Consider the following 60,233-nt stretch of genomic DNA (forward strand, 5'->3'; position numbering starts at 1 on the left):
GGTCATCTGGCTCACACGACAATTTTATTACAATCATTTAATAAATTTGACTCAATACAAACAAAGAAAAGACCAATACGTCCTAAGTCGTGTAGAAAATCCAGTGAGTCTCCTATACCTAGGACCTACCCAACCTGCAAAATGGCTCAAAACACACTTCTATATTTACAATCCATATATCCACAGCTCAATCATATCACACAGCCCCTCCTGGGCCCATCAAATCAATCATCCATCAGAGTATGTAATATTTCAATTTAGTCCTTATAATTGACCATTTTTGCAAAAACTGCCCAAATAAGCTCTAAAAATTCTAAAACTTTGCCCCACGGTCCTTAGCAATATTACTAAGCTATTGCAAAAAGAATCATAATTTTCTAAGCTACCACGAATATTTTATGGATTTTCAATCCTATTTAAGCACTAGAAAATTACGAAAAAGCAAGGTTCGGGTTTACCTTTGCCGATTCCGACTTTGGGAACGCGCTCGGGATGTCTGACAATGGGGGGCTAGCCAAAACCTCGGTCCAATTTGGAGACTTTTCCGGTAACGGGTCTGTCTGGCCGGAATTTCGCAGACCCGGTCAACTGTCGAATTTCCGCGAATCGAGGATACCTACACGAAGCCCATAACACGGGGGTTAGTACATAAATTTTTTCATAATTTTCTAAGCTTATTAAATGCTCGGAAAAACACTGCAAAATTCCGTGGGACCCACCGAAAAACGGTGTCGGAAAAATTCGAAATTTATGTTGCCGCGAAGCTCTCGACGAGTGGAGCGTGCTGGTACCCGCAGTTTTCTCGTGGGATTCACGGTTTTCGAGAAATCTAGCCCAAAAGTCGAAATGGGCTAAAAACTTCCCGAGCAAAAATTGGACAAACCGCTGGATGGATTTCGGCGTTCTTGGTGTCTATGGAAAGCTCTCGCCGAGTAGATGATTTTAGACACAAGACCCGGTCCAATTGGTGGCCGGATCGGCCGGATTTTGGCCGGAGAAGCCAGAACGCCGTGCTTTCGAGGGAGGGAATTCGCGCGCGGTTTCCGGCCGTTCTGCAGCGGCCAGGTGCCGGGAGGTCGGGTGGCGGCCGTCGGTGGGGTGGCGAGGAGGTGGTGGCCAGGGGAGGGAGGAGAGAGAAAAGAGAGAGAAAAGGAAGAGGGAACGACGCGTGGGGGAGGAAGAAAAAGGGAAGGGAGCCGGTCCGATTCGATCGGTCCGATCCGGTCCGGTTCGATTCGGCCGGTCCGATTCAAGATACAAAATTTTGAATTTTTACTCTGCCTCGGGACCGAAAACGAGGTCCAAAAATTTCGAAAAAATTTCAGAAAACTCAGAAAAATACGTAGACTCCAAATATATTTTTAGTTTTGCCACGTGGTCTTTAAATTAATTTTTAAAAATCATCAAAGTTTATATTTTCGGAAAATCGAACCCGATTTTTAAAATCCGAAAAATCTCAAAAAAATTCCTAAAATTTAAATAAAATTAAAATACCAAAAATGCTCATAAAATTTAAAATTTTGGGGTGTTACATCTCTCCTCTCAAATGATAGATTTCTAGTTCTCCTAAAATTTAAAATTAAGTAAATATTTTTTTTCTGAGATTTTGCAAACATTTTAGCTAGAAAATTTTTATATATACTTAATTTATCATGAATTTAATAAATAATAAATATCATGAGATTTATATAAAAAATAAATAAATTTTATATAATTATATTTCAAATTCATGATTGATCAAATTAAAATAAATTTTCCTCAAAAGTTATTATTATATTTCAATTCTGATAATGACTCTACGAGTGTGGGTCTTTCAAATAATGACTAACCGTAAAATCTTTTTCTTCAAAAAAAAAAAAAAGAAAAATATATTTTAAATTTTGTGGCATCCTGATAAAAAAGTCTTAGTTATTTTAATTTTAGAGAAACTTTAATATATTATTATTTTTTAAAAAATATATCAATTTTGCTAATTTATTTTCATTATAATAATTAATTTATATTTATAAAATGTATTTTAATTTTTATCTTTCTAATTCAAAGAGACTTTAAAAAACAATTTCTCCATGCTTCGCAGCTCAACAGTTTTTCTTGAAATATTCCCCATTAGATTCTCATATTTTATTAAATTTAATTATTTAATCACTACTTTTTTAAAATTGAATTAAAATGTCAATGTATTTTGTAAAATAAATCTCTTTAATTTTTTTTATTATATTTTTAATAAAGAAAATATTAATCAATTTATTTTAATCTAAATCATAAAGACAGTTAAAATTAAGTGATTAAATAATATAAGTAATTAAAACTATGGAAATTAAACAGTATAAATATCTAAGGCTAAATAGATAAAATTATTTTAATTGAATTTTAAAAAAATAACTAAATAATTGATCTTAGCCAATTATAAACCTAATAGTAATTTATTTATTTATTTATTTATTTTAGGTCTTTTAACTGTTCCCACTTTCATTTTCTTGCTTTTTCCTATCCCCCATGTCTTTATAGACTATTTAGATTTTATCATATCAGTATATAAAAAATTTAAAGTCACTTTTGAACGATTAAATTAAATTGAGTTTATGTGATGCCAATTTTCATATAGCAAAGAACCTTTTGAACAATTTATTCAAAAGTTATGTTTGTTTCATGAAAAATAATTTTTATATGAAAAATATTTTTTATCATGAAAATATTTTTTATTATTTTATTATAATATTAAATTAATGATATGTATTTATTATATATATATATATATATATATATATATATATATATATATATATATATATAAATAAAAGTATGTCTACATTTTAATAAATTTATCAAAATTTAAAAAATAAAAAATAACTTTCTCTCTTTAAAAATAAAAGTCATTTTTTTTAAATATAACTTAATTTTCTCTTTGATTAGAAAAATATTTTCTGTTAATTAATTTTTTTGAGTATTCCAAATACTAAAAATATATAAAAAATATTTTAAAAAAATATTTTCTGTGAAACAAATGGAGCCAAAAATCAATTTTTCATACTTAATAAAATAAATTTTATTATTAAAAATAATAATTTTAACATTAAATAATTTTTATCTATATATTTTTAATTATTTTTATTTTAAAAAATAATATTTTATTATTAAACTTTCAATATAAAATAGCATTTGCTCAAAAATGTTTTTATTATTAATTACAATAAATATTATGTGTGAATTTTATAATGATTAAAAATAAAAATATTTATTATGAATATTGAGGATGAATAAAAATAGCTGTCTAAATAATGAAGAACATCTCACAAAATTCACCTCTTATAGATCGATACTAGTGATGAATATTGAGGAGCTGTTCTTCTAAAAAAAAAAAGAAGGTAAAAGACATATATGCGATCATACTAGCGGATAGTTCTCTAAAAAATGATGAGTTATCCATGATGATAAAAAAATAATACTCTATGAAATGAAATTTAAATTTTTTTGATTCTATTTTTTATTGTCAGAGTGAACAGAGAATTGATTTAAAGCAGAAAAAATTATTATCTCTCAAAAAATAATTTATTATAAATTTAAATATATTATGCACTTGATCAAAGAAATTAGAGTGAATTGACTGCAATTAATCTTTTTATTTATCAAATTTTAAATAAAAGTGAGTCGAAATATAAAATAATTTTTTTTTATAAATTTTCCTACAAACAAATATTGAAAAAAAAATGTCTCATTAAGCTTAAAATCAATTTTTCATCACATAAGCCCTTATACTTTCCTAATTAAGTCTAACCAAATTTATACTTAATAAAATAATAATTTTTTATTAAAAATAATAATTTTAACATTAAATAATTTTTATCTATATATTTTAAATTTTTTTAATTTAAAAAATAATATTTTATTATTAAAAAAATTATATTTTATTAAATATAAATTTATTCGATCTTATCAAAAATTATAATTACTTATTTAACTCTAAACTTAATTTTTAAAAACATTATTAGCCTTCCTCGTTAATCATTCACTCTCCCTATAAGATGCACAGATACCCAAAGGGCAGAGATCCAAGAACTCATTTCAATCTAAATTCCTGTTGAGTTTTAAGTCTTTTCTTTTCGCTTTTGGATTCAATTCTGGTCCAAAATTGCCTCTAGGAACTGTTGAAGTCCTACTTGTTGGTGCTAAGGGTCTTGAAAACACTGATTTTCTCAGTAAGTTCAAATATATCTCGAAAAAATTTTTCGTTGTTTATTTGTTTGTTGATTATAAAATTGAGATGTGGGTTTTCAATAATGAGATCATTATGTCCATAATGAGTGATGTTAATAGATATTCATAAGCCTCTCTCTTTTATTTGTTCTACCTTTTGTGTGTTGTTCTTGATCTGTAATTTTCTTTACATCGACCATTTTCCTTGTAGCTGAATCAATCGCTTTGGCCTACCAGTGGAATGTTGTTTAGGTGTTTTTCCCTAATAATAATAATTCTGGATTGATTTTTGACGAGGTTAAAATTTTATGTGAGCAGATGGCGTGGACCCTTATGTCGTCCTCGCTTGCCGTACCCAGGAGCAGAAAAGCAGTGTTGCTTCAGGTATTTATGTCTCTAATCGCTCTGAATTCTTAGCTGCATTTCTAATTTTTACTTATCAGATTAGATTAGAAAAGATCAAGTAATATGTTAATACTTGCTTTGGTGTGGTAAGCACAAGAGATTATTGGCAAAACTATGCCTTCAATATGTATGCAATTGGCCTTGCAGTCAAGTGGAGCGTTTGTACCCAAGATGGAGATCATACCCTTCTCCTTAAAATTTCTGTTGTGCAAAAGAAAAGTTATACAATTTTGTGCAATATTGACAAATATAAAATCCTACAGGGAAAGGGAGTGAACAAGAATGGAATGAGAAATTCTCATTTGAGGTATCAGATGGTGACACAGAACTCACATTGAAAATCATGGACAGTGATGTTGGTGCTGCAGATGATTTTGTTGGAGAAGCAACGTGAGTGCAAGTTCCCCATCTATATGTAACAAATTAGAATCTTCATAAATTCGGTTGAATTTTCTATGCAACACTGAAAATATAAAATATTGATTACGGGTTCTGTGATCCATTCAGCATTCCACTTGAGCCATTGTTTTTGGAAGGAAACCTCCCATCTACGGCGTACAAAGTTGTCAAAGAACAAGAATACAAGGGAGAGATTACAGTGGGCCTCACCTTCACCCCAGAGGTAATTACTGTGTTTCTACCTAAGCATAAGGAAAAGGGGAAGAGTGTAGGATTATTGAAGATGATTCAGTTGTCGATTACTTTACTCCAAGTTAGCAAATCATGTTAAGTCACTTCTTCTTAGTTTATGTCTTCGTGGACAAACATTGAATCGATAGATAAATATAGTTTTTCTAGTTTTTCCAGGCCGTAATGATAATAGTGTTGTTTCTTATTCCTCATTCTAGTATTGTGAAAACCGTGGTTTCCAGGTAGAGATGGACAACGTCGGAGTGGATGGATACGATTTTCGGTTATAATATTAACTAGCATCTTGGTGTGGAAATGGCAAGGACTGCTTTTGGTTTGGAGATGGCAAAGAGACTCTGTTTTTAACGTCGATGTGTTGTGAGAACTTGTTTTGATGTTGCAAATAATACCGATGTGTTTTAAGAACCTTTTGGTGTTGATTGATTTGGATTTGTGTTTGGCATTAATAATAGTAATTGTTTTTTTTTTTATATGTCTCAACAATTTTAATCAGAAAGTGTTAAAAAATTTAAATCATATTTTAATTATAAAACTCTAAAATAATAAAATAATTTTATTTTTCGTTCCCATGCCATGTTTTCCTTCAAAATAATATGGTCTACGAAATCGTTTTCAGTGCAAGCCTTGCTGCTGGCTATATTGAACAATATGGAAAACTTAAGCGAGACAAAGGCATAGGAGTCCTCCATTTTCATGAAGACTGTACAAATGTGTGTAAAAATACTAAACAATACAAAACTATATAAACTACAAGACTAATAGATTAAGAAAATTATGGTCAAATGCTTCCTGCAAAATCATGAATCCTCTGTTCATTACACACATGGGGAAAATAAATCGTTTGGATCCTTGATGCTTCACTTTAAGAAAAGCCAAAAAAAAAAAAAGAAAAAGAACTTCGTTTTCTATTCATTGCCGTGAAAATGGAAGAAAGTACAACATGAACATATTGCATTTGGGAAAACTTTCGCACAGTTGTCGCCCCTACATCTTCTGAACAAACTACCAAAGTTGAAAGACTATTTTACAACGGTTCAAATTATAGTCAATATCATATTACAAAAGCTAAAATACAACCACAAAGGTTATTGTTGAAAAGGCTGCGTATTATCACAGATAATTATAATACCTAAACTGGTAACAATTACCTTGACTCTAGGAGTTCACCCTCCCACGCAGTCCCTTATTCTCCTTCAAGTGTGGCGGTTGTTGAGAACCAACGCTACTGCAACTTGGTAAGCTCACACTTCCTGACGGCACGAAGGAAGGACTATTCAAGGGTACTTGTGTCTGGGAAGCAAGTTGCTTCTCCGGAGCATCAAAGTGAACTGATATATCAGTTTGAAAAAGCTGGGTAAGCCAAAATCAGGAAGTGCCAAACTACCATCCTTCAGGGTCTGAGAAGCGTCAACTGGTTGCTGAAAGTAACTTTCCTCAGGGTTTGAGAAGTGTCAACTTGTTGCTGTAAGTAATCCACCCTCTGGTTTTCAGATTTTGCAAACATTTTAGCTAGAAAATTTTTATACATACTTAATTTATCATGAATTTAATAAATAATAAATATCATGAGATTTATATAAAAAATAAATAAATTTTATATAATTATATTTCAAATTCATGATTGATTAAATTAAAATAAATTTTCCTCAAAAGTTATTATTATATTTCAATTCTGATAATAACTATACGTGTGTGGGTCTTGCAAATAATGACAAACCGTAAAATCTTTTTCTTCAAAAAAAAAAAGAAAAATATATTTTAAATTTTGTGGCATCCTGATAAAAAAGTCTTAGTTATTTTAATTTTAGAGAAATTTTAATATATTATTATTTTTTTAAATATATCAATTTTGCTAATTTATTATCATTATAATAATTAATTTATATTTATAAAATGTATTTTAATTTTTATCTTTCTAATTCAAAGAGACTTTAAAAAACAAATTCTCCATGCTTCGTAGCTCAACAGTTTTTCTTGAAATATTCCCCATTAGATTCTCATATTTTATTAAATTTAATTATTTAATCACTACTTTTTTAAAATTGAATTAAAATGTCAATGTATTTTGTAAAATAAAACTCTTTAATTTTTTTTATTATATTTTTAATAAAAAAAATTAATCAATTTATTTTAATCTAAATCATAAAGACAGTTAAAATTAAGTGATTAAATAATATAAATAATTAAAACTATGGAAATTAAACAGTATAAATATATAAGGCTAAATAGATAAAATTATTTTAATTGAATTTTAAAGAAATAACTAAATAATTGATCTTAGCCAATTATAAACCTAATAGTAATTTATTTATTTATTTTATGTCTTCCAACTGTTCCCACTTTCATTTTCTTGCTTTTTCCTATCCCCTATGTCTTTCTAGACTATTTAGATTTTATCATATCAGTATATAAAAAATTTAAAGTCACTTTTGAACGATTAAATTAAATTGAGTTTATGTGATACCAATTTTCATATAGCAAAGAACCTTTTGAACGATTTATTCAAAAGTTATGTTTGTTTCAAGAAAAATAATTTTTATATGAAAAATATTTTTTATCATGAAAATATTTTTTATTATTTTATTATAATATTAAATTAATGATATATATATTTATTATATATATATATATATATATATATAAATAAAAGTATGTCTACATTTTAATAAAATTATCAAAATTTAAAAAATAAAAAATAACTTTCTCTTTTTAAAAATAAAAGTCATTTTCTTTAAATAAAACTTAAATTTCACTTTGATTAGAAAAAATATTTTCCGTGAAACAAATGGAGCCAAAAATCAATTTTTCATACTTAATAAAATAAATTTTATTATTAAAAATAATAATTTTAACATTAAATAATTTTTATCTATATATTTTTATTTTTTTTTATTTTCAAAAATAATATTTTATTATTAAACTTTCAATATAAAATAGCATTTGCTTAAAAATGTTTTTATTATTAATTACAATAAATATTATGTGTGAATTTTATAATGATTAAAAATAAAAATATTTATTATATGTATAATGGTTATATTAAAAATAATAATTTTTGTGTAATCATGAAAAATCGTGCAAGGTGTGTATCATTTTCTGCTTGAATCTTACATTATAAATAATGAAAAAGCAAAAAGAAAGAAAGATTATTTTTAAATATAATTAAATAGAGTCTTATGATTTATATTTGGTAAATTAAAATTTTGATTAAATTTGTTAATAAAAGTGTATTAGTAATCGATAGTCGTGACCCCACATTGCTCAGAGTTATTAAAATTTCCAAACAAGGATTTGATAATTAAATAAATTCCACAGCTTCTTGTAATTATCAACTATCCGAGTGACTTTATTCTACGATGTATAGATATACTTTTTTTTTTGTTAAAAATGCTAAAAAAATAAGCCCTTCATTGGAGTACCGCACAAATAAAAACTGTCTAAATAATGAAGAAAATCTCACAAAATTAACCTCTCTTATAGACTGATACTAGTGATGAATATCGAGAAGTTATTCTTCTCAAAAAAAATAGAAGAAGAAAAGACATATATGTGATCATGCTAACGGGTAATTTTCTAAGAAATGATGAGTTATCTATGATGATAAAAAACAGTGCTCTATGAAATGAAATTTAGATTTTTTGATTCTATTTTTTATTGTCAGAGTGAATAGAGAATTGATTTAAAGCAGAAAAAAATTTATCATCTCTTAAAAAATAATTTATTATAAAATTAAATATATTATGCATATGATCTAAGAAATTAATGTAAATTCAACTGTAGTTAAGCTTTTTATTTATCAAATTTTAAATAAAAGTGAGTCAAAATATAAAATAATTTTAAAGTTCTAAAAATAAAAAGTAATTGAATTGCTAATAAACATCTATCGCACTTATTTTGCATTAAAATTTTAAGACTAAAGCTATTTTTTAAGGAAAAAATATTATTTTAAATATTGTTAAAAAAATAATTTTAAAAAATATTTTACTATTTTAGAATTTTAATAATTAAAATTTATTAAATTTATTTTTAAATTAATTTTTAATTAATATTTAAAAAAATACTTTTTAAAACAACAATTTTAATAGTATTGCCAAACAAATCTTTAAACTTTCAATATAAAATAGCATTTACTTAAAATATTTTTATTATTAATTATAATAAATATTATGTGTGAATTTTATCATGATTAAAAATAAAAAATATTTATTATATGTATAATGGTTATATTAAAAAAAAAATAATTTTTTGTGTAATCATGAAAAATCGCAAGGTGTGTATCATTTTCTTCTTGAATCTTCCATTATAAATAGTGAAAAAAGAAAAAAAAAGAAAAATTATTTTTAAATAAAATTAAATAGAGTCTTATGATTTATATTTGATAAATTAATATTTTGGTTAAATTTGTTAATAAAAGGTGTATTAGTAATCGATAGTCGTGACCTCGCATTGCTCAGAGTTATTAAAATTCTCGCATAAGGATTTGACTATCAAATAAATTCAACAACTTCTTGTAATTATCAACTATCCGAGAGACTTTATTTCACGTATGTATAAATATACTTTTCTTTCACAAAAATACTGAAAAATAAGCCCTTCATTGAGTATCGCACAAACGATACCGTTTAAATAATGAAGAAAATCTCACAAAATTCACCTCTTATAGACGATACTAGTGATGAATATTGAGGAGTTATTATTCTAAAAAAATAGAAGAAAAAGACATATATGTGATCATGCTAGCAGACTTCCTAAGAAATGATGAGTTATCTATGATGATAAAAATCATTGCTCTATGAAATGAAATTTAGATTTTTTAATTTTATTTTTTATTGTCAGAGTGAACAGAGTATGGATTTAAAGCAGAAAAATTTATCATTTCTCAAAAATAATTTATTATAAATTTAAATATATTATGCACTGATCTAAGAAATTAGTGTAAATTCAACTGCAATTAAGCTTTTATTTATCAAATTTTAAATAAAAGTGTGTCGAAATATAAAATATTTTTAATGTTCTAAAAATAAAAAGTAATTGTATTGCTAATAAATATCTATCGCACTTATTTTGCATTAAAATTTTAAGACTAAAGCTATTTTTTAAGGAAAAAATATTATTTTAAATATTGTTAAAAAAATAATTTTAAAAAATATTTTACTATTTTAGAATTTTAAAAATTAAAATTTATTAAATTTATTTTTAAATTAATTTTTAATTAATATTTAAAAAAATACTTTTTAAAACAACAATTTTAATAGTATTGCCAAACAAATCTTTAAACTTTCAATATAAAATAGCATTTACTTAAAATATTTTTATTATTAATTATAATAAATATTATGTGTGAATTTTATCATGATTAAAAATAAAAAATATTTATTATATGTATTTTTGTTATTTTAATTAAAAATATTTTTTTGTGTTTTTATGATAAAATCGTGCAAAGTGGGTATCATTTTCTTCTTGAATCTTCCATTATAAATAGTGAAAAAAGAAAAAAAAAGAAAAATTATTTTTAAATAAAATTAAATAGAGTCTTATGATTTATATTTGATAAATTAATATTTTGGTTAAATTTGTTAATAAAAGGTGTATTAGTAATCGATAGTCGTGACCTCGCATTGCTCAGGAGTTATAAAAATTCTCGCATAAGGATTTGACTATCAAATAAATTCAATTTTCTTGTAATTATCAACTATCCGAGAGACTTTATTTCACGTATGTATAAATATACTTTTCTTTCACAAAAATACTGAAAAATAAGCCCTTCATTGAGTATCGCACAAACGATACTGCCTAAATAATGAAGAAAATCTCACAAAATTCACCTCTCTTATAGACTGATACTAGTGATGAATATTGAGGAGCTATTATTCTAAAAAAAAAATAGAAGAAAAAAGACATATATGTGATCATGCTAGCAGACTTCCTAAGAAATGATGAGTTATCTATGATGATAAAAATCATTGCTCTATGAAATGAAATTTAGATTTTTTAATTTTATTTTTTATTGTCAGAGTGAACAGAGAATTGATTTAAAGCAGAAAAAATTTATCATTTCTCAAAAAATAATTTATTATAAATTTAAATATATTATGCACCTGATCTAAGAAATTAGTGTAAATTCAACTGCAATTAAGCTTTTTATTTATCAAATTTTAAATAAAAGTGTGTCGAAATATAAAATATTTTTAATGTTCTAAAAATAAAAAGTAATTGTATTGCTAATAAATATCTATCGCACTTATTTTGCATTAAAATTTTAAGACTAAAGCTATTTTTAAGGAAAAATATTATTTTAAATATTGTTAAAAAAATAATTTAAAAAAATATTTTACTATTTTAGTATTTTAATAATTAAAATTTATTAAATTTAATTTTAAATTAATTTTTAATTAACATTTTTTAAAAAAATTCTTTTCAAAACAACAATTTTAATAGTATTGCCAAACAAATCTTTAAACTTTCAATATAAAATAGCATTTGTTTAAAAATATTTTTATTATTAATTATAATAAATATTGTGTGTGAATTTTATCATGATTAAAAACAAAAAATATTTATTATATGTATAATGTTTATATTAAAAAAAATAGTTTTTTGTGTAATCATGAAAAAATCGTGTAAGGTGGGTATCATTTTCTGCTTGAATCTTACATTATAATTAGTGAAAAAGCAAAAAAAAAGAAAGATTATTTTTAAATAGAATTAAATAGAGTAAGATTATTTTAAAATAGAATTAAATAGAGTCTTATGATTTATATTTGATAAATTAATATTTTGGTTAAATTTATTAATAAAAAGTGTATTAGTAATCGATAGTCGTGATCCCACATTGCTCAGGAGTTGTTAAAATTTCCAGACAAGGATTTGACCATTAAATAAATTCAACAGCTTCTTGTAATTATCAACTATTTGAGAGATTTTATTCCACGTATGTATAAATACACTTTCATTTCGTTAAAAATGCTGAAAAGATAAGCTCTTCATTGGAGTACTGCACAAATAATAGCTGTCTAAATAATGAAGAAAATCTCACAAAATTCACCTCTCTTATAGACTGATACTAGTGATGAATATTGAGGAGTTATTCTTCTAAAAAAAAAATAGAAGGTAAAAGACATATATGCGGTCATGCTAGCGGATAGTTCCCTAAAAAATGAGTTATCCATGATGATAAAAATAATACTCTATGAAATGAAATTTAAATTTTTTGATTCTATTTTTATTGTCGAGTGAATGAGAATTGATTTAAAGCAGAAAAAATTATTATCTCTCAAAAATAATTTATTATAAATTTAAATATATTATGCACTTGATCAAAGAAATTAGTGTGAATTGACTGCAATTAAGCTTTTTATTTATCAAATTTTAAATAAAAGTGAGTCGAATATAAAATAATTTTTTTATAAATTTTCCTACAAACAAATATTGAAAAAATGTCTCATTAAGCTTAAAATCAATTTTTCATCACATAAGCCCTTATACTTTCCTAATTAAGTCTAACCAAATTTATACTTAATAAAATAATAATTTTTTATTAAAAATAATAATTTTAACATTAAATAATTTTTATCTATATATTTTAAATTTTTTTAATTTAAAAAATAATATTTTATTATTAAAAAAATTATATTTTATTAAATATAAATTTATTCGATCTTATCAAAAATTATAATTACTTATTTAACTCTAAACTTAATTTTTAAAAACATTATTAGCCTTCCTCGTTAATCATTCAATCTCACTATAAGATGCACAGATACCCAAAGGGCAGAGATCCAAGAACTCATTTCAATCTAAATTCCTGTTGAGTTTTAAGTCTTTTCTTTTTCGCTTTTTGGATTCAATTCTGGTCCAAAAATGCCTCTAGGAACTGTTGAAGTCCTACTTGTTGGTGCTAAGGGTCTTGAAAACACTGATTTTCTCAGTAAGTTCAAATATATCTCGAAAAAATTTTTCGTTGTTTATTTGTTTGTTGATTATAAAATTGAGATGTGGGTTTTCAATAATGAGATCATTATGTCCATAATGAGTGATGTTAATATATATTCATGCCTCTCTCTCTTTTATTTGTTCTACCTTTTTGTGTGTTGTTCTTGATCTGTAATTTTCTTTACATCGACCATTTTCCTTGTAGCTGAATCAATCGCTTTGGCCTACCAGTGGAATGTTGTTTAGGTGTTTTTCCCCCCCTAATAATAATAATTCTGGATTGATTTTTGACGAGGTTAAAATTCTTATGTGAGCAGATGGCGTGGACCCTTATGTCGTCCTCGCTTGCCGTACCCAGGAGCAGAAAAGCAGTGTTGCTTCAGGTATTTATGTCTCTAATCGCTCTGAATTCTTAGCTGCATTTCTAATTTTTACTTATCAGATTAGATTAGAAAAGATCAAGTAATATGTTAATACTTGCTTTGGTGTGGTAAGCACAAGAGATTATTGGCAAAACTATGCCTTCAATATGTATGCAATTGGCCTTGCAGTCAAGTGGAGCGTTTGTACCCAAGATGGAGATCATACCCTTCTCCTTAAAATTTCTGTTGTGCAAAAGAAAAGTTATACAATTTTGTGCAATATTGACAAATATAAAATCCTACAGGGAAAGGGAGTGAACTAGAATGGAATGAGAAATTCTCATTTGAGGTATCAGATGGTGACACAGAACTCACATTGAAAATCATGGACAGTGATGTTGGTGCTGCAGATGATTTTGTTGGAGAAGCAACGTGAGTGCAAGTTCCCATCTATATGTAACAAATTAGAATCTTCATAAATTCGGTTGAATTTTCTATGCAACACTGAAAATATAAAATATTGATTACGGGTTCTGTGATCCATTCAGCATTCCCTTGAGCCATTGTTTTTGGAAGGAAACCTCCCATCTACGGCGTACAAAGTTGTCAAAGAACAAGAATACAAGGGAGAGATTACAGTGGGCCTCACCTTCACCCCAGAGGTAATTACTGTGTTTCTACCTAAGCATAAGGAAAAGGGGAAGAGTGTAGGATTATTGAAGATGATTCAGTTGTCGATTACTTTACTCCAAGTTAGCAAATCATGTTAAGTCACTTCTTCTTAGTTTATGTCTTCGTGGACAAACATTGAATCGATAGATAAATATAGTTTTTCTAGTTTTTCCAGGCCGTAATGATAATAGTGTTGTTTCTTATTCCTCATTCTAGTATTGTGAAAACCGTGGTTTCCAGGTAGAGATGGACAACGTCGGAGTGGATGGATACGATTTTCGGTTATAATATTAACTAGCATCTTGGTGTGGAAATGGCAAGGACTGCTTTTGGTTTGGAGATGGCAAAGAGACTCTGTTTTTAACGTCGATGTGTTGTGAGAACTTGTTTTGATGTTGCAAATAATACCGATGTGTTTTAAGAACCTTTTGGTGTTGATTGATTTGGATTTGTGTTTGGCATTAATAATAGTAATTGTTTTTTTTTTTATATGTCTCAACAATTTTAATCAGAAAGTGTTAAAAAATTTAAATCATATTTTAATTATAAAAACTCTAAAATAATAAAATAATTTTATTTTTCGTTCCCATGCCATGTTTTCCCTTCAAAATAATATGGTCTACGAAATCGTTTTCAGTGCAAGCCTTGCTGCTGGCTATATTGAACAATATGGAAAACTTAAGCGAGACAAAGGCATAGGAGTCCTCCATTTTCATGAAGACTGTACAAATGTGTGTAAAAATACTAAACAATACAAAACTATATAAACTACAAGACTAATAGATTAAGAAAATTATGGTCAAATGCTTCCTGCAAAATCATGAATCCTCTGTTCATTACACACATGGGGAAAATAAATCGTTTGGATCCTTGATGCTTCACTTTAAGAAAAGCCAAAAAAAAAAAAAAAAAAAGAACTTCGTTTTCTATTCATTGCCGTGAAAATGGAAGAAAGTACAACATGAACATATTGCATTTGGGAAAACTTTCGCACAGTTGTCGCCCCTACATCTTCTGAACAAACTACCAAAGTTGAAAGACTATTTTACAACGGTTCAAATTATAGTCAATATCATATTACAAAAGCTAAAATACAACCACAAAGGTTATTGTTGAAAAAGGCTGCGTATTATCACAGATAATTATAATACCTAAACTGGTAACAATTACCTTGACTCTAGGAGTTCACCCTCCCACGCAGTCCCTTATTCTCCTTCAAGTGTGGCGGTTGTTGAGAACCAACGCTACTGCAACTTGGTAAGCTCACACTTCCTGACGGCACGAAGGAAGGACTATTCAAGGGTACTTGTGTCTGGGAAGCAAGTTGCTTCTCCGGAGCATCAAAGTGAACTGATATATCAGTTAAAAAAAGCTGGGTAAGCCAAAATCAGGAAGTGCCAAACTACCATCCTTCAGGGTCTGAGAAGCGTCAACTGGTTGCTGAAAGTAACTTTCCCTCAGGGTTTGAGAAGTGTCAACTTGTTGCTGGAAGTAATCCTCCCTCTGGTTTTGAGATTTTGCAAACATTTTAGCTAGAAAATTTTTATACATACTTAATTTATCATGAATTTAATAAATAATAAATATCATGAGATTTATATAAAAAATAAATAAATTTTATATAATTATATTTCAAATTCATGATTGATTAAATTAAAATAAATTTTTCTCAAAAGTTATTATTATATTTCAATTCTGATAATGACTATACGTGTGTGGGTCTTGCAAATAATGACAAACCGTAAAATCTTTTTCTTCAAAAAAAAAAAGAAAAATATATTTTAAATTTTGTGGCATCCTGATAAAAAAGTCTTAGTTATTTTAATTTTAGAGAAATTTTAATATATTATTATTATTTTTAAATATATCAATTTTGCTAATTTATTATCATTATAATAATTAATTTATATTTATAAAATGTATTTTAATTTTTATCTTTCTAATTCAAAGAGACTTTAAAAAACAAATTCTCCATGCTTCGTAGCTCAACAGTTTTTCTTGAAATATTCCCCATTAGATTCTCATATTTTATTAAATTTAATTATTTAATCACTACTTTTTTAAAATTGAATTAAAATGTCAATGTATTTTGTAAAATAAAACTCTTTAATTTTTTTTATTATATTTTTAATAAAAAAAATTAATCAATTTATTTTAATCTAAATCATAAAGACAGTTAAAATTAAGTGATTAAATAATATAAATAATTAAAACTATGGAAATTAAACAGTATAAATATATAAGGCTAAATAGATAAAATTATTTTAATTGAATTTTAAAGAAATAACTAAATAATTGATCTTAGCCAATTATAAACCTAATAGTAATTTATTTATTTATTTTATGTCTTCCAACTGTTCCCACTTTCATTTTCTTGCTTTTTCCTATCCCCTATGTCTTTCTAGACTATTTAGATTTTATCATATCAGTATATAAAAAATTTAAAGTCACTTTTGAACGATTAAATTAAATTGAGTTTATGTGATACCAATTTTCATATAGCAAAGAACCTTTTGAACGATTTATTCAAAAGTTATGTTTGTTTCAAGAAAAATAATTTTTATATGAAAAATATTTTTATCATGAAAATATTTTTATTATTTTAATATAATATTAAAATATTTATATATATTTTTATTATATATATATATATATAAATAAAAGTATGTCTACATTTTAATAAAATTATCAAAATTTAAAAATAAAAATAACTTTCTCTTTTTAAAAATATAAGTCATTTTCTTTAAATATAACTTAATTTTCTCTTTTATTAGAAATAATATTTTCCGTGAAACAAATGGAGCCAAAAATCAATTTTTCATACTTAATAAAATAAATTTTATTATTAAAAATAATAATTTTAACATTAAATAATTTTTATCTATATATTTTTATTTTTTTTTATTTTCAAAAATAATATTTTATTATTAAACTTTCAATATAAAATAGCATTTGCTTAAAAATGTTTTTATTATTAATTACAATAAATATTATGTGTGAATTTTATCATGATTAAAAATAAAAATATTTATTATATGTATAATGGTTATATTAAAAAATAATAATTTTTTGTGTAATCATGAAAAAATCGTGTAAGTTGTGTATCATTTTCTGCTTGAATCTTACATTATAAATAATGAAAAAGCAAAAAGAAAGAAAGATTATTTTTAAATATAATTAAATAGAGTCTTATGATTTATATTTGGTAAATTAATATTTTGATTAAATTTGTTAATAAAAAGTGTATTAGTAATCGATAGTCGTGACCCCACATTGCTCAGGAGTTATTAAAATTTCCAAACAAGGATTTGATAATTAAATAAATTCCACAGCTTCTTGTAATTATCAACTATCTGAGTGACTTTATTCTACGTATGTATAGATATACTTTTTTTTTTTGTTAAAAATGCTAAAAAAATAAGCCCTTCATTGGAGTACCGCACAAATAAAAACTGTCTAAATAATGAAGAAAATCTCACAAAATTAACCTCCCTTATAGACTGATACTAGTGATGAATATCGAGAAGTTATTCTTCTCAAAAAAAATAGAAGAAGAAAAGACATATATGTGATCATGCTAGCGGGTAATTTTCTAAGAAATGATGAGTTATCTATGATGATAAAAAACAGTGCTCTATGAAATGAAATTTAGATTTTTTGATTCTATTTTTTATTGTCAGAGTGAATAGAGAATTGATTTAAAGCAGAAAAAAATTTATCATCTCTTAAAAAATAATTTATTATAAAATTAAATATATTATGCATATGATCTAAGAAATTAATGTAAATTCAACTGTAGTTAAGCTTTTTATTTATCAAATTTTAAATAAAAGTGAGTCAAAATATAAAATAATTTTAAAGTTCTAAAAATAAAAAGTAATTGAATTGCTAATAAACATCTATCGCACTTATTTTGCATTAAAATTTTAAGACTAAAGCTATTTTTTAAGGAAAAAATATTATTTTAAATATTGTTAAAAAAATAATTTTAAAAAATATTTTACTATTTTAGAATTTTAATAATTAAAATTTATTAAATTTATTTTTAAATTAATTTTTAATTAATATTTAAAAAAATACTTTTTAAAACAACAATTTTAATAGTATTGCCAAACAAATCTTTAAACTTTCAATATAAAATAGCATTTACTTAAAATATTTTTATTATTAATTACAATAAATATTATGTGTGAATTTTATCATGATTAAAAATAAAAAATAATAATTTTTTGTGTAATCATGAAAAAATCGTGCAAGGTGGGTATCATTTTCTTCTTGAATCTTCCATTATAAATAGTGAAAAAAGAAAAAAAAAGAAAAATTATTTTTAAATAGAATTAAATAGAGTCTTATGATTTATATTTGATAAATTAATATTTTGGTTAAATTTGTTAATAAAAGGTGTATTAGTAATCGATAGTCGTGACCTCGCATTGCTCAGGAGTTATTAAAATTCTCAGACAAGGATTTGACTATCAAATAAATTCAACAAACTTCTTGTAATTATCAACTATCCGAGAGACTTTATTTCACGTATGTATAAATATACTTTTCTTTCACAAAAATACTGAAAAATAAGCCCTTCATTGGAGTACTGCACAAACGACAGCTGTCTAAATAATGAAGAAAATCTCACAAAATTCACCTCTCTTATAGACTGATACTAGTGATGAATATTGAGGAGCTATTATTCTAAAAAAAAAATAGAAGAAAAAAGACATATATGTGATCATGCTAGCAGACTTCCTAAGAAATGATGAGTTATCTATGATGATAAAAATCATTGCTCTATGAAATGAAATTTAGATTTTTTAATTTTATTTTTTATTGTCAGAGTGAACAGAGAATTGATTTAAAGCAGAAAAAATTTATCATTTCTCAAAAAATAATTTATTATAAATTTAAATATATTATGCACCTGATCTAAGAAATTAGTGTAAATTCAACTGCAATTAAGCTTTTTATTTATCAAATTTTAAATAAAAGTGTGTCGAAATATAAAATATTTTTAATGTTCTAAAAATAAAAAGTAATTGTATTGCTAATAAATATCTATCGCACTTATTTTGCATTAAAATTTTAAGACTAAAGCTATTTTTTAAGGAAAAAATATTATTTTAAATATTGTTAAAAAAATAATTTAAAAAAATATTTTACTATTTTAGTATTTTAATAATTAAAATTTATTAAATTTAATTTTAAATTAATTTTTAATTAACATTTTTTAAAAAAATTCTTTTCAAAACAACAATTTTAATAGTATTGCCAAACAAATCTTTAAACTTTCAATATAAAATAGCATTTGTTTAAAAATATTTTTATTATTAATTATAATAAATATTGTGTGTGAATTTTATCATGATTAAAAACAAAAAATATTTATTATATGTATAATGTTTATATTAAAAAAAAATAATTTTTTGTGTAATCATGAAAAAATCGTGCAAGGTGGGTATCATTTTCTGCTTGAATCTTACATTATAATTAGTGAAAAAGCAAAAAAAAAAGAAAGATTATTTTTAAATAGAATTAAATAGAGTAAGATTATTTTTAAATAGAATTAAATAGAGTCTTATGATTTATATTTGATAAATTAATATTTTGGTTAAATTTATTAATAAAATGTGTATTAGTAATCGATAGTTGTGATCCCACATTGCTCAGGAGTTGTTAAAATTTCCAGATAAGGATTTGACTATTAAATAAATTCAACAGCTTCTTGTAATTATCAACTATTTGAGAGATTTTATTTCACGTATGTATAAATACACTTTCATTTCGTTAAAAATGCTGAAAAGATAAGCTCTTCATTGGAGTACTGCACAAACAATAGCTGTCTAAATAATGAAGAAAATCTCACAAAATTCACCTCTCTTATAGACTGATACTAGTGATGAATATTGAGGAGCTGTTCTTCTAAAAAAAAAAAGAAGGTAAAAGACATATATGCGATCATACTAGCGGATAGTTCTCTAAAAAATGATGAGTTATCCATGATGATAAAAAAATAATACTCTATGAAATGAAATTTAAATTTTTTTGATTCTATTTTTTATTGTCAGAGTGAACAGAGAATTGATTTAAAGCAGAAAAAATTATTATCTCTCAAAAAATAATTTATTATAAATTTAAATATATTATGCACTTGATCAAAGAAATTAGTGTGAATTCGACTGCAATTAAGCTTTTTATTTATCAAATTTTAAATAAAAGTGAGTCGAAATATAAAATAATTTTTTTTTATAAATTTTCCTACAAACAAATATTGAAAAAAAAATGTCTCATTAAGCTTAAAATCAATTTTTCATCACATAAGCCCTTATACTTTCCTAATTAAGTCTAACCAAATTTATACTTAATAAAATAATAATTTTTTATTAAAAATAATAATTTTAACATTAAATAATTTTTATCTATATATTTTAAATTTTTTTAATTTAAAAATAATATTTTATTATTAAAAATTATATTTTATTAAATATAAATTTATTCGATCTTATCAAAAATTATAATTACTTATTTAACTCTAAACTTAATTTTTAAAAACATTATTAGCCTTCCTCGTTAATCATTCACTCTCCCTATAAGATGCACAGATACCCAAAGGGCAGAGATCCAAGAACTCATTTCAATCTAAATTCCTGTTGAGTTTTAAGTCTTTTCTTTTCGCTTTTGGATTCAATTCTGGTCCAAAAATGCCTCTAGGAACTGTTGAAGTCCTACTTGTTGGTGCTAAGGGTCTTGAAAACACTGATTTTCTCAGTAAGTTCAAATATATCTCGAAAAATTTTTCGTTGTTTATTTGTTTGTTGATTATAAAATTGAGATGTGGTATATCAATAATGAGATCATAATGTCCATAATGAGTGATGTTAATATATATTCATAAGCATCTCTCTCTTTTATTTGTAATACAATTATGTTTGTTGTTCTTGATATGTAAATTTCTATAAATCGACCATTAACCTTGTAGCTGAATCAATCGCTATTGCCTACCAGTGGAATGATGTTTAGGTTTTTTTCCCCACCTAATAAAAATAATTCTGGATTGATTTTTGACGAGGTTAAAATTTTATGTGAGCAGATGGCGTGGACCCTTATGTCGTCCTCGCTTGCCGTACCCAGGAGCAGAAAAGCAGTGTTGCTTCAGGTATTTATGTCTCTAATCGCTCTGAATTCTTAGCTGCATTTATAATTTTTACTTATCAGATTAGATTAGAAAAGATCAAGTAATATGTTAATACTTGCTTTGGTGTGGTAAGCACAAGAGATTATTGGCAAAACTATGCCTTCAATATGTATGCAATTGGCCTTGCAGTCAAGTGGAGCGTTTGTACCCAAGATGGAGATCATACCCTTCTCCTTAAAATTTCTGTTGTGCAAAAGAAAAGTTATACAATTGTGTGCAATATTGACAAAGATAAAATCCTACAGGGAAAGGAGTGAACTAGAATGGAATGAGAAATTCTCATTTGAGGTATCAGATGGTGACACAGAACTCACATTGAAAATCATGGACAGTGATGTTGGTGCTGCAGATGATTTTGTTGGAGAAGCAACGTGAGTGCAAGTTCCCATCTATATGTAACAAATTAGAATCTTCATAAATTCGGTTGAATTTTCTATGCAACACTGAAAATATAAAATATTGATTACGGGTTCTGTGATCCATTCAGCATTCCCCTTGAGCCATTGTTTTGGAAGGAAACCTCCCATCTACGGCGTACAAAGTTGTCAAAGAACAAGAATACAAGGAGAGATTACAGTGGGCCTCACCTTCACCCCAGAGGTAATTACTGTGTTTCTACCTAAGCATAAGGAAAAGGGGAAGAGTGTAGGATTATTGAAGATGATTCAGTTGTCGATTACTTTACTCCAAGTTAGCAAATCATGTTAAGTCACTTCTTCTTAGTTTATGTCTTCGTGGACAAACATTGAATCGATAGATAAATATAGTTTTTCTAGTTTTTCCAGGCCGTAATGATAATAGTGTTGTTTCTTATTCCTCATTCTAGTATTGTGAAAACCGTGGTTTCCAGGTAGAGATGGACAACGTCGGAGTGGATGGATACGATTTTCGGTTATAATATTAACTAGCATCTTGGTGTGGAAATGGCAAGGACTGCTTTTGGTTTGGAGATGGCAAAGAGACTCTGTTTTTAACGTCGATGTGTTGTGAGAACTTGTTTTGATGTTGCAAATAATACCGATGTGTTTTAAGAACCTTTTGGTGTTGATTGATTTGGATTTGTGTTTGGCATTAATAATAGTAATTGTTTTTTTTTTTATATGTCTCAACAATTTTAATCAGAAAGTGTTAAAAAATTTAAATCATATTTTAATTATAAAACTCTAAAATAATAAAATAATTTTATTTTTCGTTCCCATGCCATGTTTTCCTTCAAAATAATATGGTCTACGAAATCGTTTTCAGTGCAAGCCTTGCTGCTGGCTATATTGAACAATATGGAAAACTTAAGCGAGACAAAGGCATAGGAGTCCTCCATTTTCATGAAGACTGTACAAATGTGTGTAAAAATACTAAACAATACAAAACTATATAAACTACAAGACTAATAGATTAAGAAAATTATGGTCAAATGCTTCCTGCAAAATCATGAATCCTCTGTTCATTACACACATGGGGAAAATAAATCGTTTGGATCATTGATGCTTCACTTTAAGAAAAGCAAAAAAAAAAAAAAAAAAAAAAGAACTTCGTTTTCTATTCATTGCCGTGAAAATGGAAGAAAGTACAACATGAACATATTGCATTTGGGAAAACTTTCGCACAGTTGTCGCCCCTACATCTTCTGAACAAACTACCAAAGTTGAAAGACTATTTTACAACGGTTCAAATTATAGTCAATATCATATTACAAAAGCTAAAATACAACCACAAAGGTTATTGTTGAAAAAGGCTGCGTATTATCACAGATAATTATAATACCTAAACTGGTAACAATTACCTTGACTCTAGGAGTTCACCCTCCCACGCAGTCCCTTATTCTCCTTCAAGTGTGGCGGTTGTTGAGAACCAACGCTACTGCAACTTGGTAAGCTCACACTTCCTGACGGCACGAAGGAAGGACTATTCAAGGGTACTTGTGTCTGGGAAGCAAGTTGCTTCTCCGGAGCATCAAAGTGAACTGATATATCAGTTTGAAAAAAGCTGGGTAAGCCAAAATCAGGAAGTGCCAAACTACCATCCTTCAGGGTCTGAGAAGCGTCAACTGGTTGCTGAAAGTAACTTTCCCTCAGGGTTTGAGAAGTGTCAACTTGTTGCTGGAAGTAATCCTCCCTCTGGTTTTGAGATTTTGCAAACATTTTAGCTAGAAAATTTTTATACATACTTAATTTATCATGAATTTAATAAATAATAAATATCATGAGATTTATATAAAAAATAAATAAATTTTATATAATTATATTTCAAATTCATGATTGATTAAATTAAAATAAATTTTCCTCAAAAGTTATTATTATATTTCAATTCTGATAATGACTATACGTGTGTGGGTCTTGCAAATAATGACAAACCGTAAAATCTTTTTCTTCAAAAAAAAAAAAGAAAAATATATTTTAAATTTTGTGGCATCCTGATAAAAAAGTCTTAGTTATTTTAATTTTAGAGAAATTTTAATATATTATTATTTTTTTTAAATATATCAATTTTGCTAATTTATTATCATTATAATAATTAATTTATATTTATAAAATGTATTTTAATTTTTATCTTTCTAATTCAAAGAGACTTTAAAAAACAAATTCTCCATGCTTCGTAGCTCAACAGTTTTTCTTGAAATATTCCCCATTAGATTCTCATATTTTATTAAATTTAATTATTTAATCACTACTTTTTTAAAATTGAATTAAAATGTCAATGTATTTTGTAAAATAAAACTCTTTAATTTTTTTTATTATATTTTTAATAAAAAAAATTAATCAATTTATTTTAATCTAAATCATAAAGACAGTTAAAATTAAGTGATTAAATAATATAAATAATTAAAACTATGGAAATTAAACAGTATAAATATATAAGGCTAAATAGATAAAATTATTTTAATTGAATTTTAAAGAAATAACTAAATAATTGATCTTAGCCAATTATAAACCTAATAGTAATTTATTTATTTATTTTATGTCTTCCAACTGTTCCCACTTTCATTTTCTTGCTTTTTCCTATCCCCTATGTCTTTCTAGACTATTTAGATTTTATCATATCAGTATATAAAAAATTTAAAGTCACTTTTGAACGATTAAATTAAATTGAGTTTATGTGATACCAATTTTCATATAGCAAAGAACCTTTTGAACGATTTATTCAAAAGTTATGTTTGTTTCAAGAAAAATAATTTTTATATGAAAAATATTTTTTATCATGAAAATATTTTTTATTATTTTATTATAATATTAAATTAATGATATATATATTTATTATATATATATATATATATAAATAAAAGTATGTCTACATTTTAATAAAATTATCAAAATTTAAAAAATAAAAAATAACTTTCTCTTTTTAAAAATAAAAGTCATTTTCTTTAAATATAACTTAATTTTCTCTTTGATTAGAAAAAATATTTTCCGTGAAACAAATGGAGCCAAAAATCAATTTTTCATACTTAATAAAATAAATTTTATTATTAAAAATAATAATTTTAACATTAAATAATTTTTATCTATATATTTTTATTTTTTTTTATTTTCAAAAATAATATTTTATTATTAAACTTTCAATATAAAATAGCATTTGCTTAAAAATGTTTTTATTATTAATTACAATAAATATTATGTGTGAATTTTATCATGATTAAAAATAAAAATATTTATTATATGTATAATGGTTATATTAAAAAATAATAATTTTTTGTGTAATCATGAAAAAATCGTGTAAGTTGTGTATCATTTTCTGCTTGAATCTTACATTATAAATAATGAAAAAGCAAAAAGAAAGAAAGATTATTTTTAAATATAATTAAATAGAGTCTTATGATTTATATTTGGTAAATTAATATTTTGATTAAATTTGTTAATAAAAAGTGTATTAGTAATCGATAGTCGTGACCCCACATTGCTCAGGAGTTATTAAAATTTCCAAACAAGGATTTGATAATTAAATAAATTCCACAGCTTCTTGTAATTATCAACTATCTGAGTGACTTTATTCTACGTATGTATAGATATACTTTTTTTTTTTGTTAAAAATGCTAAAAAAATAAGCCCTTCATTGGAGTACCGCACAAATAAAAACTGTCTAAATAATGAAGAAAATCTCACAAAATTAACCTCTCTTATAGACTGATACTAGTGATGAATATCGAGAAGTTATTCTTCTCAAAAAAAATAGAAGAAGAAAAGACATATATGTGATCATGCTAACGGGTAATTTTCTAAGAAATGATGAGTTATCTATGATGATAAAAAACAGTGCTCTATGAAATGAAATTTAGATTTTTTGATTCTATTTTTTATTGTCAGAGTGAATAGAGAATTGATTTAAAGCAGAAAAAAATTTATCATCTCTTAAAAAATAATTTATTATAAAATTAAATATATTATGCATATGATCTAAGAAATTAATGTAAATTCAACTGTAGTTAAGCTTTTTATTTATCAAATTTTAAATAAAAGTGAGTCAAAATATAAAATAATTTTAAAGTTCTAAAAATAAAAAGTAATTGAATTGCTAATAAACATCTATCGCACTTATTTTGCATTAAAATTTTAAGACTAAAGCTATTTTTAAGGAAAAATATTATTTTAAATATTGTTAAAAAAATAATTTTAAAAAATATTTTACTATTTTAGAATTTTAATAATTAAAATTTATTAAATTTATTTTTAAATTAATTTTTAATTAATATTTAAAAAAAATACTTTTTAAAACAACAATTTTAATAGTATTGCCAAACAAATCTTTAAACTTTCAATATAAAATAGCATTTACTTAAAATATTTTTATTATTAATTATAATAAATATTATGTGTGAATTTTATCATGATTAAAAATAAAAAATATTTATTATATGTATAATGGTTATATTAAAAAAAAAATAATTTTTTGTGCAATCATGAAAAAATCGTGCAAGGTGGGTATCATTTTCTTCTTGAATCTTCCATTATAAATAGTGAAAAAAGAAAAAAAAAGAAAAATTATTTTTAAATAAAATTAAATAGAGTCTTATGATTTATATTTGATAAATTAATATTTTGGTTAAATTTGTTAATAAAAGGTGTATTAGTAATCGATAGTCGTGACCTCGCATTGCTCAGGAGTTATTAAAATTCTCAGACAAGGATTTGACTATCAAATAAATTCAACAGCTTCTTGTAATTATCAACTATCTGAGAGACTTTATTTCACGTATGTATAAATATACTTTTCTTTCGTCAAAAATACTGAAAAAATAAGCCCTTCATTGGAGTACTGCACAAACGACAGCTGTCTAAATAATGAAGAAAATCTCACAAAATTCACCTCTCTTATAGACTGATACTAGTGATGAATATTGAGGAGCTATTATTCTAAAAAAAAAATAGAAGAAAAAAGACATATATGTGATCATGCTAGCAGATAGTTTCCTAAGAAATGATGAGTTATCTATGATGATAAAAATCATTGCTCTATGAAATGAAATTTAGATTTTTTTAATTTTATTTTTTATTGTCAGAGTGAACAGAGAATTGATTTAAAGCAGAAAAAATTTATCATTTCTCAAAAAATAATTTATTATAAATTTAAATATATTATGCACCTGATCTAAGAAATTAGTGTAAATTCAACTGCAATAAAGCTTTTTATTTATCAAATTTTAAATAAAAGTGTGTCGAAATATAAAATATTTTTAATGTTCTAAAAATAAAAAGTAATTGTATTGCTAATAAATATCTATCGCACTTATTTTGCATTAAAATTTTAAGACTAAAGCTATTTTTTAAGGAAAAAATATTATTTTAAATATTGTTAAAAAAATAATTTAAAAAAATATTTTACTATTTTAGTATTTTAATAATTAAAATTTATTAAATTTAATTTTAAATTAATTTTTAATTATCATTTTTTAAAAAAATTCTTTTCAAAACAACAATTTTAATAGTATTGCCAAACAAATCTTTAAACTTTCAATATAAAATAGCATTTGTTTAAAAATATTTTTATTATTAATTATAATAAATATTGTGTGTGAATTTTATCATGATTAAAAACAAAAAATATTTATTATATGTATAATGTTTATATTAAAAAAAAATAATTTTTTGTGTAATCATGAAAAAATCGTGCAAGGTGGGTATCATTTTCTGCTTGAATCTTACATTATAATTAGCGAAAAAGCAAAAAAAAAAGAAAGATTATTTTTAAATAGAATTAAATAGAGTAAGATTATTTTTAAATAGAATTAAATAGAGTCTTATGATTTATATTTGATAAATTAATATTTTGGTTAAATTTATTAATAAAAAGTGTATTAGTAATCGATAGTTGTGATCCCACATTGCTCAGGAGTTGTTAAAATTTCCAGATAAGGATTTGACTATTAAATAAATTCAACAGCTTCTTGTAATTATCAACTATTTGAGAGATTTTATTTCACGTATGTATAAATACACTTTCATTTCGTTAAAAATGCTGAAAAGATAAGCTCTTCATTGGAGTACTGCACAAACAATAGCTGTCTAAATAATGAAGAAAATCTCACAAAATTCACCTCTCTTATAGACTGATACTAGTGATGAATATTGAGGAGCTGTTCTTCTAAAAAAAAAAAAAGAAGGTAAAAGACATATATGCGATCATACTAGCGGATAGTTCTCTAAAAAATGATGAGTTATCCATGATGATAAAAAAATAATACTCTATGAAATGAAATTTAAATTTTTTTGATTCTATTTTTTATTGTCAGAGTGAACAGAGAATTGATTTAAAGCAGAAAAAATTATTATCTCTCAAAAAATAATTTATTATAAATTTAAATATATTATGCACTTGATCAAAGAAATTAGTGTGAATTCGACTGCAATTAAGCTTTTTATTTATCAAATTTTAAATAAAAGTGAGTCGAAATATAAAATAATTTTTTTTTATAAATTTTCCTACAAACAAATATTGAAAAAAAAATGTCTCATTAAGCTTAAAATCAATTTTTCATCACATAAGCCCTTATACTTTCCTAATTAAGTCTAACCAAATTTATACTTAATAAAATAATAATTTTTTATTAAAAATAATAATTTTAACATTAAATAATTTTTATCTATATATTTTAAATTTTTTTAATTTAAAAAATAATATTTTATTATTAAAAAATTATATTTTATTAAATATAAATTTATTCGATCTTATCAAAAATTATAATTACTTATTTAACTCTAAACTTAATTTTTAAAAACATTATTAGCCTTCCTCGTTAATCATTCACTCTCCTATAAGATGCACAGATACCCAAAGGGCAGAGATCCAAGAACTCATTTCAATCTAAATTCCTGTTGAGTTTTAAGTCTTTTCTTTTTCGCTTTTTGGATTCAATTCTGGTCCAAAAATGCCTCTAGGAACTGTTGAAGTCCTACTTGTTGGTGCTAAGGGTCTTGAAAACACTGATTTTCTCAGTAAGTTCAAATATATCTCGAAAAAATTTTTCGTTGTTTATTTGTTTGTTGATTATAAAATTGAGATGTGGGTTTTCAATAATGAGATCATTATGTCCATAATGAGTGATGTTAATAGATATTCATAAGCCTCTCTCTCTTTTATTTGTTCTACCTTTTTGTGTGTTGTTCTTGATCTGTAATTTTCTTTACATCGACCATTTTCCTTGTAGCTGAATCAATCGCTTTGGCCTACCAGTGGAATGTTGTTTAGGTGTTTTTCCCCCCCTAATAATAATAATTCTGGATTGATTTTTGACGAGGTTAAAATTCTTATGTGAGCAGATGGCGTGGACCCTTATGTCGTCCTCGCTTGCCGTACCCAGGAGCAGAAAAGCAGTGTTGCTTCAGGTATTTATGTCTCTAATCGCTCTGAATTCTTAGCTGCATTTCTAATTTTTACTTATCAGATTAGATTAGAAAAGATCAAGTAATATGTTAATACTTGCTTTGGTGTGGTAAGCACAAGAGATTATTGGCAAAACTATGCCTTCAATATGTATGCAATTGGCCTTGCAGTCAAGTGGAGCGTTTGTACCCAAGATGGAGATCATACCCTTCTCCTTAAAATTTCTGTTGTGCAAAAGAAAAGTTATACAATTTTGTGCAATATTGACAAATATAAAATCCTACAGGGAAAGGAGTGAACCAGAATGGAATGAGAAATTCTCATTTGAGGTATCAGATGGTGACACAGAACTCACATTGAAAATCATGGACAGTGATGTTGGTGCTGCAGATGATTTTGTTGGAGAAGCAACGTGAGTGCAAGTTCCCCATCTATATGTAACAAATTAGAATCTTCATAAATTCGGTTGAATTTTCTATGCAACACTGAAAATATAAAATATTGATTACGGGTTCTGTGATCCATTCAGCATTCCCTTGAGCCATTGTTTTTGGAAGGAAACCTCCCATCTACGGCGTACAAAGTTGTCAAAGAACAAGAATACAAGGGAGAGATTACAGTGGGCCTCACCTTCACCCCAGAGGTAATTACTGTGTTTCTACCTAAGCATAAGGAAAAGGGGAAGAGTGTAGGATTATTGAAGATGATTCAGTTGTCGATTACTTTACTCCAAGTTAGCAAATCATGTTAAGTCACTTCTTCTTAGTTTATGTCTTCGTGGACAAACATTGAATCGATAGATAAATATAGTTTTTCTAGTTTTTCCAGGCCGTAATGATAATAGTGTTGTTTCTTATTCCTCATTCTAGTATTGTGAAAACCGTGGTTTCCAGGTAGAGATGGACAACGTCGGAGTGGATGGATACGATTTTCGGTTATAATATTAACTAGCATCTTGGTGTGGAAATGGCAAGGACTGCTTTTGGTTTGGAGATGGCAAAGAGACTCTGTTTTTAACGTCGATGTGTTGTGAGAACTTGTTTTGATGTTGCAAATAATACCGATGTGTTTTAAGAACCTTTTGGTGTTGATTGATTTGGATTTGTGTTTGGCATTAATAATAGTAATTTTTTTTTTTGTGGATATGTCTCAACAATTTTAATCAGAAAGTGTTAAAAAATTTAAATCATATTTTAATTATAAAAACTCTAAAATAATAAAATAATTTTATTTTTCGTTCCCATGCCATGTTTTCCCTTCAAAATAATATGGTCTACGAAATCGTTTTCAGTGCAAGCCTTGCTGCTGGCTATATTGAACAATATGGAAAACTTAAGCGAGACAAAGGCATAGGAGTCCTCCATTTTCATGAAGACTGTACAAATGTGTGTAAAAATACTAAACAATACAAAACTATATAAACTACAAGACTAATAGATTAAGAAAATTATGGTCAAATGCTTCCTGCAAAATCATGAATCCTCTGTTCATTACACACATGGGGAAAATAAATCGTTTGGATCCTTGATGCTTCACTTTAAGAAAAGCCAAAAAAAAAAAAAAAAAAAGAACTTCGTTTTCTATTCATTGCCGTGAAAATGGAAGAAAGTACAACATGAACATATTGCATTTGGGAAAACTTTCGCACAGTTGTCGCCCCTACATCTTCTGAACAAACTACCAAAGTTGAAAGACTATTTTACAACGGTTCAAATTATAGTCAATATCATATTACAAAAGCTAAAATACAACCACAAAGGTTATTGTTGAAAAAGGCTGCGTATTATCACAGATAATTATAATACCTAAACTGGTAACAATTACCTTGACTCTAGGAGTTCACCCTCCCACGCAGTCCCTTATTCTCCTTCAAGTGTGGCGGTTGTTGAGAACCAACGCTACTGCAACTTGGTAAGCTCACACTTCCTGACGGCACGAAGGAAGGACTATTCAAGGGTACTTGTGTCTGGGAAGCAAGTTGCTTCTCCGGAGCATCAAAGTGAACTGATATATCAGTTTGAAAAAAGCTGGGTAAGCCAAAATCAGGAAGTGCCAAACTACCATCCTTCAGGGTCTGAGAAGCGTCAACTGGTTGCTGAAAGTAACTTTCCCTCAGGGTTTGAGAAGTGTCAACTTGTTGCTGGAAGTAATCCTCCCTCTGGTTTTGAGATTTTGCAAACATTTTAGCTAGAAAATTTTTATACATACTTAATTTATCATGAATTTAATAAATAATAAATATCATGAGATTTATATAAAAAATAAATAAATTTTATATAATTATATTTTAAATTCATGATTGATTAAATTAAAATAAATTTTCCTCAAAAGTTATTATTATATTTCAATTCTGATAATAACTATACGTGTGTGGGTCTTGCAAATAATGACAAACCGTAAAATCTTTTTCTTCAAAAAAAAAAAGAAAAATATATTTTAAATTTTGTGGCATCCTGATAAAAAAGTCTTAGTTATTTTAATTTTAGAGAAATTTTAATATATTATTATTATTTTTAAATATATCAATTTTGCTAATTTATTATCATTATAATAATTAATTTATATTTATAAAATGTATTTTAATTTTTATCTTTCTAATTCAAAGAGACTTTAAAAAACAAATTCTCCATGCTTCGTAGCTCAACAGTTTTTCTTGAAATATTCCCCATTAGATTCTCATATTTTATTAAATTTAATTATTTAATCACTACTTTTTTAAAATTGAATTAAAATGTCAATGTATTTTGTAAAATAAAACTCTTTAATTTTTTTTATTATATTTTTAATAAAAAAAATTAATCAATTTATTTTAATCTAAATCATAAAGACAGTTAAAATTAAGTGATTAAATAATATAAATAATTAAAACTATGGAAATTAAACAGTATAAATATCTAAGGCTAAATAGATAAAATTATTTTAATTGAATTTTAAAGAAATAACTAAATAATTGATCTTAGCCAATTATAAACCTAATAGTAATTTATTTATTTATTTATTTATTTTATGTCTTCCAACTGTTCCCACTTTCATTTTCTTGCTTTTTCCTATCCCCTATGTCTTTCTAGACTATTTAGATTTTATCATATCAGTATATAAAAAATTTAAAGTCACTTTTGAACGATTAAATTAAATTGAGTTTATGTGATACCAATTTTCATATAGCAAAGAACCTTTTGAACGATTTATTCAAAAGTTATGTTTGTTTCAAGAAAAATAATTTTTATATGAAAAATATTTTTTATCATGAAAATATTTTTTATTATTTTATTATAATATTAAATTAATGATATATATATTTATTATATATATATATATATATATATAAATAAAAGTATGTCTACATTTTAATAAAATTATCAAAATTTAAAAAATAAAAAATAACTTTCTCTTTTTAAAAATAAAAGTCATTTTCTTTAAATATAACTTAATTTTCTCTTTGATTAGAAAAAATATTTTCCGTGAAACAAATGGAGCCAAAAATCAATTTTTCATACTTAATAAAATAAATTTTATTATTAAAAATAATAATTTTAACATTAAATAATTTTTATCTATATATTTTTATTTTTTTTTATTTTCAAAAATAATATTTTATTATTAAACTTTCAATATAAAATAGCATTTGCTTAAAAATGTTTTTATTATTAATTACAATAAATATTATGTGTGAATTTTATCATGATTAAAAATAAAAATATTTATTATATGTATAATGGTTATATTAAAAAATAATAATTTTTTGTGTAATCATGAAAAAATCGTGTAAGTTGTGTATCATTTTCTGCTTGAATCTTACATTATAAATAATGAAAAAGCAAAAAGAAAGAAAGATTATTTTTAAATATAATTAAATAGAGTCTTATGATTTATATTTGGTAAATTAATATTTTGATTAAATTTGTTAATAAAAAGTGTATTAGTAATCGATAGTCGTGACCCCACATTGCTCAGGAGTTATTAAAATTTCCAAACAAGGATTTGATAATTAAATAAATTCCACAGCTTCTTGTAATTATCAACTATCTGAGTGACTTTATTCTACGTATGTATAGATATACTTTTTTTTTTGTTAAAAATGCTAAAAAAATAAGCCATTCATTGGAGTACCGCACAAATAAAAACTGTCTAAATAATGAAGAAAATCTCACAAAATTAACCTCTCTTATAGACTGATACTAGTGATGAATATTGAGAAGTTATTCTTCTCAAAAAAATAGAAGAAGAAAAGACATATATGTGATCATGCTAGCGGGTAATTTTCTAAGAAATGATGAGTTATCTATGATGATAAAAAACAGTGCTCTATGAAATGAAATTTAGATTTTTTGATTCTATTTTTTATTGTCAGAGTGAATAGAGAATTGATTTAAAGCAGAAAAAAATTTATCATCTCTTAAAAAATAATTTATTATAAAATTAAATATATTATGCATATGATCTAAGAAATTAATGTAAATTCAACTGTAGTTAAGCTTTTTATTTATCAAATTTTAAATAAAAGTGAGTCAAAATATAAAATAATTTTAAAGTTCTAAAAATAAAAAGTAATTGAATTGCTAATAAACATCTATCGCACTTATTTTGCATTAAAATTTTAAGACTAAAGCTATTTTTTAAGGAAAAAATATTATTTTAAATATTGTTAAAAAAATAATTTTAAAAAATATTTTACTATTTTAGAATTTTAATAATTAAAATTTATTAAATTTATTTTTAAATTAATTTTTAATTAATATTTAAAAAAATACTTTTTAAAACAACAATTTTAATAGTATTGCCAAACAAATCTTTAAACTTTCAATATAAAATAGCATTTACTTAAAATATTTTTATTATTAATTATAATAAATATTATGTGTGAATTTTATCATGATTAAAAATAAAAAATATTTATTATATGTATAATGGTTATATTAAAAAAAAAATAATTTTTTGTGTAATCATGAAAAAATCGTGCAAGGTGGGTATCATTTTCTTCTTGAATCTTCCATTATAAATAGTGAAAAAAGAAAAAAAAAGAAAAATTATTTTTAAATAGAATTAAATAGAGTCTTATGATTTATATTTGATAAATTAATATTTTGGTTAAATTTGTTAATAAAAGGTGTATTAGTAATCGATAGTCGTGACCTCGCATTGCTCAGGAGTTATTAAAATTCTCAGACAAGGATTTGACTATCAAATAAATTCAACAGTTTCTTGTAATTATCAACTATCTGAGAGACTTTATTTCACGTATGTATAAATATACTTTTCTTTCGTCAAAAATACTGAAAAAATAAGCCCTTCATTGGAGTACTGCACAAACGACAGCTGTCTAAATAATGAAGAAAATCTCACAAAATTCACCTCTCTTATAGACTGATACTAGTGATGAATATTGAGGAGCTATTATTCTAAAAAAAAAAATAGAAGAAAAAAGACATATATGTGATCATGCTAGCAGATAGTTTCCTAAGAAATGATGAGTTATCTATGATGATAAAAATCATTACTCTATGAAATGAAATTTAGATTTTTTAATTTTATTTTTTATTGTCAGAGTGAACAGAGAATTGATTTAAAGCAGAAAAAATTTATCATTTCTCAAAAAATAATTTATTATAAATTTAAATATATTATGCACCTGATCTAAGAAATTAGTGTAAATTCAACTGCAATTAAGCTTTTTATTTATCAAATTTTAAATAAAAGTGTGTCGAAATATAAAATATTTTTAATGTTCTAAAAATAAAAAGTAATTGTATTGCTAATAAATATCTATCGCACTTATTTTGCATTAAAATTTTAAGACTAAAGCTATTTTTTAAGGAAAAAATATTATTTTAAATATTGTTAAAAAAATAATTTAAAAAAATATTTTACTATTTTAGTATTTTAATAATTAAAATTTATTAAATTTAATTTTAAATTAATTTTTAATTATCATTTTTTAAAAAAATTCTTTTCAAAACAACAATTTTAATAGTATTGCCAAACAAATCTTTAAACTTTCAATATAAAATAGCATTTGTTTAAAAATATTTTTATTATTAATTATAATAAATATTGTGTGTGAATTTTATCATGATTAAAAACAAAAAATATTTATTATATGTATAATGTTTATATTAAAAAAAATAATTTTTTGTGTAATCATGAAAAAATCGTGCAAGGTGGGTATCATTTTCTGCTTGAATCTTACATTATAATTAGTGAAAAAGCAAAAAAAAAAGAAAGATTATTTTTAAATAGAATTAAATAGAGTAAGATTATTTTTAAATAGAATTAAATAGAGTCTTATGATTTATATTTGATAAATTAATATTTTGGTTAAATTTATTAATAAAAAGTGTATTAGTAATCGATAGTTGTGATCCCACATTGCTCAGGAGTTGTTAAAATTTCCAGATAAGGATTTGACTATTAAATAAATTCAACAGCTTCTTGTAATTATCAACTATTTGAGAGATTTTATTTCACGTATGTATAAATACACTTTCATTTCGTTAAAAATGCTGAAAAGATAAGCTCTTCATTGGAGTACTGCACAAATAATAGCTGTCTAAATAATGAAGAAAATCTCGCAAAATTCACCTCTCTTATAGACTGATACTAGTGATGAATATTGAGGAGCTGTTCTTCTAAAAAAAAAAAGAAGGTAAAAGACATATATGCGATCATACTAGCGGATAGTTCTCTAAAAAATGATGAGTTATCCATGATGATAAAAAAATAATACTCTATGAAATGAAATTTAAATTTTTTTGATTCTATTTTTTATTGTCAGAGTGAACAGAGAATTGATTTAAAGCAGAAAAAATTATTATCTCTCAAAAAATAATTTATTATAAATTTAAATATATTATACACTTGATCTAAGAAATTAGTATAAATTCGACTGTAATTAAGCTTTTTATTTATCAAATTTTAAATAAAAGTGAGTCGAAATATAAAATAATTTTTTTTTTATAAATTTTCCTACAAACAAATATTGAAAAAAAAATGTCTCATTAAGTTTAAAATCAATTTTTCATCACATAAGCCCTTATACTTTCCTAATTAAGTCTAACCAAATTTATACTTAATAAAATAATAATTTTTTATTAAAAATAATAATTTTAACATTAAATAATTTTTATCTATATATTTTAAATTTTTTTAATTTAAAAAATAATATTTTATTATTAAAAAAATTATATTTTATTAAATATAAATTTATTCGATCTTATCAAAAATTATAATTACTTATTTAACTCTAAACTTAATTTTTAAAAACATTATTAGCCTTCCTCGTTAATCATTCACTCTCCCTATAAGATGCACAGATACCCAAAGGGCAGAGATCCAAGAACTCATTTCAATCTAAATTCCTGTTGAGTTTTAAGTCTTTTCTTTTTCGCTTTTTGGATTCAATTCTGGTCCAAAAATGCCTCTAGGAACTGTTGAAGTCCTACTTGTTGGTGCTAAGGGTCTTGAAAACACTGATTTTCTCAGTAAGTTCAAATATATCTCGAAAAAATTTTTCGTTGTTTATTTGTTTGTTGATTATAAAATTGAGATGTGGGTTTTCAATAATGAGATCATTATGTCCATAATGAGTGATGTTAATAGATATTCATAAGCCTCTCTCTCTTTTATTTGTTCTACCTTTTTGTGTGTTGTTCTTGATCTGTAATTTTCTTTACATCGACCATTTTCCTTGTAGCTGAATCAATCGCTTTGGCCTACCAGTGGAATGTTGTTTAGGTGTTTTTCCAACACTAATAATAATAATTCTGGATTGATTTTTGACGAGGTTAAAATTCTTATGTGAGCAGATGGCGTGGACCCTTATGTCGTCCTCGCTTGCCGTACCCAGGAGCAGAAAAGCAGTGTTGCTTCAGGTATTTATGTCTCTAATCGCTCTGAATTCTTAGCTGCATTTCTAATTTTTACTTATCAGATTAGATTAGAAAAGATCAAGTAATATGTTAATACTTGCTTTGGTGTGGTAAGCACAAGAGATTATTGGCAAAACTATGCCTTCAATATGTATGCAATTGGCCTTGCAGTCAAGTGGAGCGTTTGTACCCAAGATGGAGATCATACCCTTCTCCTTAAAATTTCTGTTGTGCAAAAGAAAAGTTATACAATTTTGTGCAATATTGACAAATATAAAATCCTACAGGGAAAGGGAGTGAACCAGAATGGAATGAGAAATTCTCATTTGAGGTATCAGATGGTGACACAGAACTCACATTGAAAATCATGGACAGTGATGTTGGTGCTGCAGATGATTTTGTTGGAGAAGCAACGTGAGTGCAAGTTCCCCATCTATATGTAACAAATTAGAATCTTCATAAATTCGGTTGAATTTTCTATGCAACACTGAAAATATAAAATATTGATTACGGGTTCTGTGATCCATTCAGCATTCCCCTTGAGCCATTGTTTTTGGAAGGAAACCTCCCATCTACGGCGTACAAAGTTGTCAAAGAACAAGAATACAAGGGAGAGATTACAGTGGGCCTCACCTTCACCCCAGAGGTAATTACTGTGTTTCTACCTAAGCATAAGGAAAAGGGGAAGAGTGTAGGATTATTGAAGATGATTCAGTTGTCGATTACTTTACTCCAAGTTAGCAAATCATGTTAAGTCACTTCTTCTTAGTTTATGTCTTCGTGGACAAACATTGAATCGATAGATAAATATAGTTTTTCTAGTTTTTCCAGGCCGTAATGATAATAGTGTTGTTTCTTATTCCTCATTCTAGTATTGTGAAAACCGTGGTTTCCAGGTAGAGATGGACAACGTCGGAGTGGATGGATACGATTTTCGGTTATAATATTAACTAGCATCTTGGTGTGGAAATGGCAAGGACTGCTTTTGGTTTGGAGATGGCAAAGAGACTCTGTTTTTAACGTCGATGTGTTGTGAGAACTTGTTTTGATGTTGCAAATAATACCGATGTGTTTTAAGAACCTTTTGGTGTTGATTGATTTGGATTTGTGTTTGGCATTAATAATAGTAATTGTTTTTTTTTTTATATGTCTCAACAATTTTAATCAGAAAGTGTTAAAAAATTTAAATCATATTTTAATTATAAAAACTCTAAAATAATAAAATAATTTTATTTTTCGTTCCCATGCCATGTTTTCCCTTCAAAATAATATGGTCTACGAAATCGTTTTCAGTGCAAGCCTTGCTGCTGGCTATATTGAACAATATGGAAAACTTAAGCGAGACAAAGGCATAGGAGTCCTCCATTTTCATGAAGACTGTACAAATGTGTGTAAAAATACTAAACAATACAAAACTATATAAACTACAAGACTAATAGATTAAGAAAATTATGGTCAAATGCTTCCTGCAAAATCATGAATCCTCTGTTCATTACACACATGGGGAAAATAAATCGTTTGGATCCTTGATGCTTCACTTTAAGAAAAGCCAAAAAAAAAAAAAAAAAAAGAACTTCGTTTTCTATTCATTGCCGTGAAAATGGAAGAAAGTACAACATGAACATATTGCATTTGGGAAAACTTTCGCACAGTTGTCGCCCCTACATCTTCTGAACAAACTACCAAAGTTGAAAGACTATTTTACAACGGTTCAAATTATAGTCAATATCATATTACAAAAGCTAAAATACAACCACAAAGGTTATTGTTGAAAAAGGCTGCGTATTATCACAGATAATTATAATACCTAAACTGGTAACAATTACCTTGACTCTAGGAGTTCACCCTCCCACGCAGTCCCTTATTCTCCTTCAAGTGTGGCGGTTGTTGAGAACCAACGCTACTGCAACTTGGTAAGCTCACACTTCCTGACGGCACGAAGGAAGGACTATTCAAGGGTACTTGTGTCTGGGAAGCAAGTTGCTTCTCCGGAGCATCAAAGTGAACTGATATATCAGTTTGAAAAAAGCTGGGTAAGCCAAAATCAGGAAGTGCCAAACTACCATCCTTCAGGGTCTGAGAAGCGTCAACTGGTTGCTGAAAGTAACTTTCCCTCAGGGTTTGAGAAGTGTCAACTTGTTGCTGGAAGTAATCCTCCCTCTGGTTTTGAGAAGCGTCAACTTGTTGCTGGAAGTAAACCCCCTTCTGGGTTTGAGAAGTGTCTACTTGTTGCTGGAAGTAACTCTGAACTGGCAAATTATCATCTATTGGTAATGCACCTGTAAGAGTCTTGAATGCAAATTCAAAGCATGGGTCTGACCAATAATCCCCAAAGGAAAAGTTTGGCTGTAACTCTGGCATGTTGCCATTCTTCTCAATTTCCAACTTCTGTGAATGCTCTTCAGTTGCAGTGCAGTCATCAAGGTGCTTTATCCTCTTATTTGATGGCTCAATTTGAGGTGTAGTTGTTACGTTTGGGGAACAATAATGTGCGTGTGCCACTTCTGGCGCAGCCTTGAGCTGCTGAGAAGCTCCCACTGCAAACTTGTCCAGAGAAACCACATCCAGAACAGCTTCATCTTTACTAGATTTTTTAGCTGTTCTACCTGTCATTTTAAAAGCACGCACATTGGAGATTGAGCTGCCCATTGGTTCACTTTCAAGCTCTGAAAATTGTTCTGGAGATTGACGAGGCAAATGAAGCTTTGTACTATTTTTGCATTTGCCTGAGTTGATCAGCGTTTTTCCATTGCTACTTCTATCAATTGTTTTCATGAGCGAGTTCCTCTCATGTATGATATCAGAAGCAGGAGTTGAAAGCAGCTCATTTTCAGCAGTAATCTCAACAGGTATTTCACCTGTAAGAGTCTTGAATGCAAATTCAAGGCAAGGGTCCGACCAGAACTCCCCAAATGGAGGGATAAGCTGTGGTTCTGAATTCTCATCATTAGTTTTGTCAGTTTCCTGCACTTGCGATTGGTGCTTGGAAACAGCTGTGTCCTGAAAAGACACTTGGTTCTTGACATCAGTCAAAGCATGATTTGGAAACTCAGTTCTAGATTCAGCACCAAGCTGCTGAGATGCTTTGTCTGCCAAAGCATCTGAAGTCAAACCCACAGCTAGGATGGCTTCAGTTTTACAAGATCTTTTTGCATTTTGAAGAGCACGTGCACTGGACCCTGTGTTGGCTACCACCTCAGGTTCAAGACCTGCAATTCGTTTTGAAGACCGACGAGCCAAGTTCATCCCTTTCTTTAGTTTCTTATCACTTGGTTTGCTCAAACCATTCTGTGTTTTTTCTTGGCCCTTCCCTTTCATCCCACTCTGAACATCAGCTTCAGGAGTTAAGAAAGGTCCTTTGTCAGCACTAACCAATTTACATTGATTTAAGTCAGAAACTCTGGCCTTTGGCAGGTCAGAATGAGTGTTTTGGCTCTTGTTTGATGGCTCTCGAAATAAAGGATTATTAGTATTAGCAGCAGCATGATGCAGAAGCTCTGTTATGGGTTCATCCTCCATTTGCTCAGATGTTTTTTCTGCCAAAACATCTGAAGTCAAACCCATAGCACCATTCGGAGACCTAATAGATTTTGGATTTGGACGAGCTTGCACAATGGACACTAAGTTGACCACTCGCTTGTGTTCAATCTCATCAAGACACTTTGAAGACTGATGAGGCAAGTTAAGCCCTTTATCATTATTGGATTCACTCAAACTATTCTGAGTTTTTCCTTCGTAAATTTTATCCCCTTTTATCCCACTCTCAGGAAAGTTCTGCTCTTGCTTATTACCAGCTTTAGGAATTGCTTGAACAAAGGAACTTGCATTGCCTACCAGCTCAGGTTCAATCGCAGCTAGACGCTTCGAAAACGCAGCGAGGCAAGTAAAGACTTTTCTTGTTACTGAACTTGCTCAAACTATTCTGAGCTTTTCTTTTGTAGCTTTCATCCCTCCTTGTCCCACTCTCAGGCAAGTTCTGCTCTTGCTTGTTATCAGCTTCCGGAAATAAAAGTCCATGGCCACCAACAGGGCTGATGGTTTTGTCTTGGTTTCTCTCAGAAACTTCAGCCTTTGTTTGTGCTGACCATTTTCCATTATAGTTTTCCTTGCATTCAGCTCCATTACCCTCCACATTATCTCTTGGAATCTCTTGTGAAGGTATATCAATTGTGGCAACCGCAGTAAGTGTAGTTACAGTGGATACAGTTTTGCCTCCGCTTTTCTTTAAGGACTCAGCTTCTGAAGATGAAGTGCTGCCCACATCAGAAGTCCCCTTACCTGCATCAGTAAGTTTGTCCACATCAGTGCAGTTGAATTTAGGTATGATTGGCTTATTTCCGCATGACATAGATCATCATTTGGTATAAATAATTAGTACAAATAATCAACTTCGCACCTGAACAAAGCTGTTGCCCAGTAGCAGTGTGCTTTTGTTTCTCCATTTTAGCTTCAGATGATGGCTAACAAAAGGAAAAAACACCAAACTGTGAAAGGGGGGCCAGTGGGTGATTATTACCACTCAAGACATGACAAACTTTAAAGAACCAGCAGTCAATGGAGGTGCAAGCCCCTTCTGGAATGAGCTAGATATAACAATCCCTTCTTTTTTTTTTTTTTTTAAATAACGGCATCCTTTGATGTCTCAAACAAGACTGACAGCACGGAGGCATGGGCTGCGTTGTTCAGAAAATGAACAGACAGAAAAACCAATAAAAGTGAACCCTGCTAAAATGCTTGCTCTCTAATATTTCAAGTCAAGATGTTTTCAAGTTTGCCAGATGCAGGTAAATCCCCTAAACATCCAGGGCCGGTTGTTGGGTGGGGTTGGGGGGGGGAGAGGAGAGGGAGGAGGAGAGGGTGTGTGTGGTGAACTTTTGCTAAAATGCTGTACAACAACAATACACATTCTAATTAACATTTTCAAAAGCCATGCCACATGAAGCTTTAGTCTTTTTATAAAGGCCTGTAAATTATGTTGATGGTTTGATATAAATTGCTACATGAAAGGTTAACCATGGTGATGTTTTTGATCAGGTCTTGTAGAGATTTGGACTGCTCTAGCAATCATAGATCTCTTCCTCCACCAGCTTCAATGCTACGAATAAAAGTGTCACATGTTTAGGTACAATGTTTGTCCAAATTGTCAACTATGGAAAGTTCATGATTATTTGACTTTTAGCGCTTGATACTGCAAGATTAAGGCATTAACATTTTCATCCTTGCGTTACATGTCCAAGCATGACCATTATAATAACGCAGGAATGTTATTCTTCAATGTTTATTCAACTTTACGAATGGTTATTTACTCTACAAGATCTAAGTTCTAAAGAGAAGTTCTACAGTTCTGACCCATGTTTGCCATCTCTGACATTAAGTTGCAATATGTCCCATATAACAGCAATTCACTGCATCTAATAATATCTTAAGTAAAATTGATTTAACAAATGGTTTAGAAGCTTCCACCTTCATAAGAGAAAAGTTGCAAATATGTGATGGGTCAAATATTGATCCTCAAAAATAAAATCTAAGCGTAAACTACCAGTGACACAATTATAAATTAGTACTGTTGCAAGAGCATAACCTTCTCCTTCAATTTAAAAAAAAATCTTTCAATTAAGTTGCAAAACACTTCTACTATAACATAGGATTTGCACAATTTGCATGGCATGACTATAAATTATTTCAATTGCTGTATAAGCAATATTTTTGGTCTACAAGATCAATAACTAAAGGCTGCAAAATTTTAGGATTTACTGAAACAGTATTTCGAAGGGTAGTAGTATGCACACAGCATTCCAATGTATACATTTAATTCCACATAAAAAATCCCATAGAGCAAACATGCAACTATCAAATTCATGGCACAGTATATGTGAATTCCCAAAGAGAATGATGATGTCAACAACAGTAATAACTGTAATATATCACTTAAACTCGAGAATACCAGGTTAGTTTCAATGTTCAAAGGTTTTTTCATTGATGTGCCTTTTCTTTGGCAAAAATGCCCGTCTACTACTGTGGCAAAAGGGTACTGATCAACATTAATTTATTTTCTCCATTAGGGATGTCAAAAATATGTTCTTTCCCACAAAATTTTTCAACTAAAAAAGCATGTATACAGCAATGGGTATAGCATGGCAGGTAATGGTACTGGCCTCATCTCTTAACAAGAAGCATCAAACACCTGCTGGGGTAGGGAAGATTGCCATCCCTGTAAATATTCATCACTTGAAAACTAAATAATATAAGACACATAAGTGTTCTCACAAGTTCTCACCGGGTCTTTTCTAATTCCATTTGCGTGCCTAGTAATTTTGGTCTTCTTGATCTAGCGTTAAAAACTCCTCAAACTTTTAGAAGTACTAATTTTCCTTTTTCCTATGGAATCTGGTAGGAAACTATATTCCTATTCTAAAGCATTCATAGAGTTTCCATTTATAGCACATACCTTATGTATATTACGCTGCATGCATCAAATTTTTTTCACCCTTGATTGTACTTCATGATTAATGCTAATATTAGGACCTTTACTTTAACTAAATCCCTTCTTCCTTATTTGCTAATATAGCGCAATGATTTCAGGCAGGACAAACAACTAAAGGTTTGTATTGATGCACGATACATAATTGGCAGCGAAGCAAACACCATAACTGCACAAAATAAGTTTTTGGCATATAAAAATAAGGATATCGTGGACAAACTTTGTTTTCAGGGAGCACACTCATGAGTGTTTCCTTTTGCTTTAATGTGCAACTTTTCTGCTTCACAGTTTCCAGATATCGAAGCACCTCTGGCTTGGAATAGAATTTGCAGCCAGTAGAAATATCAACATAACACTGCAACAGAAAATGCAGTCACATACAAGCTAGTGTCATTTAAAATACCATAAATTGATTTTGGGGAAAAAAAGGCATTAGAATGTTATTATTGAAACATAATCGAAAATCTTCTGCAAAGATTCCTTTTTAATACACTTTAGCATTGGGTCAAATCATCAAAAAGAAAAGTTTGATTCATAAGGAAAAAAGTTCGCAGGCCAAAAAGTTGCTTCACCTAGAGCATTCTAGGAAAGAAATGTTAAGTGTTCATGTACAAATTTTATCCAGAAAGGAATTACCTTTTACAATGATAAGATAAACCAAGTACCATTTACCAGCATAAGTTACAATCGAGTATATAAAAAAAAAAAAAATTATATGCATATATATATTTGTAAGGAAAGTCTCATGCATATATCATATGCATGTAACATGTTAATCATGAGTCTAAAACCGAAGCCAGTTAATGATTAAAAGCCTCCACGAGACCATGCACATTGCATAAAAAGAAAAGATTCATCCAATGATGTCACATGTGTGTGCATGTATATATATATATGACTCTTAGATGAAAGTATTTAATACCTTGTATATTTTTCCGCTTGCAAAGCCACTTTGTCTGGTTCTCAACTCCACAATCCAACCGTGAGGTAACCATTCAGGATGTTCATTTGTATCTTCCATAATCTGCTAATGGTAACAATGACCAATTAAATAGAAAATCAAGAGAAACGGAGGAAGCAAAAGGATAAATAGTTATAAGGTCTCATGCCCTTCATACTCACATGCATCTGGTTATTAATTGTTGGCCTTCTGATGGAACTCTTAGCTGGTTGTGGCTGGTTAAGTTGAGTACTTTGTGCTTTAATATGGCATATAAAATCATCCTTGGAGAAGAATTTTTGACCAGTTCCAGAGTTCACATAATACTACAAAGGCCAAATATATTGTAAGCATGGTAGTGGAAGTAAAAGCAGACAACTTGATCCCAGAATTCTGTTATGTTAAATTATGTGCTCCTCCCCTTTTGCCATATTACTTATTCACTGTTTTAGATATTTGTTCTGTCCATAAATCATTGATCCGAATGTAATATGAACCAAGTTAATTCCTGAATCCTGACTATTAAAATCAATAAAGTGACAAACTCAAAGGAAAATATAGCAAGAGATAAGAAAGCCATTCATTGTGGTGATTAAACTTTTAATTACCTGTGTCTCTGACATTAATTCTTAAATTGCAATTCCCATTGCCTTAGCAACACTTTGCTGACTATGTTGGTTATGCTCATTAAAATTCCAAAATAATGTCCTTGAAAACTATCGAGACTACGTTTTAGCATTCTGGCAGTTCAGTTGACTGTTTTCAGATATGCTAATAGATTTAATTTGGTAATTTCTTAATGAAAATCCTCTAATACTCTACAGATATTGAAAACAACTTGTTGGTTAACTTCATACAACCAAATAGGCAAGTGTCTTCTGTTATTTTAATATTAAAAAAGCTAAAAACTCAACTCAACTCAACTCAATTAAGCCTTTATCCCAAAGATTTGGGGTCGGCTAATGAACACAAATAATTTGATTAACAAACTATCCACCTATCTTCTGTTCTTTTACTAGATATAGCATTTACCTTTACCAATAAAATTTTGACACTAGATTTTACTCACTTAAAGTCTTAAACTATAGCCTACCCTTTTTTTCACTTTTTTTGACAACCATTGTCATTTACTTCTTTACTTACCATAACAAATCATCCACAAATTTACAAGTGCTTTCACAAAAAGTCAAAATATTGTATAAGATATGTGCTAGTAATGTTGGCTTGGACTCTGGCATTGCTACAAGATTCTTCTCAACATGCAAGTGAACAGCAAGGTATCTATAATGGCTTTTTAAAGCATTTTACAGATTTGGAATATAAACCAAATTCCAACTATATTATCGAGATTCTTCTCTCCATGCACGAGAGGTTATGATCTTTCGTTCTTTTCATCAGTTAAAGCAAACAATGGAAGAAAAACTGAGATGTCTTTTTTCTTCTGATAATGGCACTTCATCTCATTTGAAATTCTAACTCAAAATCAATGCTTCCTCAAAAATGAGATCTCTCAGATCACAGCAACCTTTTCGTACACTTACACACAATTTCACATACATTTTTTTCCCACTTTTTCTTCTTTCTAATTTAACTATAAACAAAAAAGCTGAGAAGGTTCTACTTAAAATGGAGCTAACTTATGCAAAAATATTAACAAATCAGAGCACCATATTCCAATTCTCTATGCACTTATCACTACTTTAAGCATAGCAAAATTTTAGTTCATTCACTGTAATAAAGGAAGCTAGTTGGTTCAGAATTTTAAATAGTTCATGGACAAAGAATTTGCTCGAAATTTTGAAGAAAAAAAATTGAAGTCCATGAATCGAAAAAGATTCTAGTAATCACAGGAGACAAAGACAATGTGATAATGATAAAAGATCCATCTACACAGCAATTTAAATTGTTCCACATAACATGCAAACTTGAGAGTGTAAATCCAATAAACATGAAATTATATGCACAGCGCTAACCAACATAAAACTCAATTTATTCCACAAAGGGCATATTAATGTACAACCTTTAAAAAGTTTTAAGGAAAACTAGAAAAGAAGCAAACTTTGAATGCACAACAAACAACATGCAGCTGAATTAACAAAACCAATACTGTTACATGAGCTAGCCAAAGCACCATAGTCCATTTAATCGAGTTAAGACCTTCATCTTTTCACTTTCAAAGATCAATCTACAAAAATAAACTACCAGCACTAAAAGATTTAATAATTTATGCGTCCATGCACTTGTATCTGATCTTAAAAACTCAGAAAAAAAAAATCTTCCAGCTAAAAATTTAATAATAAAAGTCGGAGGACCATGAAAACCCTAAATTAAGTGAAACCACTAGACTTAAATTTACCTTAATTTTGCGACCCGTCTTTAGAACATTGAATTGTACAGTCCATCCGTCAGGAAGCTCCTCTGGCGAGTCCTCCGGAACCATATCAAGAAACCGACGAACGTCCGGCGACCAAAAACTGTATCTCTGCTCAGTTTCCGACAACGTCTTTTCTCTCTAAGCATGTATTGCTTTGTTCTTTCTGACACTGAAATGTCATAGCCTTGATTCTAATAATAATGCGAGTTTGAGGCCACGTGTTGGCGCTGCATTTAGAAAGACACTTGCGCTAGTGGATATGCAGAGTTAAGAAGTGTGATTCTATATCAAAACGAGGTCGTTTTAAATTGGGCACTGGGCTTCCAAAGCATTCGGCCCATGCTCAAGGCCCAGAAAATATTCATGGCTTGCACGTCTGCGTTTGGCTTATAATTCTACTTTCCACGGGCACGAAACGGGGGAATTTGCATTTAGCAGCAGAAGGCGGAGGGAGAGGGAGGAGGAAATTTGCTTCTCTCTCGATATCACCGATCCAATTCCAAGCATATACGTATACATGAGTATACATATCTATTGCTCTTCTCTCTATTATTAGTTGGTTTATGCATTGACTTAGGGCTTTTAGGCTTTAATTTCTTGGATCGAATATTTCAAGTGGGATTTATCATTGGACGATGGTTTTCCCTGTTCTTGTTTAACTTAAATTATCGTGTTCGAATTTAGTGTTTGTTCCTTTCAATTTCAATCTTAGCTTTCTCCTTCACAGCCTTCCCATCCCTCGTATTTCTACCCATATAATTGTTTCCTGCTCGATCTTAATCCTCCTTTTATTCCACTGCAATTGTAATTAGAGCAATAAAATCATCAGATAGGAACCATAATTAGGGCAATTAAATCATCAGAAAGGAAGAGATAGCAGGTGCGCTATCAAAGTTTCGAGTATTATCAGGTAACAGAGTTAAGATATTTGGCTTTGACGTCTTTGATGTTTTTTTATTTACTACAATTTCGATTTTTGGACGCTTTGTTATGGGTTTCTTCTTCGCTTTTGTGGATGAATTTCTTTTTATTAAGGAGAAATCGGATGGAACAAACTCTTTTTTTCCTGGGTGAAAAAAAAGAAATTTAGTTGGTGTGTATTTTGTTGGCCGTTTGATCTTTAATCATGAATTTTTGACAGTCCAAGTTGATTAGTCATATAGAAAATTAGAAAATAAATTGTATGCGCTTGAACCAACCACTTAATTTTGGAATCTTCAAGGAGGTGCTAGAATTTGTTTTCCTGGCTTTACAAGGTCACTATGGGTTAATTTTTTTTCTTGCTGGATGTTATTTAATATGTAAGACCACTTTTTTAATATTCATTGTTGATGCAGACGTTTCTGTGCATAGATGGCGCTGCAAGAAAAATTAGATAGATTCAAGAAGCAACAAGAGAAGTGCCAGTCGACCCTCACCAGCATTGCAGCCAAAGCAGGGCCTTCTAAATCTGCTTCAATTCAAAAACGTACACCTGTAGCTGCATCACCATTAACAAATCCTAGGACTCCAGGTCCACCTGTCAAATTTTCAAATGACACAGAGAGACTACAACACATCAACAGTATTCGGAAAGGCCCTGTTGGAGCTCAGATCAAGCGTGTTATAGACCTGCTGCTAGAGGTTCAATTCTCAGTGCCTGTTCTTAATTTTTTTTTTTCTGATGCTGCTAAATAAATTGTAGCTTTCTCCATGATGCTCATAGTGGATTACTGAGGATTGATAGAGAAAATAATTAGTGCCTAAAACAGTGTTATTGGGTTATTTTGCAAGCCTATCGAGTCTATCAGACATTATTATTTCCTGTTGCTTCTGCTGCCACTTTTAATATTTATTTTATGATAAGATAGAGGATTGGAAAGTATAGAGCAGCAATTTTTCATCTTATTGTTCTTATTAAAAGTGCTATAAGAAGGCCCCTTTTTCACCTCCTTGCCTCTGATTGCACATGTTTATTAATCATTGTTTGCAAGAGAAAGAGTTTCTACAATCAAACACATTTCTGACATGCATATTTTGGCAAAAAATGCTGGATGGATCTTCCAATTGTCTATCTGCTGGCAAATTCCCCTTAAATAATGCTTTTTTAGGTTGTGGGACTGACTATTGTTCCAGATCCTTGTGTGTTCACGAAAACAAATTATTTTTTATTGGATCAGAAATGCACAGAATTGGATTTCATTTCATGGGTGTTCCTCATTTTATGGTGTTTGCTGTGCTAAAGATTTGGGCAGAGGCTATCTTGGTTATGGGAGTTTGAAATGTGGCCACCTGTGTGGTATAAAATTCTTGGAATGTTATTGCTGTTGGTATAGCTGATGGATGTTTCTCCATTAATCAATATACATGTTCTGGGTTTTCTGCTTGGTTGTGCCAACTCTTTGTTGAAGAACAAGCAAGGACTTTCTGAAAACATTATGCTGTTTATTGTTAGTTGCCATCGGTGCAATGAGGCATAGGGATACAATTGATTGTTTACTTTTGCACTGTTCAGTTGTGGATGTGGTTGATGTTTTTCACTTTTATTTTGGTGGTCAATGTGTTATGCCTGTCAGCAAGAGACTAGATGCTTGTGAAGATATTGGGTAGTTGGGAGCGGATGTCTTAGATAAAGAATATGAGTGGCATAGATTAAACATCTGTATTGGTTGGTATGTTTCAGATTTATTGAGGGTAATGAATAGCAGAGTATGTATGTGAACTCAAGCTGGGATTCTGGTTGATCTCTTTGCTTCACAAGGTTTATACTTAGTTATATTTATGTTCCAGATTTTGGGTGTATTTTTCTTCCCAGTTCTTCTCTCTCCTTCCCCTCTCTTATCTTTGAAGTTTCTCTTTCTTGGACCATGTACTGGGTTTGCCCCTCCCCCCCCCCCCCCCCCCCCTCCTCCTCTTCCGCTCACCTCTACTTTCAATTGGTGCTCTTGTGGTATTGCTTTGTTAAATGCCACTCATGCTTGCTTAGCTTTTTCTTCATTTCTTTATAGAGTTTATTTTCACTAATTTTGTTTTCTTCTATTTGATGCTTTTCTTGTACTATGCTTGAGATTTTCCTCCTATGTGCATGTAAGATATCATTTCCTCTTTCTCTTCTGTTTTGTTTATATATATGCAGTAAGCCATCAACTGTCATCACATATGTTTTTGAATGTTTGCAGACAAGGCAAGCTTTTACACCCGAACAAATAAATGAAGCATGTTATGTTGATGTGAACTCCAACAAAGCTGTATTTGACAGTTTGAGGAACAACCCAAAAGTGAACTATGATGGGAAGCGCTTCTCTTACAAGGTGACATAAAATTATGTGCCTGCAAGCCCTAATAGTTTAAGCATTTTGGATCAGTAATTAAATTCTTATTGCTGTTTTAGTTACTAACTTATAATTCCTTTTTATGGAAGATGATATTTTGGGTTTCTAATTGTTTATAGTCCAAGCATGATTTGAAGGACAAGAATCAGCTACTTGTCTTGATACGGAAATTTCCTGAGGGCATTGCTGTCATTGATCTCAAGGATGCATACCCAACTGTGATGGAGGATTTGCAGGTATATTTAATTATTGAATATGGCTTTCCTATTTTGGTGTATGATTTTGTTCAATTTTCCATGACTAAATCTTTGAGGGAAAAATGCTTAATATTGCCCAAGTAGAGAAAAATCTGAGCAGGTGAATTGGTATAATAACGGATTCATTAGAATTGGTCTAGGTGACCTCCAACACATCCCTGTCATTTAAACAAAGCAACTGAAACCTCTTTAGCTTTTTTTGGCCAGCTTTCTTAAAAACCAGTTTACTTGAAGGGGTAAAAATGATTGCATTGAAAGAAGAGAAAGATTTGCTCCATGTATTGATTATGGAATCATTCTCTTTAATTTTTTAGTTTAATATTTTCCTTTTCCTTTATTTGCCCTTCTCTCTCCTTTACCTAGAATTAAATTGTGTATTCTTCATAAATGCGTTTAACTTTTTAGATGATATCAATTTTTTAGTATGTCATTGAGGTTTTTCCCTCTCTAAACCAAGTGACAGTGACCCATCAAGTCAATCAATGAAAAAGAGTATAGTTGCCATCATCTAGAGCAAGTGCAGTAATGGCTTGATGAAAATCAATGACTGCATTAACAAGCATTAAATTTTTCACTAGTTAAATGATTGTTGTATTCTTCCACTTTGAAGAACCTGTTTTCTGGTCCATCAACATACCCATGAGGATTGGTGATCGGACCTATTAGATCTAGACTGTTTTTGCACATATTTCCCCTGCTTTCTATGAAATCCGTTTGCCATAGTTACTTGTGATGTCTTTCTCGCTTCTATTCAATTTCATCTTTTCATTTTATTATGTATTGTTGATGGGTGTTTGGTAGTGTCTTGTTTAACGTTGGTGAATTTTACTTCACAAGTTTGGCAGTGATCAAGTATTGTTTACAGTAATTACTCTTTAGTACTGTAACCTTTCTTGTCTTGTCAGTATGATACTATGTATTCCTCATTCTGAGGCTTGAAAACATTCATTATTTTGGTAGGCTTTGAAAGCTGCTGGCCAGATATGGTTGCTATCAAACTTTGATTCACAGGAGGATATTGCATACCCAAATGACCCCAGGGCAGTTATTAAGGTGGATGATGAACTTAAACAGCTCTTTCGGGGGATTGAATTGCCTCGTGATATGCTTGACATTGAGAAGGATCTACAGAAGAATGGCATGAAACCTGCCACAAACACGGCAAAGAGGAGGGCTGCAGCCCAGGTGCAGGGCATTTCCTCCAAGCCAAAGATAAAGAAGAAGAAACATGAGATCAGCAAGAGGACTAAGCTGACAAATGCACATCTTCCAGAGCTTTTTCGAAACCTTGGTTCTTAGAATTTTTTAGCTATATCAAGTTGTTTAGCTGGCCATATGCTGAAGATCATATATGGGCTGAGGAATGCCGTATTCTTTGTAGGGATGAGCTTGCAAACTTGCAGAAATGGAATTGGTCAAGTTCATAGTTATGTGTCCCTGCTCAGTCAGCTTTCCACATTTGTTAATCATATTTGTATCAGTGATTTTGGCATATTCATGTGATTTAAATGCAAAACTTTAGCAAAATTCCTTTCATATTAAACTTTTCTCATCATAATGGGGGATAATTTGTAAAGTTGCTTCCTTGGCTTCGTTTCATTTGGCACAATGGTATGATAATTATGCTGAATATTTATGTGTGGCATGGCTGAGTACTATATTGCCTTTGTGGGTAATTAGGTTGTTTGGAGGGAATAGAACTGAAGTTTGCTTCCACATTCATGGTCCATAACCTTCTTTTCTTACGAAGTCTAAGCTTAGATTACCTTCCCGAAGAGTCTATCAATGCCCTACTGCTTGTTATCTCTTTGGAACTACAAGTAAAAGCAAGAACAAAGCTCTTCTGCAATGCAGTTGTTATCGGTTCTTAGTTTAAAATTTAGTTATGAAATTTGTGCAAGATCGATTAGAGTGTACGCATAATTGAAATAATAAGTAGGCTTTGCATAAATCTCATAATAAAAGTTTAATCTAACAGTTGTTGGACTTGTTTTACATGCTCGAGCGTGAGCTCATAGTCATGGGTTGAAATGCTTTGATCTTATAATTCACATGGCATCATCAAGCCCAAATAATAAAATTAATTGAATATAGCATCCTCCAGAGGGTAAAGAAAGAGAAAAAGATATGTGAAGAGTAATGAATATCTGTTTCAATATCACTTTAGGCATCCTATGCAATACCCAGATTTTTGTTCTGATGGTTCACTTTAATTCTGCATTTCTTGATTGAAGCAAGAATCTCGTCTTCGGTGTCTCTCCAGAAAAATTCTTGCAAGAAAGTGACTAATTTCTTCATAAATAAAAAATTCTAAACAGGGCCATTCCAATCTGTCTGAATACCTGGCGCATAAGAAATGAAATTGCTTGCCTACTTGCTAATTGCTACCTTAAGCCTTCCATTATAGGCATGGCAATGGATTAGATTTTTGCAGATACCCGATCCGATCGAACTCTAATAGGACGAGTTTGGGTAATATATAATCGGGTTTATGATGGATTTGGATTTGAAATTTAATAGCCGTGACTGGTTTGGGTCGGGTTCGAATTTTATATGTTGGGTATCCGTTATTTGAACCCGTTTACATAAATATTTAATTAAATATAAAATATATATATTTTTAATAATATTTATAAATTTTTATATATTTTATTTTATATAAAATAAAATTGAAATATTTTATGAAATTATTAAAATTTTAAAATATAAATTATAAATAAAAATAATTTTTTATATAGATTATTAATTAAATATATAAAATTAAACGGGTTCGGGTATTTTTCAGGTAATAACAATCGGGTTTGGGACGGGTTCGGGTAGTTGAGAATAAATTTTAATTCGGTTTGGGATAAGTTCGGATTTTGAAAATATTAATTGGGTTCAGGTTCGGATATGATGATTTTCATATAGGTACCATACCCATTGTCATCCCTATATCCATTACCATCCCTAAACTGAGAAGAACAATAAATTGTATATAGACAGCAGTTTCATATGTGCAATAAAATCCTTTATATTCCAATTTGTTTTCTTTTAATCATGGAATTTACAGATTTCAATCCTTATAAAATGCATAGTTCGACTTATTGAGAAAAAAACAATTAACAAGCATGCGCATGAAACTAAAATATTTATTTTATACTATTTTTTGTTGGCTTCTGGGTGCACCACAATATAGCATGCAAGCTTTTGCCCCACCTTCAAGCCTACTGCAACAAAATATAATAACTCCAAACTCAATAAGCCAATTGTTGATGCGTTATGATTTCGCTTCTTCTGTAAACCACTATGGTACTTTCAAATTTTAATTACAATTAGTCGGTGTTTGAAAGCCAATTTAATAATCTGCTCTCCTTTAATTTAATTTATAGTTTATTAAGCATGGACTCCCTGTTCAAGAACTTTGACCTTTCCCATCTTTCAGCTTCTGGTTGTCAATTACTGTTACAAACAGAGCATGCAACTCTGTAACTCCTTGGCTAATGTATAATCAGCAGCTCTACCAGGAGAAAAAGAAACAAGGCAATTCAGGGAAATTACATAGATGAAATTCTTGCATTCTTTAGTAATTTTTAAAATTCAATCAAAATACAGTTATAATTATGTCTAACATTTGTATCAAAATTTGATTTCTTGTCCAACTCTATCAATTATACATCCAAAAAAAAAAAGAACTGTATATGACTTAAAACATATGTGAATTTGGCATTTCGCAGTAAGGCTAATCAGTTGTGAAGTGGGTTTGGCCCTCCTGGTACCCTTCTATTAGAAACTCCATAAACTGAGCCGATCTCCCCTTTGTTGGATCCTTCAGGAGCTATAGCAGGTAAGTGCCAAGAAAACGGTGGAGAGAATACAGGTTTGGCTGTTTGCTCAGTTGTTTGATCACCTTTATTTATGTGGAGGTGGCGGAAACTAGAGAGCTGGCTAAGAGCAAGTATGATCAACAGGACCAGAAATGCGAGTCTTGGACTTGGGATTGGAATCCTCATGATTCTTGATTATGAGAAACTGCAGCAGGAGAAGGTGACTACACTAAAAAGCTGCAGGAGCTAGTAATTCTATTAAAGTTTATAGAGGCAAGGTTGCGTGTTGTGTTTTATTATAGATCAAGCAACCTGTGGTGAGCATGGAGCCAAAACTCCCAATTAATCATATTAAGATTACAGAAATGCCCTTTTTATTGCGACTTAATTTCCATCTTATCACAATTCCGGCCAAACTTGTGAAGAAAATAATCTTATTTTATTCTAGTGTTTCTTTTTATGAATTTTTCTATTTTAATTAAGATTTATTTTTAATTTTTCTATTTTAATTCAGACATTTTCTTCCTAAATCCTAATTTAAAATCTAAAATTTTAAAACCTAAATTCTAAACTATAAACCCTAAATCTTAAAATTTTAAATTCCAAACTCTAAAATTTTAAATTTTAAACTCTAAATTTTAAAATTCTAAACTCTAAACCCTAAATATTAAATTCTAAATATTAATCTTATAACCCTACATCTAAACTTAAATCTTTAAAAAAATTATGATAAAATAGAATCAAGACAATATCAAAACAGATCATTTAGTATTTTTTATTTTAATTAGAGTAGTAATATTTTTATTTTATTTGAAATTACTAAATATGCAATATTCCTTTTTTAATTAGAATTAGAATTAGTAATATTCCTATTTTAGTTAGATCATCTTCAGGGGAAAGGTAATTTACAAGGACATGGAAACATGCCCTGCTAGACTTAAACAACAGGGTAGATTCTGATTTGATGCAATATGGAAGGGCAATTTGGTCTCTTAAGCATAACCCAAATTGAGCGCTTATTTAAAAACAGTATAGCCAGGAGCGTTGACTTCTCTTTAGATACATTTTTTTTTTCTTATTTGTCAAGACTTTGGCCTAACATTTACAGACACGTGCTTCACAATCAACACCACCAAGTGGCTCACGTAGGGCGGCCACTAGACCAATCCGTTTTTAAACATCCGACTATTTTTTTTTTTTTAAACATCAATTTAACTCATAATCAAACCGATAAATTTGGATCCGATTCATATTCAAATTTGATTTTAAATTAAATTTATTTCAATTTTAAACCAAACCATGTTCGGTTATAGTCAGATTTCCTCTGTATTCAAACGCTTTAGCTTCATCACATGCTCTTGCTTTTCAAGTTTTTGGCACAAAAAATCTCATTTAACATTGAAACATGGCTGCCACATAATTAGGATCTTCCACATAGAGAGTGCTATTTATTAATTATAATTAAAATTAATACTTCCAACCAAAAAAAAAATAATACCAATTATTCAAATGATGGGTAAGTGGGAAATCTTTACAATAGTGAATACTGCTGAGACAAATTTATGAAATGTGCAAGGGATTGAAGTTTTGAGTTCTGGGATAAATATTTATTGTATTTAATAGAGATAAAGGATAAAATTAATAAAAATTATTTAATGCTTCCTAATTTTCTAAATGCGACAATTACTTTTTGAAAAAAAAATTCAAATGGGACAAATAAAAATAGATGGGGAGTAATAGATAAACTAATTTGGTATTGTTTAATTAGAGATATTATTTCCATTAGAAAAAAAAGGACTATTTGAATCTAGGAAAAACAAATTTTAATATTAAAAAAAGTCTTCAGCTACAAGATGTTTATTGTTTATGAATCAAATTAAGACAATTTTCTTATTAGAGGATTGAATTAGAATTTGGGTTTGTGTATAATTTCAATTTAATGACAATTAATGAACCAGTGAGAAGGTTTGCTCAATAGTTAATGTTGGTTGAGTTGAATTAGGAATTATTTAATTTCTTGGATGCTCTCATATCCTTAGGCTTAAGAATAGAGTAGAGTAGTTGTTGCAACATTGCTTGATGGTTGATGCCTTGCAATTAGGTATTAATGGGGCCTCAATTTAATTTCACAACTCGCATTGATGGTCTCTATGCCAGATTTGATAATGATGGGATCTATATCTCCATACACTATACACATTGATCACATTCATCAAGCATTTTTGCTTTCTCTGCTACAATTAACATTCAGTTGGAGCCATTGCTGTTATTGAAAACAAATATTTTTAATTTAATATGTTTTAATCATGCTTTTTTTTTTCTTTGGAGATGGGCCAATGAGGAAGTACCCATCTCATTTCTTTCTTACAAGGATATGATTAGCTTTGCAATTTTCTTGACTGCTGAATCCAAAAAGTCAAATCATTTTTCTTTTTCTCTTTGAAAACAGCTCCGTTAATGGCTAATCAACCAATTCAATGAAACACATTGTTATATGGAGAGTCAATGTTTTGATCATTAAAAATTCGTACAGAGCTCATCAATGTCAACATCCAAGAATATATTTAACTTGTGTTTTTTCATTCCTTAATCTCTTGGAAACATAATTATTGTAGCAGCTGTATATATACAGATGAAGATGTTTGACTAACCCTTCACAGGTTGTGATAAATAAGTTCTCAAGTTGTAGGCAGTTGGTGTCTACAAGTAACCTCCTTGAAGAACTCACAGAATGCCAATTGTTCACAAGAAACAGGTTTGAGGATCTTGCTTCAAAAGCTTGGATACTGAAAAATGAGAAAAATGAACATCTAACAAACAGTACTCAAGATGCCAAATTGATGAAAATGATGTATTGAAAGGACCACCACAATCACATACAAATTTGAGCTTATGAATTGAGTTATTTTCTGACAGGATCATTTATCTGCTCAATTAGTATTGCCACAGTCAGCCATTTAGAGCGAAGAGAAGCTGTTTGAGAACACTAGGTAGTCCACAGACATCTACAATCTTATGTACAGGGATGTGAACAGTAAAAACGATTTGGGGTAAGAGAAGTTCTGCAGAGTACAGGTGGAAATAAGCATCAGCGTATTATATTCCAATTGTACAGAGAAAATCAGGCCTTCTTGTTAACTTTTGTATTTGTTTAAGAGGTATAAGGACAAAAGCAGCAGTTAAGAAAGATAATCGAAGAGAGAAAGTATGGAAACTTTCTGGGATATTCTTGATTAAAATTCACAACTCATTTCAATGACAACTTGCTCCTTTTAGATAAGCTAAGCTCTTCTGTTACAATTTCAGAACTAACTTCATTCCAGCCAACTTCTGTAACTAATAACCATCATGACATTTATTTAACTACCACCTTTCCTCAGATGATCGAAAGAGGATCATTTGCATTGATGTAAAATAGTAGTGTGTGCAATGCAGTAAAATGCACATCTGAAAAGAAAAACAAGTTTGCACAGCTTAAATGAGGAAAAAAAAAATGTTAATATTCTGGTGTCATTGCTGATACTTTCAGATGAGCTTTTCTGAATTCTGACTACTGTCAAAATATCATTATCATTGAAATTTTGGGTTCAATTTATTTAGGATGCAGCATGAGAGATAGCATATGCTAAAATGAGAGAAATGCAAACATCTTTTCAGGTTTCTACACTTAAGTTCCTCAATCATTGCATTTTAATCAAGAGTCAGTTTCCAGTTAACCATACTGCGAATGATGAAGCCTTCTGTTATTTCAGCATATAAAGTTAGTTTATTGAATTAACAGGCTTTTACAGGACATAATCCTGCTTAGACATCACAGACATGATCACAACATACTTGGTCAAACTGCAAAAGAACTTTCCTCGTCTTCTCGCCAAGGCCCTCCTCATATTCATTCCATTTGGGGCGTCCCAAATCATTATGGACACGCTGACACATTATGCAAGATTCTGTTTGACGCCAGAATATTGCTTTAAGTTTTGAGGCTTGTTCAGCAATTGATTTGTCACTCTCACATTTAAATATAGTGGGGCCTTCAGACGGATTAAAATCCATAAGCAGGCTGTGAGTTATATTCAGCACGTCGAGATCATCAAAGAGCATTAATGTGAGTCTCAAAGCATCTTTGTGCACTATTGTGCACCTCACACTCAAGGCCTTAAGATTTGGGAAATAAATAAACAAGGTGTTCGCAAAGTCATGATCAAAAGGGCACATTACTTTGAGTTTGGTGAGCTTTGGACAATTTATACCAATCGTCTGCAGGATCTTAGTGGGGAAATAATTGCATGGAAGCGTCAGAGACCTGAGCTCTTTCAACTTCTGGATAGCTGCACAGAATCCATTTGCAGAGATGTGATTCCAAGCTGGCAGAACAAGTCGTTTCAGCCTAGGGCACCTACAGAAAAGAGATCAGCACAGGCAAGAAATTCAGCCTGAAGAGATGGCATTTGTTGTCGAAAGGCAGATTTAGCAGCACAAAGCGAAAACAGGAAACAAAACCTTTCAGCTGCAAAGATCAAGCGTTCATCTGTAATATGTGCATGTAAATGGAAAATTAAGCGCATCACATTGGTCCCACTGAGAATTAATGCACTGTCCAATGCTTGCGCTAAGCTCAATCTTGGCCAATTATCCAGTGAAGCAAAGAGATCTCTTGGGTTATCAACAGAATAATTCAGTCTTGCCAAATCAGGGGTATGACAAAGCATTGGATGGCAACATTCCACACGCCATGAAGGACAAACAAGAGAAATGCTTGAAACCAAATCCATAGTGCTCAGCATCATGAATATCTTAACTAGAATATCATAGTTCATATTTGCCCATTTCCTTGAACTAGCCAAACATTTGCATCTTTTGTTCTCCATCTGTTCATAAAAACAGCAAAATGGAGCAATGCAGAAACAGAAATCCGGAAACCTTTATGGCTAGCATAGCAATCCTGACATAAAAAAATGTATACATGCTTTTGAGATAAAATTTTGAATCATTTTTCCACAGTTTTCTTCTTCACTTGTATGCTCAAAGAATTCACTATATTGAACTTAGAATATGAATAAGAACAATGGTTTTGTCTGTTCTTTCCAGGTAATGAAACCTGACTTCATTGCTCTGAATAAGATATATAAACATATAATGATTTATGCTCTCAAAGAACTCAAAAGGTCAGTATCCTGCAACCAATGCAAATGAAAGTTTAAATTTGATTGAACTAGCTAGATACAATGAAAATTCCATTTTCAAGTATGATATCGACCAAAAAGTGCAAGGAAAACAAGAAAAAGAAAACTTCATTGGAAGACTTATTAAAAAAACAGCAATACTGGAAATCTTAACAAACTAACTTCTTTCCCTACCCCTGTGACACAGTTCAATGTTTCCTGTTCAAAATATATAAAGATCACTGTCATACTGCAAGAAAAAAAGTAGCACAATACAGATTCCTGTAATCCATTGTCATTAAACAGTCTCAAGCATGTGTCAAAGACTTTGATCACCCATAGAATCCTGAGAAGGCATTATAATTATACAAAAACCTTTGAGAAAGCTAATCAGACATCATATTATGATTTCTTAGAATAAAATTTTTCTTGCAAATGTGAAAGTCAGGACATATTTTTTAACTGAAAATTAATATCACAATTTGAAATTAGTTAACTTTCCTTGTATAGGCACTACTGGTGGTAACTCTTATGGAAAATCCCCTCTTCCTTGTTAAATAAAAAGAAGAGATTTTTTAATATTTCACATTTAATGATATCTATCAATAGATACAAACTCTTACCATAATTGCCATATTTTCATATTTATTGTGTTGTGGACCTTATGTTTATGCTAAAAAGTAAATTGGAGAATCCTTTTGTGATTTTGCAGACCACATAGAGGAGTCAAATTTATCTTACCAAAAAAATTAATATTTTTATATAATTATTAATAATGACATTGAAAATATAACTATATTAATTATTATATTTACTGTAT

The 60,233-nt window shown here is 28.8% G+C and overlaps 4 protein-coding genes, 1 long non-coding RNA gene and 2 pseudogenes across 6 annotated transcripts; 5 read left to right on the top strand and 2 right to left on the bottom strand.

Moving 5' to 3' along the window:
* Positions 1 to 1,790: 1,790 nt before the first annotated feature.
* On the top strand, positions 1,791 to 5,720 carry LOC131174708 (elicitor-responsive protein 3-like). The gene is made up of 6 exons (XM_058138489.1): positions 1,791 to 1,830; positions 4,023 to 4,196; positions 4,513 to 4,578; positions 4,863 to 4,989; positions 5,107 to 5,221; positions 5,472 to 5,720. The coding sequence occupies exons 1-6, from the start codon at positions 1,791 to 1,793 to the stop codon at positions 5,517 to 5,519; spliced, it is 570 nt and encodes a 189-aa protein (XP_057994472.1). The 3' UTR covers positions 5,520 to 5,720.
* Positions 5,721 to 12,979: 7,259 nt separating this feature from the next.
* Positions 12,980 to 14,705, top strand: LOC131174444 (elicitor-responsive protein 3-like; annotated as a pseudogene).
* Positions 14,706 to 28,630: 13,925 nt separating this feature from the next.
* On the top strand, positions 28,631 to 30,294 carry LOC131174522 (uncharacterized). Its single transcript, XR_009144859.1, has 3 exons — positions 28,631 to 28,829; positions 29,154 to 29,860; positions 30,111 to 30,294. It is a non-coding gene; the product is annotated as an uncharacterized LOC131174522 (long non-coding RNA).
* A 6,182-nt stretch (positions 30,295 to 36,476) lies between these two features.
* LOC131169227 (elicitor-responsive protein 3-like) lies at positions 36,477 to 38,227 on the top strand. Its single transcript, XM_058137752.1, has 5 exons — positions 36,477 to 36,695; positions 37,020 to 37,085; positions 37,370 to 37,496; positions 37,614 to 37,728; positions 37,979 to 38,227. Exons 1-5 carry the CDS (start codon positions 36,629 to 36,631, stop codon positions 38,024 to 38,026), a joined length of 423 nt encoding a protein of 140 aa, XP_057993735.1. The 5' UTR covers positions 36,477 to 36,628; the 3' UTR covers positions 38,027 to 38,227.
* Positions 38,228 to 40,922: 2,695 nt separating this feature from the next.
* LOC110643510 (uncharacterized) lies at positions 40,923 to 47,103 on the bottom strand. The gene is made up of 6 exons (XM_021795895.2): positions 46,860 to 47,103; positions 44,686 to 44,829; positions 44,486 to 44,590; positions 43,784 to 43,918; positions 41,479 to 41,542; positions 40,923 to 41,360 (listed from the first exon to the last, which is right to left on the bottom strand). Exons 1-6 carry the CDS (start codon positions 46,941 to 46,943, stop codon positions 40,927 to 40,929), a joined length of 966 nt encoding a protein of 321 aa, XP_021651587.2. The 5' UTR covers positions 46,944 to 47,103; the 3' UTR covers positions 40,923 to 40,926.
* Positions 47,104 to 47,254: 151 nt separating this feature from the next.
* On the top strand, positions 47,255 to 51,988 carry LOC110643522 (uncharacterized). Of its 2 annotated transcripts, none has more exons than XM_021795919.2 (5): positions 47,255 to 47,398; positions 48,215 to 48,500; positions 50,036 to 50,167; positions 50,308 to 50,424; positions 51,406 to 51,988. In XM_021795919.2, exons 2-5 carry the CDS (start codon positions 48,231 to 48,233, stop codon positions 51,742 to 51,744), a joined length of 858 nt encoding a protein of 285 aa, XP_021651611.1. In that variant the 5' UTR covers positions 47,255 to 47,398; positions 48,215 to 48,230; the 3' UTR covers positions 51,745 to 51,988. The 2 variants fall into 2 exon arrangements, with proteins under 2 accessions (XP_021651611.1, XP_021651610.1); XM_021795918.2 differs by having other exon boundaries at positions 47,284 to 47,787.
* Positions 51,989 to 58,089: 6,101 nt separating this feature from the next.
* Positions 58,090 to 59,119, bottom strand: LOC110643504 (F-box/LRR-repeat protein At3g48880-like; annotated as a pseudogene).
* Between the last annotated feature and the right edge of the window lie 1,114 nt (positions 59,120 to 60,233).

The sequence above is a fragment of the Hevea brasiliensis genome, chromosome 16 (genome assembly GCF_030052815.1).
Source record: "Hevea brasiliensis isolate MT/VB/25A 57/8 chromosome 16, ASM3005281v1, whole genome shotgun sequence".
In the NCBI taxonomy this organism is placed as follows: Eukaryota; Viridiplantae; Streptophyta; class Magnoliopsida; order Malpighiales; family Euphorbiaceae; genus Hevea; species Hevea brasiliensis.

Excerpts from the sequence above, each read along its gene's own strand:
- LOC131174708 (XM_058138489.1), top strand. The coding sequence starts at position 1,791 with ATGACTCTACGAGTGTGGGTCTTTCAAATAATGACTAACC. Across the intron at positions 4,197-4,512 it reads TGAAAACACTGATTTTCTCA|ATGGCGTGGACCCTTATGTC; the intron begins GTAAGTTCAAAT and ends TTATGTGAGCAG. Across the intron at positions 4,990-5,106 it reads GATTTTGTTGGAGAAGCAAC|CATTCCACTTGAGCCATTGT; the intron begins GTGAGTGCAAGT and ends TGATCCATTCAG.
- LOC131169227 (XM_058137752.1), top strand. The coding sequence starts at position 36,629 with ATGCCTCTAGGAACTGTTGAAGTCCTACTTGTTGGTGCTAAGGGTCTT. Across the intron at positions 37,086-37,369 it reads GAAAAGCAGTGTTGCTTCAG|GGAAAGGGAGTGAACCAGAA; the intron begins GTATTTATGTCT and ends AAAATCCTACAG. Across the intron at positions 37,729-37,978 it reads GCCTCACCTTCACCCCAGAG|GTAGAGATGGACAACGTCGG; the intron begins GTAATTACTGTG and ends CGTGGTTTCCAG.
- LOC110643510 (XM_021795895.2), bottom strand. The coding sequence starts at position 46,943 with ATGGTTCCGGAGGACTCGCCAGAGGAGCTTCCTGACGGATGGACTGTA. Across the intron at positions 44,830-46,859 it reads AGACGGGTCGCAAAATTAAG|TATTATGTGAACTCTGGAAC; the intron begins GTAAATTTAAGT and ends TGGCCTTTGTAG. Across the intron at positions 41,361-41,478 it reads TGGGCAACAGCTTTGTTCAG|GTAAGGGGACTTCTGATGTG; the intron begins GTGCGAAGTTGA and ends TTACTGATGCAG.
- LOC110643522 (XM_021795919.2), top strand. The coding sequence starts at position 48,231 with ATGGCGCTGCAAGAAAAATTAGATAGATTCAAGAAGCAACAAGAGAAG. Across the intron at positions 50,168-50,307 it reads GGAAGCGCTTCTCTTACAAG|TCCAAGCATGATTTGAAGGA; the intron begins GTGACATAAAAT and ends AATTGTTTATAG. Across the intron at positions 50,425-51,405 it reads CTGTGATGGAGGATTTGCAG|GCTTTGAAAGCTGCTGGCCA; the intron begins GTATATTTAATT and ends TTATTTTGGTAG.